At 37.5% G+C, this 58625-nt stretch overlaps 1 protein-coding gene, 2 long non-coding RNA genes and 1 pseudogene across 4 annotated transcripts; all 4 read right to left on the reverse strand.

The window, feature by feature from the left end:
- Positions 1–6997: 6997 nt before the first annotated feature.
- On the reverse strand, positions 6998–9748 carry LOC110945146. The gene is made up of 3 exons (XR_002595062.1): positions 9712–9748; positions 8630–8715; positions 6998–7079 (listed from the first exon to the last, which is right to left on the reverse strand). It is a non-coding gene; the product is annotated as an uncharacterized LOC110945146 (long non-coding RNA).
- An 11439-nt stretch (positions 9749–21187) lies between these two features.
- On the reverse strand, positions 21188–26969 carry LOC110866068 (annotated as a pseudogene).
- A 9656-nt stretch (positions 26970–36625) lies between these two features.
- LOC110864367 lies at positions 36626–51506 on the reverse strand. Of its 2 annotated transcripts, none has more exons than XR_002549810.2 (3): positions 51251–51506; positions 37014–37080; positions 36626–36847 (listed from the first exon to the last, which is right to left on the reverse strand). It is a non-coding gene; the product is annotated as an uncharacterized LOC110864367 (long non-coding RNA). The 2 variants fall into 2 exon arrangements; XR_004879873.1 differs by lacking the exon at positions 51251–51506 and adding an exon at positions 46274–46337 and having other exon boundaries at positions 37014–37073.
- A 486-nt stretch (positions 51507–51992) lies between these two features.
- On the reverse strand, positions 51993–54905 carry LOC110864365 (probable LRR receptor-like serine/threonine-protein kinase At3g47570). Its single transcript, XM_022113413.2, has 2 exons — positions 52539–54905; positions 51993–52464 (listed from the first exon to the last, which is right to left on the reverse strand). Exons 1-2 carry the CDS (start codon positions 53629–53631, stop codon positions 52139–52141), a joined length of 1419 nt encoding a protein of 472 aa, XP_021969105.1. The 5' UTR covers positions 53632–54905; the 3' UTR covers positions 51993–52138.
- Between the last annotated feature and the right edge of the window lie 3720 nt (positions 54906–58625).

Here is a 58625-nt window from a genome sequence, read left to right on the forward strand (position 1 = left end):
GTTTGAAACTAATAATGGTTTGGGATTTTGATCATTTAAGAATGGTTATTAATCAAAAACCTTCTTCAAAGTGAAGCGATGTTTGTAAGTTCCATCTAATAAAAAGTTTACAGCATACTGATCAGGATATTAAGATAACAGTATGGAATTTTTGCAAAGCTAAAATTTATACTTAGAAATATAAAGAGATGAAATTATTCTTTGATAACCGAAGGTTTCATCCTGAAACCCAGGACCCATCCACCTTCGGTTATCGAATTGTTTAGATACGGAAATGCAAATTGTTCTTAGAAACATAAAATTGTTCGAGAAATTCAAAGGAAATAAGTTCTAGGGGATAGCTCCTTCTTGGTCCATAGTGGTTTCGGCGGCATCCGTCTTGGAATCCATCCCAGCATCCTTCTCGGCATCGGTTGCTTTTTCGGCCGCCTTGGAAGATTCATGTTGGTACACTTGTGTCTGTACTTTGTCTGTATTCGGTCTGATATAAACGATGTCCTGATTTGTGTTGTAAGTTGACCAAGTCAACCATCCTCCGGTTTGACTTGGACAACAGTTGAAAGAGGTTCTGATCGAAGGATAGCCTCGAAGGATACACCTGATCCTTCGAGGTGATCGAAAGATATGGTTCGACCATGGTTCGACCATTAGACCTCGAAGGATGATCCTTCGAGGTCCATGCTGATCTTTCGTGTGAACTATGATCGATAGATGATCCTTCGGACCATCTATCAGATCCTTCGATCCAGACCTGCTGAGCTGGGTATATATACCCATGCATGTGTTGAGTGTGAGTTAGTTCTGAGAGTTCTGCCATTTGCACCGAGAGATAGAGAGTCTTCATTGAGAGCATTCTGTCCAGAACTCACACACACACTTAGAGAGTTTATAGAACATTTCTGTAAACATTGAGCTTGTAACCGAACCCTCATTGCATTAATACGACTAGTGTTAATCGGTGAACTTGTGTGTTTGTTTCTCTACTTGCTACTAACTCGGTTTGCTTGCTAGCTTGGATTCCGCACTCGCTAGTAGGTTTGTATAACAAGGTTTAGGTTCGTAATCCTCCGCGAAAAGGGACCTACAATTCATCGGCAATTGATTTGGAAAAGGTGCCGCCAAGGTTCTTTAGTTTGGTCTCCCAAGCAGCAACATCCCAGGAAGGACAATCAAAGCCTAGTGTTTTGGATTCGTGAGCCATCTTCAACCTGGCTTGAAGGAGAGAAATTACGACGAAACTTTTGAGGCTCTCCCGGTAGCTGACCATATCCCGTTCGTATTGCACATGGGCGGCTTCTAGATCGGCCTGGGCTTGAAGAGTGGCTTGGTTGAGAGCAGCTTGATGTTCTTGGGTCATAGCTTTGTATTTCTCCTCGTAATGACGAGATTTGGTGGCCGCAATCATACCTTGGTCGGAGATCGTGACTTCTGCTTCCTTTAATATAGATTCGAGTGTCTTGTTGAGCTTGCAGGATTCTTGATATGAGTTAACCAAACGCTCGAGACCCTACAAAAGTAAAAAGATAGATATTAATAAACCTTTGATAGTAATATAAATTGTAGGATATGGTATGAGAATACTGACTTGATTAAGAAAAGAAGTCATAAACCCGCTAGCTTCAATGAACCCGTGCTTCTCGTAAGGAAATGTGTCAGAAATGACAGGGGAATCAGGCTCTTTCCTTTTGCGGGAACTTGAACTCCGGGGTTTGGTGGCTGGTGAAGGTTTAGGTATGACGATGGCCTTGGAGCTGCTGGGTTTGGATGTAGCTGTAGTTTTGGGGTTAGGCTCTCTCTTGACCTGGATCTGATCAGAATAGCTGTCCAATTCGTCAAGGTCAAAGACTTCAGGGATCTTAGCTGGTGCTGCATAAAAGGGAAAAGTTTTAATTTTTATTCTTATCACTATACTATTGTGACTAATTATTCTGAAAGAAATTCTTACCAGACATCTCAGATGATGAGTATTGGCTGGAACTCGGGACGTGTGTGGTGAAAGTTCTATCTATTGCAGGTAACCGGTAAATGGTATTGATTCTCTCTTCTGAATCAGCGCTAGGGGGAGCAACTTCCTTAAAGTTCACTGCATAAAGATCAAAAAGGAGGGTATTAATAAAAGATAACAATTAAATGGTCTGTGAGGATATTTATGATCCTACCGGTGGTTAACCACTCCACTGGAAGGTTGGCACCCTCGGCAATGGAATCTCGTTTGACAAAGAAAAATGTGCGTTGCCATCCGTCTTTGTTTTTGGTGGCTTTGAGAATCAAGGGTTTGCTGGATGTCGAAAAAAGTAAAAATCGGCTAGAGCCGTGGGATCGGAGACGATAAGCGATAGGCAAATCCTCGATGCAAAGGTCGGAGCAGTGGAGGTTTTTGATTTGGTTAAGTACAATCAGTACTCTCCAAACCATGGGCATGGTTTGAGCAAAAGAGATGCCGGTGGTTCGAAAGAATTGAATCATGACTTCAGGAAAAGGGTACCGAAGACCTAGTGAAAAGGGATATGCCGGAAAACAAATCCATTCGGTAGAAGAAACATCCGATCGGATTGACCGATCGAATGACCTGAAGACTGTGCTGTCGGGGAAAGCGCCGGAAGCTCTTAAAGCCGCGATGTCCGCATTGTCAAAAGCGCAGATCTCCTTTTCGGGATTTTTAAGGAGATTCTGCTGAATGAAGGTCTCGCTATCCATTGTAAGTGAGATGAAGTAGATTGACAAGAAGAAAATTTGAAATGAAGAAATTACCTGAAGGATCTGTTGGAGATATCTGCTTTTCAAACAAGAAGAGAGAAGATATAGGGGCATCGTAAACCTCCATTGAGTAAAAAACGCGTTGGAAGTTACGATGTGATCTTGACCGTCGCTTTATTTTAAATGCCATGGTTTGCGAGACAAGATTTTCGAAATATATCCGTTGGATTGGTACACCAACAGATATATTTGGGGACAATTGTTATGGGTCATTTTCTAAGCATACATATCCTGACCAATATCCTGCCTTTGTTTGTTCGTTTGTGACCAGGATGCTGGAAGAGGATATTACTGACATCTTGGGTAATATCCTGAGATTTGTTAATTAACCACGTGCAGGTTGAAGACTAAGACTTACCAACGGTCGAAAGGACTTCTTCTCCTCAAGACTCGGACGAATTTGTTGAAGAAGAGACGTTGAGCCCGAAAGACCAGGTCTACAACGTTCAATGAGGGAATATCTGGTGGATCCCGCAAGTTTAGGATAGTTTGTTGGTTTATCTTTACTATAAATAGATGTGGCGGATCAAGTTTAAGGCACCACATCCTGCACTGTATCCTGATATTTGAAGCAATAGAAGAACTAGGCAGCTGCGATTGTCAGCTCCCGAGGTTTTATGCCGGCGATCTAGATTGATCAAGGGCTTTCCTCGTACATCTCGTGTCATTTACTTTACTTTCTGCTCATTGTTTGATCAAAAATACAGCTCGATATCCTGAGCCGTATCCCGAATACTGTTTTTATAAACAACTTAGCAAGCACATTTTCAACAACACTTTCTAGCACACTACCTCACTTAACTAATTTGATCATTAAATTGCTTAGGTAATTTTTTACCAAAACATGAATAATCTTCCCTCGGATCCTGATGATCGCAAGGCGATTGCATTATACAACGTGAATCAACGAGATGATGTTAGAAGCGCATACCTACTAAGAGGACCATGTCAACCAACGGGTATTAAATTTCCACAATCAACGTTTCAAGGTAAAGAGTAGAGAAAATTCAACGTTATATAAATTTTAGTTTGATGTTCTTTTGTTTTACATGACCCGACCCAAACCGAACTGAATTTTTTATTTATATATCTAGACGCCTAAAATTTTTAAAAATATTCCGCACCACCATGGAAAAATTCCTGGTTCCGCCAGCTAGGACCTATATACAAACTATACAAAAGATATTAGGGCTGGCTGATATAACATATAACACATAACACATAACATCAGACATAATCCTAGGGCCGGTCCACAGGGCCGGCCCAAGGGTAAGCCAAATGAGGCTTGGGCCTTGGGCCACCAAAACTATATGGCCTCCACAATTTGATGAAATCACAGTTCATTTATAAAAGATTTAGGGTATGGGTTATCAATAGATTGATGATTGGTAGTGTAGTGGTTTTGTGTATGTATGGGATGGTGGTGAGACCCGGGTTCGAATCCCTGGTTCAGCATTTTTTTTCCTTGTTTTTAAATTTTAAAACAATCTTTCAAATAATTACACTTGGGCCCTTTAAGTTTAACTTTCAATTACATACATTTTTTTGGGAAAAAGGACACAAGATTTTACTTCACCTTAGGCCACCAAAATGGTTGAGCCGGCCCTGCCGGTCCATTAGGCTACTCATATGAATTGACTAATAATAAGATTATAATCGTAAAAATCTAGTTTCTATAGTTACTTCTAACACCCATATCACTACATATGCATCTTAAAAAGGTTAGATGTAGCATGAACGCATGATACTCACATATACATAAGAACTGTAGGTATTCTTTGGCCTCCATTTTTTGTGTTGAACTCATCAGGAAAGTAGTAAAAATGAGACTCTTAGTTAAAAAAAAAAAAAAAAAAAAAAAAAAAAAAAACATTAGTCTGTATTCCATATAATTCTCCACTAGGTCAAGTTATTCTACAAAGTCTTCTAATTGTAAGAAGTGTAAGAAGAATTTATAGAGTGACAAGTGTCTAATAACCTAAAACTAAACCCACTACATCACCACCAAAAACCTAAACCCCCCCCCCCCCACCCAAAAACCTAAACCCCCCCCCCCCCCAACCAACCAAAAAACCTAAACCCCCCACCCCCGGCAAAAAAAAAAAAAAAAAAAAAAAAAAAAAAAAAAAAAAAAACTATACCTCACAAAAAAAACCCCAAAAAACCTAAACCCCCCCCCTCACCCCCACCCCCACCCCCCAAAAACCTAAAAAAAACCTAACCCCCCCCCCCAAAAAAAAAAAAAAAAAAAAAAACCTAACTCCCCCCCCCACCCCCCAAAAACCTAAAAAAAAACTAAACACCCACACCCACCCCCCACCCCCACCCAAAAACCTAAACCCCCACCCCTCACCCCCTCGGCAAAAAAAAAAAAAAAAAAAAAAAAAAAATTTTTTAGGGTGGGTGATGTGTGGGAGGGGGGGGGGGGTGGGGGTTTAGGTTTTTGGTGGTGGTGGATGTTTAAGGTTTTTTTTTTTTTTTGTAGTGGGTTTTTTTTGTGTAGTGGGTATAGGTTATTGGACACTTATCACTCTATAAATCCTTTTTACACTTCTTACAATTAGGATCCTTTGTATTTGATCCTAATCCTCCACTTATGTTCACCATACCGACATCGTTGAAACTTCTAGCAATCAAATACTGAAATCGAGGAGAAAAAACTATAAAAAATTGTGATCAGGCATAAAAAGTACATAAAAGCTCAAAAGGCAGGTATAAAACCATGTGGTAGTCACTCACCGTACCTACACGGATGAATGTGTTAAGTCTGCAATTCTTTTCAATGTGTTTAGTATACTTTTATCCCTTCCTCTCCTCAACAGCCTGTGCGCGCCGTAAAAAAAGTAAAAGTATATTTTCAAATTGTTTGCAAGATACAGGTAAGAAGAATGTACCATGCTAAGATGAACAAGATGTAATGGAGGTGATTAGCTACTTTGTTCAAGAAGTAAATTTGAGTGGTAATTTCCGAAACGAACGACACGAAAATAATCTAATTTTGGATTATATAACCGTTTAATAAGCGGGTCATATTTGGGTTAATTGCAAACTTAAACAGTGTGACCCCCTTACCCAATTTCGACCCTTTTAACCCTTTTACAAGCCTAATTTAGGGACGGCAATTGAAAATGTCATAGAATAGTAACCAAGTTTCAAAAGTGTTCTAATTAGGTCACTCGTATCGTTTTTGTCCCAATTAGATAACTTAACATTCAAATCGATCAATGTCCTTTTTTCCATGTGTCAAGAAAAAAATGTAACATAAGATGCTGGGGTCGGATTATTTTAATATATTAAATTATATTTATTAAGGGTCAAACTATCTGCACACCTTGGTTGGCTATCTACACACTTAGGGTTTACCTACGTTGCGTATAGGTCTATACGCAGCGTATAAGGTTAACCCTATACGCTGCCTATAGAGCTATACTCAGCGTAGATAAACCATGGATTTCAGAGCCTTATCATCAATCATTGCACAGAAAACAAGGGTTTATATACGCTGCGTATAGAGCTATACGCAGCGTATATAACCCATCAGATTTTTTTTTGCTATTTTGATGTATTTGTGGTATAAATTCTCACCCGGTTCCAACGTTAAATCGCTTAAAATATATAACCGTTAAGAAATTTTTTTTCGCTTAAATTTTTTTTTGCTATACGCAGCGTATATAAAGCTTCATTTTTGTATTTTTTTATTGTGTATTCCTTTGTTTATTTATAAAAAAAGAAAATTATTTATAAAAAAACAATATTATTGGTAAGTAATACAAATATAAATTATAAAAATTAAAATAATACAAATATTATGAATTATAAAAATTAAAAAAGAAAATTATTTATAAAAAAAACAATATTATTGGTAAATAATACAAATATATTATTTTGTTATCGTTTAAATTAGATTATCGTATTCCTTTGTTTATTTATAAAAAAAAAAGAAAATTATTTATAAAAAAACAATATTATTGGTAAATAATACAAATATATTATAAGTCTCGTATAGAGGCCTATACGGGTGTTATTGTATAGTATAGTATCGTATCGTATAGTGTAGCATAACTCTCGTATAGGTTTCCTATAGGTGTAAGACCCTAATACGTATTTGACAAAAAGTCGCAGCGGAAATTTGTGCCATAAAAATTTCTTTCATTAAAAACATCTCGACTTACTTGAACGTTCGTTTTAATATGTATCTTTTACAAAAATAAAGTATAAGTCCTGTTTACTAAAGTACATACTCAATTATCCCTGTACAATCTATCTTATGACTCGGTCTTCGATCTCTATTGCTCGTGATAACCGCCCGTGATTCGTACAACCTGCACTCACCACATACATTCATAACATTAGTACATACTACATAAACAAGATTCAGTCTCGTACACTTCCCATTTCGTTATCTTTCTGACTTTAAGCAATTCATCTGCGTATACATATCCTGGTGAGGCTTTGATAATGTACCTGCATTACTTTTCATTCTCAAGGCACACTATTAATAACGTATTACTCGTCGTATCTCTATCATACATACATACATTCTTACATGCATACCTACACATCTACATACGTACATACCTTCCTATATCTCTACATACATGCATACACTCATACGTACCTTCATATATACCAAATACATATCTACATACACACATACATTACTACGTCTCTACATATGTATATATACACATACGTATCTTCAAATATACATAAATACACATCTACATACGTACATACATTACTACGTCTCTACTTACTTTCATACACCCATACGTGCCTTCATACATACTTAAATACACGTCTACATATGTACATGCACTCTTACGTACACGTTCAAGATCTTACATACCTCTTGTATATCCATATATTAATCACGTGGTACTTAGACTTAGATTTATAGCCCATAGACGTCAAAAGAACGATCAAAATCATGTTTGGGAGGCCCGCCATGGTCCACGGATAATAAACCGAAGCCTACTATACCCAAATCAACTTAGGTAACAATTTTCAGGTTTTTGAACATCGGGAGGCCGTCGGCGACGGCCCTAGAGGCGTCAGCGACGGCCCTTGCATAAGTTAAAAGGTGTTCTGTTGAACTCTTCTTATGTTAAGATGTGTTTCTTTTGCACTCCTCTTAAGTTAAGAGGTGTTTCTTTTGCACTCCTCTTAAGTTAAGAGGTGTTTTTGCTGCAGCTACGTTTCGTCGTCCGTACGCACTAAAACGCACATAACTTTTGAACCGTTTACCCGTTTAACCTCCCGTTTCTTCCTACATGCTTGTAAATTCACATTCTATTATATGAACTTGAAATCCAACATCCGGTTTAAGAAAAATATTCACTTAAGCTCTCGGCTTTATATACCCGCTTTCACTTATTCGACCCGTTCATGTTTTCGTCAAACTACTCATTTGTTTTAACCCAAAACTTACATAAACGTTATAGCTATAATACTTTTACATTATCCGGGGTTCGTACTTGGGATTTATGCACCCGATACCCGGTATGCGTTAAACCTATTCATGTCATTCATTTATACGAAAGCAAACTTTGTTAATACAATTTCAAATGCGAAATTGTTTGTCTATTAACCATGACTCACAACCGAGTCCTTAGACTATCAATCCGCGTCTCCGATTCTTGGATAGCGTACTTATGTACAATTCTACCCATACCCGGTTATAGTACCGTAATCAATTACTTATACAACCCTTCCGGTATAGTAATAAAACCACAATTTTGACCAATTCGGCCTACTTAACGTAAATCATCAATTTCATACAACCCTTCTTATTTGACTTCAATTATCATGCCTAATTAACTAGAACATAACCTTACTTAACAAACTAAGAAGTGATTCGGAAATCACTTACCTTGTGCATCCGTGTCCGTATCCACTTCCTTGCCTCCTCTTGACCCGTTAGCCTTTCATGCTTGAGTCCATCTTGATATGATTCCTCTACTTTCATGCCACCAATTCACATTCTCGTTAGCATACACAATTGTACATGTTAAAGATCATATCAATTGCATATTTCACATTTGACTTTCATTAGTCAATTATAACAAGTATAAGACATATACCCAATTTCACATCCTTTCAAACTCATACAATTTACCATGTCATTTCATATAACGCGTATAGATGTAACATGTACTATACGACTTTCTAATATCCTACCTTTACAACAACAAGTCAAATTGTGCTTCCTATTCGTAGTTGACTTTCAGAAGTCAACAGTTTATCATATGAACTTCCGACTTATTCACCTATATCCGTAACATCATTTATGCTATATTAAAGACACTATATATATTTCTTACTCACGATGCAAATGTGCTTACAATCACATGATCAACTAGTGATATAAAACACAATGTACAAGTCCTTAATGCATAGTCTTGACCAAGACACACATTCAACCCGAATTCTTGTATGAGTTCCATCTAAAGCACATTCTTCAAGTTAGTATACTACTAATTACATCATTACCTCATCTCATTCATATATATATCAAGCCATTTCATACAATCTCACATCTTAACTTTACTTAGACATTTCATCAAACTCTTGGTGTGCGTACCACTACCTTAGCACAATGTACAACTAATTAAAGCACATTCTTCCTAGTTGAATCATGGATTAACATAATCTTTCACAAATCATCATCATAACCAAGCATCATATGTCTATATCAATTTATCCATCTAACTACTTTCTGTAACACTACTCTAACATCAACATTACACAATTCATCATAAATCTTCACTATACTTCATCTTCCTACAATTCTAAGTGGGTTTTATCCTAACTCATCAATACCATCCAAATTAAGCATATTACAACTTTAACACATTGATATTAACTAACATTCATATTCAATTTCATAATACATTCACGGATTACACATAACCCACTTCATCAAATATCACCAAAACATTAAATTCAACTTACCACTTGCTTATTAGAGCTAGATGATGAGAGATCTTCATCTATGCAATGTTTTTCCTTTGATCTTGGGTTTGATTTGGCTGAATTTGCATTCTTGTTCTTGAGAGGATTTATCCTCTTTCTTCCTCTCCATATACGACACACACACACACTACCCATAGTAAAATTCTGCCTTTTACATTTAATCCAAACTTCATCCTAAATATCCAAATTCAGCCCCTCATGTTTGTTATGTATTCATAATTGTCCCAAATTCATTCTTTATTTGTTTTAACTAAACCATTTAAATGGTTAAATAGTCTAGTCATTTTGTTTTATGTTTCATCATATGGAATCATATGATGAATGTAAATTTTCGAGTTTTGGGGCATTACAATAGGTCTTGTATATGCATATAGGATTATACGGGACCTAAACCACACCTATACGATACGATATCACACTTATAGGCTTATACGAGGTCAATACGGGACCTAAACCACACCTATACGATACGGTATCACACTTATAGGCTTATACGAGGTCAATATGGGACCTATACTACGTTATATGATACGATATCACACTTATAGGCTTATATGAGGTCAATACGTGACATATACTACACCTATACGATAGATATCACAATTATAGGCTTATACGAGGTCAATACGTGACCTATACCACACCTATACGATACGATATCACACCTATAGGCTTATACGAGGTCAATACGGGACCTAAACAAAACTTATACGATACGATATCACACTTATAGGCTTATACGAGGTTAATACGGGACCTATATTACATTATATGATACGATATCACACTTATAGGCTTATACGAGGTCAATACGTGGCCTATACTACACCTAGACTATACGATAGATATCACACTTATAGGCTTATACGAGGTCAATACGTGACCTATACGACGCTATTCAATACCATATCACACTTATAGGCTTATACGAAGTCAATACGTGACCTATACTACACCTATACGATATGATATCACACTTATAGGCTTATACCAGGTCAATACGTGACCTATACGCCGCTATACGATACGATATCACACTTATAGGCTTATACGAGGTCAATACGTGACCTATACGACACTATACGATACGATATCACATTTATAGGCTTATACGAGGTCAACACGTGACCTATACTACGTTATACGATACGATATCACAATTATAGGCTTATACGAGGTCAATACGTGACCTATACCACACCTATACGATACGATATCACACTTATAGGCTTATACGAGGTCATCACGTGACCTATACTACGTTATACGATACGGTATCACACTTATAGGCTTATACGAGGTCAATACGTGACCTATACTACACCTATACGATACTATATCACACTTATAGGCTTATACGAGGTCAATACGTGACCTATACTACGCTATACGATACTATATCACACTTATAGGCTTATACGAAGTCAATACGTGACCTATACTACACCTATACGATACGATATCTCACTTATAGGCTTATACGAGGTCAATACGGGACCTAAACCACACCTATACGATACGATATCACACTTATAGACTTATACGAGGTCAATACGGGACCTAATATTTGTATTATTTTTAATTTTTATAATTAATAATATTTGTATTATTTTTAATAATATTGTTTTTTTATAAATAAACATGGAAATACCCCAAAATACACACAATTAATTTTCTTTTTTTATAAATAAAAAAAGGAATACACAAAAAAATACAAAAATGGAGCTTTATACACGTTGCGTATAAGTCCCTACTCAGCGTATGAGACAAAAATGACAGAACTACCCTTGTATTTGGCTTCGTATAGCCTCAACTCAAGGGTATAAAAGACATTTTTAGACCTTTATATACGCTGCGTATAGGTCTATACGCTGCGTATATACACTATAAGGGTTAAAAGATAATTTAACCACATGTTTGGGCTTAAAAATAAAAAACTACCCTTTATATACGTTGCGTATAGACCTATACGCAACGTATATAAAGGTCTGAAAATGTCTTTTATACCCTTGTGTTGAGGCTATACGAAGCCAAATACAAGGGTAGTTGTGTCATTTTAGTCTCATACGATGCGTATGTATCTATACGAAGCGTATATAAAGCTTCATTTTTTTTATTTTTTTATTGTGTATTCCTTTGTTTATTTATAAGAAAAAAAGAAAATTATTTATAAAAAAACAATATTATTGGTAAATAATACAAATATAAATTATAAAAATTAAACATAATACAAATATTATGAATTATAAAAATTAAAAAAGAAAATTATTTATAAAAAAACAATATTATTGGTAAATAATACAAATATATTATTTTGTTATCGTTTAAATTAAATTATCGTATTCCTTTGTTTATTTATAAAAAAAAGAAAATTATTTATAAAAAAACAATATTATTGGTAAATAATGCAAATATATTATATTGTTATCGTTTAAATTAAATTATCGTATCGTATTATATCGTATCGTATCGTATCGTATTGCATGGTATCGTATGGTATAGTGTATAGTATAAGTCTCGTATACAGGCCTATACGGGTGTTATTGTATAGTATAGTATTGTATCGTATCGTATCGTATAGTGTAGTATAACTCTCCTATAGTTTTCCTATAGATCTTGTATATGCATATAGGATTATACGAAGTCAATACGTGACCTATACTACACATATACGATAGGATTATACGAAGTCAATACGTGACCTATACTACACATATACGATATGATATCACACTTATAGGCTTATACGAGGTCAATACGTGACCTATACGCCGCTATACGATACGATATCACACTTATAGGCTTATACGAGGTAATACGTGACCTATACGGCGCTATACGATACGATATCACACTTATAGGCTTATACGAGGTCAACACGTGACCTATACTACATTATACGATACGATATCACACTTATAGGCTTATACGAGGTCAATACGGGACCTATATGCCGCTATACGATACGATATCACACTTATATGCTTATACGAGGTCAATACTTGACCTATACGACGCTATATGATACGGTATCACACTTATAGGCTTATACGAGGTCAACACGTGACCCAAACTACGTTATACAATACGATATCACACTTATAGGCTTATACGAGGTCAATACGTGACCTATACTACACCTATACGATACGATATCACACTTATAGGCTTATACGAGGTCAATACATGACCTATACTACGCTATACGGTACGATATCACACTGATAGGCTTATACGAAGTCAATACGTGACCTATATTACGTTATACGATACGATATCACACTTCTAGGCTTATACGAGGTCAATACGGGACCTAAACCACACCTATACGATACGATATCACACTTATAGGCTTATATGAGGTCAATACGGGACCTAAACCACACCTATACGATACGATATCACACTTATAGACTTATACGAGGTCAATACGGGACCTAATATTTGTATTATTTTTAATTTTTATAATTAATAATATTTGTATTATTTTTAATAATATTGTTTTTTTTATAAATAAACTTGGAAATACCCCAAAATAGACACAATTAATTTTCTTTTTTTTATAAATAAAAAAAGGAATACACAAAAAAAAAATACAAAAATGGAGCTTTATATACGCTGCATATAGATCCCTACGCAGCGAATGAGACAAAAATGACAAAACTACCCTTGTATTTGGCTTCGTATAGCCTCAACACAAGGGTATAAAAGACATTTTCAGACCTTTATATACACTGTGTATAGGTCTATACGCAACGTATTTAAACTTTGTGAAAAAATGATCCATCAAACCTACCAAAATGACCCAAAAAAATCTAATTGTTTATATACGCTGCTTATAGACCTATACGCAGCATATTTAACCCTTGTTTTCTATGCAATGATTGGTTATTAGGCACTGAGATCCATGGTTTATCTACGCACCGTATTGGTCAATACGCACGCAGCGTATAGGGTTAACCCTATACGCTGCGTATTGACCAATACGCTGCGTAGATAAACCCTAATTTTACTAGGGTTTGGTGTGCCAATAGGCACATTAGTGTGCTAATAGGCACACCCTTTATTAAAAATAAATACACTTTAATTACGTTAAAAATTAAAAAAATCCATATGACCACGGTTACCTATGAAATGGATGAAAAAACCCTTTATTTAAAAAAATGAATGTTGAGTGACCTGATTTTGGAACACTATTAAAACTTAATTACTATTCTACAAACTTAACCCATCTATTTACTAAAAGTTACCTTATTATATAAATAAATACATGATCTCTTTTTTCATTTCGATACAAAGCACAACACATAGTCCTGCATGAAAAGAGAAGTAAAAGAACATTAATGTAATATTAAAAAGACTTTGAAAAAAATATATATAATAAGTGCCATACCACACACCAAAACGTCTTGTTGTCAACATCCATGCTTGAACGAGATGTAATAGGTGGTAGTAACATCCATGTTGTCAACATCCTTGTCAATAAGCTTATCAACGAATGGCACGATACTAATATAAAATTTAACCAAATGATTAGGATTACAGGTGACAAGCTTCGTATAGTGTGAAACACAGTATGACATCCTTCAATTGAAAGCCAAATGCACGTATCGTTAGTTAAGTCTACACATTCACACTTATAGGCTTATACGAGGTCAATACGTGACCTATACGACGCTATTCAATACCATATCACACTTATAGGCTTATACGAAGTCAATACGTGACCTATACTACACCTATACGATATGATATCACAATTATAGGCTTATACCAGGTCAATACGTGACCTATACGCCGCTATACGATACGATATCACACTTATAGGCTTATACGAGGTCAATACGTGACCTATACGACACTATACGATACGATATCACATTTATAGGCTTATACGAGGTCAACACGTGACCTATACTACGTTATACGATACGATATCACAATTATAGGCTTATACGAGGTCAATACGTGACCTATACCACACCTATACGATACGATATCACACTTATAGGCTTATACGAGGTCATCACGTGACCTATACTACGTTATACGATACGGTATCACACTTATAGGCTTATACGAGGTCAATACGTGACCTATACTACACCTATACGATACGATATCACACTTATAGGCTTATACGAGGTCAATACGTGACCTATACTACGCTATACGATACTATATCACACTTATAGGCTTATACGAAGTCAATACGTGACCTATACTACACCTATACGATACGATATCTCACTTATAGGCTTATACGAGGTCAATACGGGACCTAAACCACACCTATACGATACGATATCACACTTATAGACTTATACGAGGTCAATACGGGACCTAATATTTGTATTATTTTTAATTTTTATAATTAATAATATTTGTATTATTTTTAATAATATTGTTTTTTTATAAATAAACATGGAAATACCCCAAAATACACACAATTAATTTTCTTTTTTTATAAATAAAAAAAGGAATACACAAAAAAATACAAAAATGGAGCTTTATACACGTTGCGTATAAGTCCCTACTCAGCGTATGAGACAAAAATGACAGAACTACCCTTGTATTTGGCTTCGTATAGCCTCAACTCAAGGGTATAAAAGACATTTTTAGACCTTTATATACGCTGCGTATAGGTCTATACGCTGCGTATATACACTATAAGGGTTAAAAGATAATTTAACCACATGTTTGGGCTTAAAAATAAAAAACTACCCTTTATATACGTTGCGTATAGACCTATACGCAACGTATATAAAGGTCTGAAAATGTCTTTTATACCCTTGTGTTGAGGCTATACGAAGCCAAATACAAGGGTAGTTGTGTCATTTTAGTCTCATACGATGCGTATGTATCTATACGAAGCGTATATAAAGCTTCATTTTTTTTATTTTTTTATTGTGTATTCCTTTGTTTATTTATAAGAAAAAAAGAAAATTATTTATAAAAAAACAATATTATTGGTAAATAATACAAATATAAATTATAAAAATTAAACATAATACAAATATTATGAATTATAAAAATTAAAAAAGAAAATTATTTATAAAAAAAACAATATTATTGGTAAATAATACAAATATATTATTTTGTTATCGTTTAAATTAAATTATCGTATTCCTTTGTTTATTTATAAAAAAAAGAAAATTATTTATAAAAAAACAATATTATTGGTAAATAATGCAAATATATTATATTGTTATCGTTTAAATTAAATTATCGTATCGTATTATATCGTATCGTATCGTATCGTATTGCATGGTATCGTATGGTATAGTGTATAGTATAAGTCTCGTATACAGGCCTATACGGGTGTTATTGTATAGTATAGTATTGTATCGTATCGTATCGTATAGTGTAGTATAACTCTCCTATAGTTTTCCTATAGATCTTGTATATGCATATAGGATTATACGAAGTCAATACGTGACCTATACTACACATATACGATAGGATTATACGAAGTCAATACGTGACCTATACTACACATATACGATATGATATCACACTTATAGGCTTATACGAGGTCAATACGTGACCTATACGCCGCTATACGATACGATATCACACTTATAGGCTTATACGAGGTAATACGTGACCTATACGGCGCTATACGATACGATATCACACTTATAGGCTTATACGAGGTCAACACGTGACCTATACTACATTATACGATACGATATCACACTTATAGGCTTATACGAGGTCAATACGGGACCTATATGCCGCTATACGATACGATATCACACTTATATGCTTATACGAGGTCAATACTTGACCTATACGACGCTATATGATACGGTATCACACTTATAGGCTTATACGAGGTCAACACGTGACCCAAACTACGTTATACAATACGATATCACACTTATAGGCTTATACGAGGTCAATACGTGACCTATACTACACCTATACGATACGATATCACACTTATAGGCTTATACGAGGTCAATACATGACCTATACTACGCTATACGGTACGATATCACACTGATAGGCTTATACGAAGTCAATACGTGACCTATATTACGTTATACGATACGATATCACACTTCTAGGCTTATACGAGGTCAATACGGGACCTAAACCACACCTATACGATACGATATCACACTTATAGGCTTATATGAGGTCAATACGGGACCTAAACCACACCTATACGATACGATATCACACTTATAGACTTATACGAGGTCAATACGGGACCTAATATTTGTATTATTTTTAATTTTTATAATTAATAATATTTGTATTATTTTTAATAATATTGTTTTTTTTTATAAATAAACTTGGAAATACCCCAAAATAGACACAATTAATTTTCTTTTTTTATAAATAAAAAAAGGAATACACAAAAAAAAAATACAAAAATGGAGCTTTATATACGCTGCATATAGATCCCTACGCAGCGAATGAGACAAAAATGACAAAACTACCCTTGTATTTGGCTTCGTATAGCCTCAACACAAGGGTATAAAAGACATTTTCAGACCTTTATATACACTGTGTATAGGTCTATACGCAACGTATTTAAACTTTGTGAAAAAATGATCCATCAAACCTACCAAAATGACCCAAAAAAATCTAATTGTTTATATACGCTGCTTATAGACCTATACGCAGCATATTTAACCCTTGTTTTCTATGCAATGATTGGTTATTAGGCACTGAGATCCATGGTTTATCTACGCACCGTATTGGTCAATACGCACGCAGCGTATAGGGTTAACCCTATACGCTGCGTATTGACCAATACGCTGCGTAGATAAACCCTAATTTTACTAGGGTTTGGTGTGCCAATAGGCACATTAGTGTGCTAATAGGCACACCCTTTATTAAAAATAAATACACTTTAATTACGTTAAAAATTAAAAAAATCCATATGACCACGGTTACCTATGAAATGGATGAAAAAACCCTTTATTTAAAAAAAAATGAATGTTGAGTGACCTGATTTTGGAACACTATTAAAACTTAATTACTATTCTACAAACTTAACCCATCTATTTACTAAAAGTTACCTTATTATATAAATAAATACATGATCTCTTTTTTCATTTCGATACAAAGCACAACACATAGTCCTGCATGAAAAGAGAAGTAAAAGAACATTAATGTAATATTAAAAAGACTTTGAAAAAAATATATATAATAAGTGCCATACCACACACCAAAACGTCTTGTTGTCAACATCCATGCTTGAACGAGATGTAATAGGTGGTAGTAACATCCATGTTGTCAACATCCTTGTCAATAAGCTTATCAACGAATGGCACGATACTAATATAAAATTTAACCAAATGATTAGGATTACAGGTGACAAGCTTCGTATAGTGTGAAACACAGTATGACATCCTTCAATTGAAAGCCAAATGCACGTATCGTTAGTTAAGTCTACACATTCATGTAATATATCGAACACTAGGCGTGCAACCTTAGAAACAAACACAATATAGGAATCATACCCTGTGAAAGAGCCACTTAAATACACTGCTTCCACCGTAAGGCCACACAAACCTCGTCGGAATTGTAGTTTTGCCGGCGCACCACTTTCCAAGCCATAGGGGGACCCGGGGTGGATTAAATTTTGCCCTTGACAAAAAAAGTTTCACGCGTGAAACTTAACAAAACGCCACCGCCACATTATTTATCACGCATAAAATTTTACAACGCCGTCAATTTCTTCACGCGTGGAAAAATGACAAACTGCATGTGATGTTGACAACATGGCACTGGTTGAGGTGGCACGTGTATTTAGATTGATGAGGGTGGCCAGCTTATTTAGTTCCTTTTTTTTGAACGGCCAACAAAATATTTATTATTATTAATAATCGGCTAAAGAGTTACTAGCCTGAATATTTACAGTTTCATCATTACAGGAACCTACACCAAAAATACATAAATTCTTTCATCCAATCGGGTCACCAACCTACTAGATGTAATTTGAATTCCCGCCAAATATCCCAGTTGAGACCAGCCTGTTTCGATCTCCCTTTAACCCACAAGAGGCTTAGTGTCTTTATATCTCCCACGATCTTCTCCACCGGCCATCTATTTTGGTTAAAAACTAATTCATTCCGTGCCTTCCATATACACCACAATCCGGTTAAACACACCGCATGCACCGCCTTTTTGAACTTAGGGGATGATCTCACACCATTGTGCACCTCCAAAATATCTCTTATACCGAAAGAAAAAATAGGTGGTACCTTGCACCAAGAGGAAATCGCTTGCCATATAACCTGTGCGAGTCCACAGGCCACAAAAAGATGATCCAATGATTCACTCATTTCTCCGCACATCGGACATAGAACCGAACCCACATTTATATTACGTCTCATTATTTAGTTCCTATACATTCTTTTGTATATAAATAATAGCTTTTTTTCAATATTGACTTTGACTTTTTGTATATAACTGTTAAATTATTTATTAAAACTTCAATCTCGACGAACCGTTTAAGTCGGTCGTAATTCAATAAAAGCGCGAAATATGTGAAAAGTGGGGTGGAAGATGCCATCCGTTTAAATCGGTCTTTTTAGGTTTTTTTTTTTTTTTTTATTTGCAATGTTTAGTTTTTTTAGTATGTAATTTAGGTTTTATTTAAATGAAATTTATAATTTTAGTGTTTTATTGTTAATTTATAATTTAAAAAAAAATAAAAAAGGTCGTGAGTGATGGAATTTCATCGACCATTTCCACTAAAAAAAGTTGTGAGTGATGGAATAATGGTTGATGACATGACGGAATTTGATTGGATGTTGTGAGTAATTGAATTTTTACAAGCTGACATTTACTTCTCCACTTCAGATCAAATTAAGCTAAATCTCCGATTTCCACTTCGATAGAACAACTTTCCCAACCCCCATGTCTAAATACAACAGAAAGATCAATACCAAAACTTTAACATAGCTCAATTTGGTGTTTCTCAAAGGCTAATATAGCAACTTTTATACACAAAAGCTGGAAATCAAAACCACCAAAAATAAGCTATGGACCCCTTACTTAAAACATCTTCACACCTCCCTCTTCTCCTCCCTCAAACATCAGCCCCTCCCACCGCCGCTCCTCCTCCTTCTCCGACCTCCCTCTTCTCCTCCGGCGACCCACCTCCTCCTCCGGCGACCTCCCTCTTCTCCTCCGGCGACCTACCTCCTCCGGCGACCTACCCCTTCTCCGACCTCCCCCCTCCTCCGGCGACCTACCTCCTTCTCCGGCGACCTCCATCCTCCTCCGATGACCAGCTCTTTCTCCGACCTCCCTCTTCTCCTCCGCTGGATCGAAGCGGAATGTGAATGTTTCGTCATTTTTGATGTGTTTCAGACCGGTATCAACTTATAAAAACAAACAGTCTTATATTTTCAGCTTGCAGATCTTCAGACCACATCTTCAGTTGCAGACATAAAACAGATGAAATCAGCTTGCAGACAATTTATGTCTGCAAAAACAAACAGCACCTTAATTTCCAACCCATCTTTGCTTTTCCTTTTAATTGTTCTCCTGCTAGTTTCACAACTGTTTCGTTTAATTGACATAAAATCCATTTAATGTCACCTCATGCAATTAATAATTTAAAATAAGAACTAATTCAAGGTAACACCATTTTTATTTTATAGTTCTTTCGAAACGGTTTGTCTAGACCTGACACTTTGGACCCACATATACACTTTTGGGCTGATTTAGACTCCTAATATACATACGTGGGCTGTTTTGGGTTAAGTTGTATTTTCAACGGGCCAGGACGAGTATATTTAAATTTAGAAAAGTGAACGGGTCATGATGGGCTGAACCCAAAAAAATAACAGATGGCTACAACCGTAAGCACAACCGACATGATTCTTCAACTCCTTAGCTCCGTCACAACTCTATACTTCGGACCCCTTTGAATCCAGATTTCACTTTTCTTTTCTTACATCCAATCCCAATAATTTACAGATTTAAGGGTTTTAAAATGTTTAGTTTTTTCAACTATTATCAACTAGTTCTATACCTGTACGGTGGATGGGTATATTAATGGTATAAGGACATAAGCTTGTTTTTCTTTGCGTTCTAAAAATGATAAGTTTGACCCGTATACTAAAAACGATAAGTTTGACCCATTTATCAAAATAATTTATCCTGGCCCGTTTAATAAAAATGGTAACCATAACCCACTTACTTTGAGCTCAAACTCGTTACATATGTCGCTCAGCAAACATTTACAAAACAGGGGAATCAATGAGAAAAGTTGTATACCAACTTGTTGTGATACGGAACATGGGTGAGAAATTTACGATCGACCCAAAAATACCCCTTAACAAAACTGAAAACTTCCTGAAACCGAACCGGTATTGTCTATAGACACGTGTTCGATTCTTATTCACCAAGTGCAATAGATGCATGTGTCAATGTAGGATTTTGATGAAATTTGCAAAGAAAAATATAGATTTAAACTGCAAGTACTTGTATAGATGAGAAAACATGTTCACACACACCCGAACATCAATTATTCAATTTAATACAATATTATTAAACCAAAAACTAACTAGCTTTTCAGGTCGCACCACTTGCATCATGGGTGTTTGGCAAATCAAGATGTACTTGCAAATGTTGTCCCAAAGAGCTCGTGAATAACAGTCCCAATATCCATTCGATCTTGTGGAGACTCGTTAGAGCATTGCACACCGACTTTTACCAGTGAAATTAAACAATTTTCATTGACATCCTCACTTAGAAGTGGATCCACAATCTGAAGCACACAACCATCAGCCAAGGCCCTCCTAGCATAGGAATGCAGGCCTAGCCCTCCTTCAAACATTGGATCAACAGGTTTTTTCCCTGTCAACATCTCTAACAATAGGATCCCATAGCTATACATGTCCCCACTGGTTGATACTTCATTTCCAAGCCCGTATTCTGCAACTTATTTAATTAGAGTATATTGTATTGAATTAAAAAAAAAAACAGTCTAGTGGACTAGTAATCATAAATTACCTGGAGGTGCATACCCAATGGTTCCTCTAATGATACTTGAGCTACTCGCATTTGCATAAGAACCTTCTTCAAGGGAAAGTATTTTCGCCAGACCAAAATCTCCAACATGAGCAACCATATCCGCAATCCAATAATATGTTGCTCGGCTTCAAATCACAATGAACGATAACATTTCCACAACGACAACGGAGATAATCAAGAGCACAAGCCACATCTTTGATGATACTGATTCTTTGAACAAGATCTAAAGTACGATCTACAGAATGCAACCAGCTCTCCAGATTCCCATTAGGCATGAAATCGTACACCAAAGCTTTGAAATCATTGCCTTTGTAGGTCCGTGTTTCGGGATCCAATCCGTGATTTTCATGTTTATGTTCAAAGATGGAAGAGATAAAGAGATGATAAACAAACAACTTTTGTATTAATCCGGTAGTAAACATTACAAGTCGGCCCGATTAAATGGAAACCGAACTAATACCAAAGAAGTATATATCCAGGGAGAAATCAAGTGGTGATTTCTCCCGGTGAGGACTCAAACCTCCTATCACTCTCTAGCACACACTTGTGCTCTCACTCTTGTGTTTTACAAGACAAGGTGTTGGTATTTATACCAAACACAGGTTGCACAGTCGAAGGATCAAGCTGACTGTCATCTGTCGACCATCCAGCTTTCGAAAGACACATACATACCTCGAAGGATCACATATCCTTCGAGGTCCATCTTTCGAGCTCATCGAAGGATATTCATAATCCTTCGATGCCTTATCCTTCGACATCAACATATACAACCATAACTTGTCTTGCAACCACACACGGTCAAACGAATAACCCTCTCGTTTGACCACTTCAAACGAGCGGGTCTATACACGTTCGATAGACCGTTTCACTAACTATTACAAATTCAGCGTAAAATAATAACTAATCTATTCGACAAGCATCGGACACAAAATCTGCATCAACAAATTCCCCCTTGTCCGTTGCTGTCGAATGCTGAAAATGCAACTGCAATCAATCTTCAGTCAAGTATTCATCTTCTCTGAGTTGACAAATTCCCCCTTGACCGATGATCCAGGTAAGTAGTATCTTGATGCTCATTGTATAAGATTTCCCCCTCAGAGTACGCGCATCCGTGTTGAGTGTTGTGCAATTTCCTCAAAAGGCTCAATTGACCGATCTTCCGCTGATCTTCCAATACTCCAACCGGCATTTGATAAGGGTTCCATTCTTTTACAACTGCATCAAGTCTTGATCTTCAAGTGTCTGTGCAAAACATTCCACGCTGAACCGTTTGTATCACCAGAAAATCACAAACTCTACCACCTGTGATTGCGTTTAGAAATTTACCGAAGAAATTCAACATTTGAAAATTTTTATCCCCCCATTTCTTTGTTAAGATCTCTAAACCTTAACAGATTCTTTCCACTTCAAAGAAACTGTCGTCAAATGTTCACCAATTCCCTCCACTGAGCGGAACTGTCATCAATCTTCATTGAATGTTCTCGGTTCCGAAAATTCACGAACATGACTTTCTTCTTTGCATAAACTAGTTGAATAAGAACGTCCCCTGGTACCCCGTAGGATCTGACTTGTATCCCCCCAAAGACCAAAGTCTTTGTGAACTCGTTAGGACCGGTATAGACGTTCCAGGTTCATACGTACGTCTTCAAATGCGAGAATATGACAATAAACAAAATCCTTTCGAACATTTCCGAATAACCGGTAACAATCATAAATACTGATGCGCGGAAGCGAACATATCGTGTTGTTTTTGGCCCATAATAGTCGCGTCACCATTTTTGCCATTGCATCGGTAACCGTGACTACCCCACAATTTTTCAAACATCAAGTTTTCATCATCTCTTGTTTTCATCATGCTGCATCATCCCGCGCTCCCGAATTCGTACGATATTTTTTTTTTTTTTTTAACGTTGAAATTTCGAAGCGCGGTTCAAATCAACTTCACGAACACCCGACCCCACTTGCAAATCGCGACCCATTAGAATAATTTTCTACTCTTGGCTAACTATTGTTTAAAAATTCAACTATTCTTGACCCACATATAAGCCTTGGGCCACTAGTTTTGGAACTTATGTTATGTGGGCTGCTCTAAAAGTCTGCTAGACAATTAAAAACAACGGCCCAACAAAACTTAACATTCCATAGAATCTTGTATGTCACAGTATGGGACAACAATTGCGGGCCCAGCCAAATTAGGTCTTCCATTGTTAACAACAGCAACCACACAACCCTTTCTCTTTCTTCCTTTTCTGTGATAATCAAAAAGGCAGCCATCAACATCATTTTAGTCAACAACCTTCTTTCTCAGCCGTCAACATCACTTTTTCACAATCTCTCTCCTCAAAAGTCAACAACCCTACTTTCCAAACTTCACCAGCCGACAAACATCATCATTTTGTCTTTTCTCTTTCAAATGAAACCTTCGAACAACTGGTCATTGAACAACTGATCATTCGATTCAACTGAATCCTTCGAACAACCATCTTTCGTAATCTGTTCAATCTATCGAACCAGATATCATTCGAAAACTGATATCAAATGACCTTTCGAAGTCATTTCTGTCTGATCTTTCGAAGTTGTTTAGGAATGCAGGTGATCCTTCGAGGTTTGTGGAGATTGATCTTTCGAGATTCAAAATGAAGCTGACCTTTCGAGAAAAAGTTGACTGATCCTTCGAAATTTTTTTTTGATGAAAATGACCTTTCAAAATCCTTTCTGATCTTTCGAGAACTGAAGTTGACCTTTCGAAAATTTATAAGTTGACCCTTCAAAAACAGGTTGGGGTTAAGGGTGATCCTTCGAAAATTTGAAAAGTGATCCTTCAGAATTTTCTGATCTTTCGAAGTGGTTAAGATGACCCTTCGAATCAAGGACTGATCTTTCAAAGTTTGAAGATGATATGAACAACAAGAACACAGCAACTGTTCAAATCTGCAGATTTATGAAAACACTTCGTAAACGATTTTTGATGAAGGAAACTTGAAGATTTAGGAGAAAAACACAAAACCCAACACTCGTTTTGTCACAGATCTGAATATTCGGGTCCAGATCTGAGTTTTTCTCATTTTCACCATTTTTACATCTTGAACAAAAACCCACAAAAATCACAGATCTAGAGCACATGTGACTTAGTAAACGGTTAGTTTTACTAAATCGGGCACCATGGCTCTGATACCAATTGTAGGTCCGTGTTTCGGGATCCAATCCGTGATTTTCATGTTTATGTTCAAAGATGGAAGAGATAAAGAGATGATAAACAAACAACTTTTGTATTAATCCGGTAGTAAACATTACAAGTCGGCCCGATTACATGGAAACCGAACTAATACCAAAGAAGTATACATCCAGAGAGAAATCAAGTGGTGATTTCTCCCGGTGAGGACTCAAACCTCCTATCACTCTCTAGCACACACTTGTGCTCTCACTCTTGTGTTTTACAAGACAAGGTGTTGGTATTTATACCAAACACAGGTTGCACAGTCGAAGGATCAAGCTGACTGTCATCTGTCGACCATCCAGCTTTCGAAAGACACATACATACCTCGAAGGATCACATATCCTTCGAGGTCCATCTTTCGAGCTCATCGAAGGATATTCATAATCCTTCGATGCCTTATCCTTCGACATCAACATATACAACCATAACTTGTCTTGCAACCACACACGGTCAAACGAATAACCCTCTCGTTTGACCACTTCAAACGAGCGGGTCTATACACGTTCGATAGACCGTTTCACTAACTATTACAAATTCAGCGTAAAATAATAACTAATCTATTCGACAAGCATCGGACACAAAATCTGCATCAACAGCCTTGGAAATCGATACTTGAGCAAGCTGTTATGACCTTCACCAGGTTGCGGTGACGAATGTTTCTCAAGGCCTCAGACTCAGCCATAAAGCTCTTAAAACCTCCTCGGCGTAGAAGGTTTAGTACTTTGATTGCCACAATGAAGCCTTTTTCATCAAAAACTCCTTTGTAAACCGAGGAAAAACTACCTGTACCAATCAGATTTTCTGCAGAGAACCCTCCCGTTGCTTTGAAAAGTCTTGCGTATGATATCTTCTCAAAAGATTCAGCCAATATTCTTGCTTCGGATGGTTTATCTCTCTTCTTTTTTATGCAACAGTAAAACAAGATAAAGGACAAGAGAGCTAAACCTGCAATGGTGGAAGATAGTGAAATTGCTACAATAACACGAATAGAATGCTTCTGAATTCGTCTTTTGGAGTCTCTAGTTGTGCTTGTGCATTTGGGTAGGTGAAGGTGTGGTATTCCCCCGCAGAGTCTGGTGTTCCCAATGACGGATATTGCACTTGTGTTGGCGAAAACACCTTTAACAGGTACCTTATCTTCAAGGTTATTATACGAAAGATCTAGATGCTTCAAGGGAATCTGTTGCAAATATGTTGGAACATGTCCAGAAAAGTTATTGTGTGACAAATCAACATATTCGAGGCCTTTCAAAGAACTAAATGATCCCGGCAGTGATCCATAAAAGAGATTACTAGAAAGGTTCAGGTTTTCAAGACTGGCGCAGCTGCTTAAACTACTTGGAAGTTCACCTGTGAAACGATTCATAGAAAAATCAAGTATTCCTAAGAGTTTCAGATTGCCAATCTCTTGTGGAAGCACTCCAGATAGATTGTTTTGACTTAGAATTAATGATATGGAAAGTGAAGACAGTTGGAATAGTTCTTTGGGCACACTCCCGCTTAGTTTATTCCCCTGAAGATCCAAACCTATAACTTGTTTCCAACTCCCAATAGTCGAGGGTATAGTGCCTTCCAAACTATTTCCAGCTAATGTTACTTCAACTAAAAGTGACAAGTTTCCTATAGATCTTGGAATAGCACCAGAGAAATGGTTGTTGTGAAGAAATAGTATTTGCAAGGTTTGAAGCTCACCAATACTTTCAGGAATCATGCCTGTGAAGCCGTTTGAACCTAGAGAAATTGCGGTTAGGCCTAACAAATTGCGTATAGATGAAGGGATGGTGCCTGAGAGATAGTTACTATCCAACCCTAGGGACGACAGTTTGGATGAGAAGTTCCCAATTGAACTTTGCAGTACCCCTCCTAATTGGTTATAGGAAAGTTCCAAATATATTAAATCGCTGCAATTGGACAAAGAATGGAAAAAATTCATGTCACCGCCATCCTTGCTTCCGAACTTGTTGCCACCAAGAGATAAATCCCGAAGATGTTGTAGTCTTCCAAAATCCATAGCTATTTTCCCGTTTAAATCATTAAAATTTAGTTCAAGGATTTCCAACTTTGAACAATTTGATATGGATGGTGGAAGGAATCCGGTGAAGTTATTGGTATGCAATCCTATCCACTTCAGACGGGGTTGACTCAAACATAAGTTGGAGGGTAGACTGCCTTGAAGTTGATTTTCTGGAAAAGATAGAACTTCTAACATTGAAAGGTTAAAGAAAAATGAAGGGATTGCACCAACGAGGCCATTTTCTCCCAGGCCTATTTTTCGCAATTTTTTTAATTGCTTCAAGGAATCAGGAATCTTCCCTCCGAGTTGACAATAAGTAAGAATGAGTATTTCAAGAGATGTGAGATTGCCTAGCAATGGTGGAATCCCACCGGTGAAGTCATTTTTGGATAAGGATAAGAAAGTTATCATTGACTTAGAACTAAATGTTGGAAATCCAGATCAAGTTTGTCTTGATCATATGAACTTGCAAGTGCAGCGGATACATGGTTTTGATTTGCAGACATGGTTAATGCAGAAAATACGGTGTAGATCGAAAGAAAGGATAAAAGGGTGGACAATTTGATTAACAGAAATTGTCTTGGTGCCAACAATATTTGCCGGCAGTTTACACAGGGGCGGACTTATGTAGAAAGAACGGGTTCCCGGGAACCCATTCGGTTTTTAATTTTTAGTGTAAATATATATAAGAAACTGAAAAGGAACCCATAAGTAAATTATAAAGGGAACCCATAAACAAAAGAAGCCTTGGTTCAACTGGTTATGTCCGCGCTTTTCCACCTGATACACCCGAGTTCGAATCTCGGTTAGACTATTTTTTGTTCCGTTTTTTTTTATTTCTCTTTTAATTATTTTTTTAATGCAATAAAACCCATTTAGGGTTATGTCCGCAACCATACGCCGCACAACACAACAACATCAGCAGCTGCAGCTCCACCTCTGACCTCTCCGCCGATTGCTCCCGTCGCCTGCCGCCGCTCCGCCGCTCCGCCTGTTGCGATTGAATGATTGATTAAGGTTAGAATTTTTTATCACAATTCACATCAGTGATTTATGATTATATTTTTTATCACATAAGTCTTATACATCTGAATTGGGGTTTGTAACTTGAATTGGGGTTTTTTATTACATAAGTCTTATGATTATATTCACATCAGTGATTTATGATTATATTTTTAAACCTGAATTTGTTAGTTAAACTTGGTGCTGAATAAACTTGAATTGGGGTTTTTAAACCTGAATTTGTTACTGAATCTTGGTGCTGAATTTGTTACTGAATCATATATTTGTTTTATTTAAGTTAATATTGGTGATGAAATTTGGGGTTTTTAAGTCTGGACGGGTGCCCCATGATCAACCATACGATGAATTTTCGGGTGATGTTGAGAAGGTTTATAGGATTTTAAGGAAGTTTCACACGCGGATTCCGAAATTGGAACTTGCTTTGCAACAATCCGGTGTTGTGGTCCGCTCAGGGTTGACATAACTCGTGTTTAAGGCTGTTCATTTTTATCTAAAACCCGAAACCCGACCCGAATTCAAAGCCACCCGAACCCGAATTAGCGAATACCCGAAAAAGTGAACCCAGTGAAAAAAATTCCTGGATCCGCCACTGAGTTTACATAAATACCACAGGATATGGCGGTTGTGTTTTGGCGGGTAACTGCTGGAGCAGTTATTTGAAATCCGGTTCCCGCTAAACACCCGCTTATTACATACAATTTACTTATCATATCTAACATGTTCACTTATCGATAATTTACATAACTAAAATAAGCATAATTAAGTTTATATTTCTAACATAACCCCTCTAAACTTGGTTATGCTTATGAGCTTGTTTGATCACGCTTCGGTTTGCTTCCTCAACGGCCCATCTTGCTTGATTGAAATTGAATCTCTTTCGTTTCTTCATTTGATTCCAGTTGTCGTCCCTCACACCTGCATAAAACGCTACTTGTTTTGGTTCCATTTCTTTGTGCAATTCTTCTGCAGCATCATGTCGGCCGCTTCCCAGGCTGTTTGTCTTCTTGAGATCCCCTCTTGAGACTTCATCCTCTTCACTCACCATCCTTTTATCATGCACTCTCTGTTGAACCTTCTTGAATTTGTAGTAGTATTCTAAGGTGTCTAAGTACATAGCATAAACTATACGAATGAAATCACCATCTTTGTATTCAAACCCCATATCTTTAGCAATGATTGGCCATAAGTTTTCTGTTGTCACTTCACGATATCCTCCATCCTTATCGACTAATGTATACAGATCCAGTAGATCTATCTTATGATTGTCTTTTGTGCAAGGAGGGAATGGTCTATGAGTGATTCCCAAGTATTCAGTTAAAAACCATTTAACCATTTCTTCGAACTTCTTACTCAGTTCATATTTGTACTTGAATACGTATTCGCGATCGTCTAACATACTTATCACAGCCTTACAATCATTAAATTCATGAAACTCCAATGATTTTAAGATCATTAGATTCCAATCAATCTCGGTTTCATCCGAGACATTGAGGGTTTCGAAATATGAATTCAAATAGTCGTTTTTGAATTCATCATCTATCCCACACATGTTTTGCAACCTTTCTTTCTCCTTTATTCCTAACTCTTCCTCTTTTGTTAACCCTGTCACTTCATTTTTAGAGTTCATCACCGGAGATGAGAACATAGGGAATATCTTGCATGTATCACCGGTTCTCCGGACTGTAAAACCTTGTAACGTTAATTGTTCTAAACTTAGAACATTTCGGTTGATGTCCGGTGAATAGAAAACACTAGGAACGCTTAGTGTTTCATTCCCCATTTTTACTTCGGCTATCCCCACTCCTCGGATGAATAAGAAGTTATTCATTCCGGATCGTGTTTCTACCCCCATGATGTGTTTCACTCTCTTAAAGACATCTATGTTGTTCACAAAATGATGACAAAACGTTGGATTAACATACCAGATATCGTTCCATTGTCCGCCGTCGGTACCCGTGACTATCATTTCTTCTCGGCAATGAACTTCTTCTCTTTGGGTTCTTATTCCGTTGTTGATTGCTTGCCGTATGAGTTGTGATTCCTCGTCATTTTCTTTGGATTTACAAGTGTAAATCTGATGACCGGGCAAGTGACAATAATAACACAGTCGTTCTCGTCGTGATCGTCGTTTTCTTTCATTCTTTTTATCTATGTAGTGTTGGCAGGGCATTACGGTGTTGGTCGGTTTCATTCCTGCATCATGTCTTTCCGTGGCTCTGATACCACTATGTTGGAAATCCAGATCAAGTTTGTCTTGATCATATGAACTTGCAAGTGCAGCGGATACATGGTTTTGATTTGCAGACATGGTTAATGCAGAAAATACGGTGTAGATCGAAAGAAAGGATAAAAGGGTGGACAATTTGATTAACAGAAATTGTCTTGGTGCCAACAATATTTGCCGGCAGTTTACATAAATACCACAGGATATGGCGGTTGTGTTTTGGCGGGTAACTGCTGGAGCAGTTATTTGAAATCCGGTTCCCGCTAAACACCCGCTTATTACATACAATTTACTTATCATATCTAACATGTTCACTTATCGATAATTTACATAACTAAAATAAGCATAATTAAGTTTATATTTCTAACACCTTGTTAGAAATCCGGACAGCGGAAACCGGTGACACTTCTATCATCGTAAGCATCATCATCGTCATCGTATTCATGTGTGTGTTTGATATGAACGTGTGTTGTGCAGAGAATAGAATAACTGAATGGATATTATGAATATCTTGGTGCCGAGAGAAGTTTCCCGGCAATGTGTATATATACATCAGACATAATACGGTTATGCGGTGGTTATGAAACGGTGTCACTGTACCGACGTAACCCTCCGATAATTATTGCCACCTACACATATAGACATAAGTTTAATTATCCTAATGATACTTAATACATAATAAACTAACGAAATTAAGTTTAATATTCCAACACACTCCCCTAAACTTAATTCAGTTTTAGAGAGTGCTTGAGAATACTTTTGTTGGCTTCGTCCAAAGCTTTTGCTGCTTGTTCTTCGTCGAAACGTCTCCTTTTTCTGCAGCTTTTTCATTCCTTCTTGTTTGGTAACGCAGCCACCACTTGAGTTTCTTTCCATTTGACCTGCAACAACTTCTCGTTTGTCACCTTGACTCCGGCTTTGTCTTGAAACATCATCGTTCTTCACCGTCTCTCTGCGTCGATGATAACATACCTTCTCTTTGAATTTATCATAATGCGTCCATGAATCTAACATGAATTGTTTTGTGATGCCGTGTACGGTAATGTTATTGCTCATTTCCCATTTTGTCACAGAAAGTCTTTTAACTGTCGTTAATGCCACTTCAGTGTCGCTAAATTGTTCTGTCGCTATCTTTCTTCTCTTGTCACTTACTGTCGTCACTAACTCTGGATATCCTTTCTTTCCTCTTTGTTCCCGCCTTTTCTGCTTCCTTCTCTTCTTCATTTTAACGTCTGATGTTCCTCTATTTTGATGATCCTCTATTTCAATTCCTTTCATATCTTCATCCTTCGTCCCTCTCTCGATATCTCGGTTCTTGTTCTTCATCCGGTTGTCCCCGGGATCGCTTAATTCTGATCGTAATTCTTCGTTTTCTAACCATGCGCTCTGATACCACTTGTTAGAAATCCGGACAGCGGAAACCGGTGACACTTCTATCATCGTAAGCATCATCATCGTCATCGTATTCATGTGTGTGTTTGATATGAACGTGTGTTGTGCAGAGAATAGAATAACTGAATGGATATTATGAATATCTTGGTGCCGAGAGAAGTTTCCCGGCAATGTGTATATATACATCAGACATAATACGGTTATGCGGTGGTTATGAAACGGTGTCACTGTACCGACGTAACCCTCCGATAATTATTGCCACCTATACATATAGACATAAGTTTAATTATCCTAATGATACTTAATACATAATAAACTAACGAAATTAAGTTTAATATTCCAACACTAAAAGCATTTGGAATTTTGCCAGATAGCTTATTGCGTTCTAGTTGGATTAATGATAGTTTTGGGCAGCTTGACATGTTGGCCGGGATTTCCCCAGTTAATGAATTGTTGAAAAGGGATAACGATTGTAACCGGTATAAACGACTAATCTCGGATGGTATACTTCCATGAAGTTGGTTGCTGTCAAGGTTAATGTAACGGAGGAAGCTCATGTTACCAAGATAAGGAGATAAAGAGCCTACTAAACCCAAGTCGGGTAGTTCCAACATTGTGACTCTTCGGTGGCGGCGACCACATGTCACTCCTCTCCATTGGCAAAAAGGAAGAGAATCATTCCAGGATGGCAAAGCACCTTGAGGGTCATATGTAATCTTTGATTTGATTTCCAGTAACGCAAGACGGTCTGACTCAGCACCAGAACCATAGACGGCTCCAATCATATGTATGACAAGAGCAACAACTATGACTGCTTCTAATTTAGAGACTAATGACAAGAGCATTATTACTAGCTAGCTAGTGATGAAGATTTAAGGAGTTCTTTTTAGGAAGCAAGGCTATGAGTGAAAGAAAACTCACTTGCTCAAGTTGCCAGAGATGCTATCTATTTATAGGAATTGATCTTATTTTACTAAATAAAAAAAAATTATAGAATTTATAGTTCATATGTTGTATCCAAAGAAAGTAAGTCCCGCATGTTAGTGAACCACTAGGAATATTGTGACATGATGATGACAACTGAGAGATGCACATCATGATAAGTCAGTCGTCTCCAATAACTAGTGTGGCTATTGGGCATTAATGATGAAAAGAAGAAACTTTTATAGTGACTTATGCTGCCAAATTTGAAATGTAAGTTTATGTTATTATTAGAAAAAAACCGTGTTAATAATAAGTACGCGTGATATTTTGTTGCACTAAATACATAAATATAAATGATACTTGGAAAATATATATAATCTACGTAGCAAGGTCAGTGGTAAACATACACCCCTCTTGTCAAATGGGCTTATACATGTGTTTAAGAGATCCATGAGGTCTAATCTGGGCGTCTAGGCGTGGGTTTTTTCAAATAAATGAATAATAAATATTAATTACCAATAGTGTATCAATCATGTCGGGTTTACAGGTTGATAGGTTCTGATTTGGCAGGTTGAATACTTCAACCCTAACCTGACACTTATTCGTGTCATGTAGTGTTGGCCCTACTTAAAATAATTTCGTGTTTCAGGTTGACCTATAGTATGTTCATTTATAAGTATGAGTAGTACCTAGTAACTTAATAACAATATATACAACTAATTGCTCTTACCCAAACGAAGCTAGCCTATTTTTTTTGTCTTTTTATAATTGTATTAGCTCCAGACTGGAATAAGCGAATGGAAAAGGTAGTTAGAAGTAATAAATAAATTTGTTAAAGTGAACAGTTGATGAAAAAGTTCATAAAAGGAAAACTTAATTTCACTTTTATATAGCTAGAGAAAAATAAGTGTTAATACACCGAGAATGTGTTACTGTAGCAAACAATATATGCATTTTTGGATGAGATTAAACAAAGTGAAGAAATTTTGGGCAGATATAATATAAAAACTATTGCAAATATAAAAACCAATCTTAATTGACCCATAAAAAACAGAAATCTTTTTGTGTCTTCTATATGTAAGATCTTCTAATGAATAATGATACATAGCTTTTGAGAATTAAGAAACAAAAAAAAACATGCAGAGCTTTTGAGGTTAAGAAAAAAACTAGAATACAAAACCGTTTGCCAAAAAAGATTGAGCAACGTTTTCATCACTTTGACTGGCATCTTCATCTCTTCTTTCTCGCTTAATTGCCAGCCATTCATGTAGTTCTTGGATGTAGTTCTATTTCCTGCACAAATAAATTCAAAAACTGAAGAAACACAGGTTCACCTGACTAGGGATTCGAACCGCTTTCTCTGAGAGGATGGAGAATCACACCTTGTTCTTTCTCTTAAACATAGATCTGCAATGGAGAAGAGAGAAAAGTGAGGATGTAGAGATGGCCGTTAGGGGAAGAATCCCCTATCTCTAGCTACAAAAGTGTTGCGGCTCCATATCTTGTGCCCTAATAATGAGGTGATCACCTCTTTATATAGGAGACATGGGTCTCCCCTAACCTCAATGGGCCAGGCCCAGTTCGGGGTTATCTCTACAAGTCCCCAGCCCAATGTAGTGTAAACTACAACGCGTTGGGCCTTGCGGTTGGGTTAGTAAGCAACAATAATAACTAATTAATATAAAAGCAATAACTAACGGGAATGTTCGACCGCTCGGGTCGTGTCCAATACCATACCCCATTATGTCCCCCAGTCTAGTGTTGCTCCCGCGTGCAAGCGTGGGAGGAGCACTAGACTTATTAAGAGTGCTCAGAAGTGAATAATGTGAATTTTAGGCTTACCTGCCGCCCGTGTGCGCGAAAGTTGCTGGCTACACTTGTTGCGTTTGTCTTTAGCTGTGAGTAGAGATAATGGAGTAGTGAATATCACACGATCGTGGAAACGGGTTAGGCAAACCTGGTGCACGTTGATTGGTTGCAGGCAGTTGCCATTTGTACTAGCGCATTACCATGAGCTTGTCAAGGTTGCGCGTATGCGATTAGGTCTCGTGCATGACTTATGCAACATTTGGGACCATACCCCTTCAGGATCTAAACTCCAAATGCCAATTAAGATATGATTTGAGAATTATTATTCAATCGAAATCCTTTTAACGGTATGTAATAAAACCTGCCACTCTTAGCTGTGGGGACGATTATTCCTCTTTTCTCAAAGCTCTTGTATCGGTCTCTAAGTAGGGTACAACATGCCTACAATCAGAAGAATCTTTGCTACCTACCTGCCTGCCTGCCTAGTGGCGGAGCCACCCTTTGAACAACGGTGTCGTCCGACACCATTAAATTTTTTGTAGCAAATACAACGTATAATAGGAAAAATTCGAGCGACACCATTGCCTTTTTACAAACGACACCATTGTTTTGGTTTCTTCTAAAAGAATTACATAATAAACAAATTTATATTTCAAAAATTAAGCCCAGTTACTTGAATTTAATTAATATACTTTAAATCATTAAAGGTCCATGCTTAATTTTTATTTTTTCTAATCTAGTAAGCATTATAGCCCCATGTCTAATTGGTTTTGTTTCAATTGTTTAACCTAACAGGAAGTTTGATGATCATTTGAATGATGCGTGCACTTGTTTGTTGTAATAAAAAATAGGTTTTTTTTTGTAAGTTGCCATTGAAAACATTATGAATCGTTTTCAAAACATGAAAACACGTACAGAGCAACTATATTAATGCATCTTTTTATATATTTCAAATGACTTTGTAATTTTATTATGTGTTTTTATTAAATGACAATGTACTTTTACTGTGATATTTGCTTTTATTATGTGATTTAACCCGACGAGATCCGAACCGATCCAAAAGGTTCGACTCCGGGTTACTATAAACCCGGGTATCTATAAAAAATGACACCATAAGAAACATTTCTGGCTCCGCCTACATACATACATGCATACATACATAAATTGCCATTAACGTCCAAAAGGTAGTTAAACCAGTCATAACAACATCCGGTTCACAACTACATTAAAGCAAGATACCATCAACTTCACGCTAAAAATTATACCTGGCAAGGGTTACCCATAAACCTACTTTTGGGTCATGACGGATCATTAAGTGTCCTCCTGGGTCATTTCGGTCCTGGGTAAAATTAAGAACGAGTCTGAACGGGTTAGAGTTAAAACAAGTAAATTTAGAAACCGATTAAAATGGGTTGTTCTAGAATTGAGAAAGGGTTAGAATGAGTTGTTTCTAAAGCTGAGAAAGGGTTAGAACGGGCAATATTTGTAACAACCCTCGGAAACGCCTTAGAACGATTCGAAATCGCAAAACCGGACTCGTGTAATATTAATATTAATAAGAAAATGGAAATTCAAGATTTAACACCCGGTAGCGGGCCGCGACAAGGTTAGACGTGTTTCTCGCGGGGCGCGAGACAAGAGTGACACGCCGGACACCTTTACGCCACGTGTCAAGCCACGTGTGAGACCTAGGGCTGACTAGGCAACCCTAGTCTACACCTACAGCGGTTCGCGAGCCGCGAGAGGATCAAGTGAACGGGTCGCGGGGCGCGACCGAGTCTCGGATCTGCCTATATAAGAGACCTTTCAGCTTCAACTTCAAATCGTTCATATTTCTTTTCTCTCAGTCTCTATTATAGTCAATTAGCTGCTCGATATTATACCCCGTATTCCCGAGGTTCTGCCCGCTAAAGTAACCAGGAACTGTTCCCAGAAGCTAGAGAATCACCTAAGTTGATAAGGTGAGTTCATTTCTTTTATCACAGTTTGTGAATTATATAAATGTTTTCAGTTATAATTACAGTGATTAAGTCCAAGTAAAACATTTACAGAGAACTAGAGCAAGCTGCTAATGTGATGGTAAGCCACTCAAGCTAGCCATCTCAGATTGAATTGTTATGCAACAGGGCAATAAAAGAAAGCAGGAAACAATCACATGAACACAAACGTTGATTCAAAAAATAAAATTAAAAAGAGGTATAATTGCCAGCCATGTATGCAGTTCTTGGAAATACTTCTATTTCCTGCACAAATAAATTCAACAAATTGTTAATAAACAGGCCGCAGAACACCATGATCTAAACAACAAGCCCATAAAACAAACAGGAGGCACAGCTTTGATCAATGATGATTGCCAAATGCCAATTAAGATATGATTTTAGAAATACTAATGAATAGAAATCCTTTTTAACGGGTATGCAATAATGCCACTCTTAACTGTAGGGACAATTATTCCTCTTTTCTCAAAGCTCTTGTATCGGTCTCTAGCTAGGGTACAACATGCCTACAACGAGGAGAATCTCTGGTAGTTAGCAACATACATACATTTGTCATTGATGTCAAAAGGTAGTTAAACCACTCATAACTTCAGAACATCCCGTTCACAACTGCAGTAAGCTTTTTATTTTATAACATTCTGAAAGCAAACTCTAGTTGTTAAAACTTCATACTTTCAGGTTCCTCAAAGGACCGGTAATCTCTTCAGATAGCAACACTTGAACAGGCGCAGGCTCAAATCTGAAATGTGATTTATCAAATAATGCAAATAAGATACCATCAATTTCACACTAAAAATAATAGGCAAATTGGATTTAAATAATCCCAACTTTCTCAATTTGACCGATAATAATCTCAACTCAGTTATTTGCCGATAATAATCCGAACTGGTCCACTTTTGGCCGATAATAGTCTGCGTTAAAAATAGCTTAACGGAGTTAAGTTTTTTCCGAATTACAAACCGATTGTAGGTCCCGTTTTTCCGGTGGATCGATAACGAAAACCTTATCCTTGTTTATCACGAACACGGTAACGGGTGCGGAATCCCCGTGACGGTGCAAACCAAACAAAGTGTAAAACAAGAACACGCGTAACCAAAAGATTCAATATCTATTGATTAGGGATGAGTACAACCCGAAACATATACAAACAATGTTTACAGAGTTTCACTAAGTCTCACAGGTCTCTCATGCTCATCAGAAACAATGAGGGGTATTTATACTAGAGACAGACACAGATATGACGAAACGCATAAAGGACACGACGAAACACTAAAGTCGACGAAACACATTCTGTTTCGTCGACATACATATTAATCCTATTCTGTTTCGTCATTTGTAGTGAAGCCCAAATTGAAAGTCAAAGTCCACTTCAAGTCTTCGGCCCATATATGAAGTGAAACGGCCCAGACAAGTTTCTGTTTACAACATATTTCACCAATTCATGCATAGGACAAATATGTGACATCATCATGACATCACAATGATGATGTCATGGTGATGTGTAAACGGGAATGGTTCCGCGGCTCTCCGTGCTTCGCGTGTCGAACTCTGGGGCGCACGACGGAGGAATGTCGTGACGTCGGGCTTGAGCCGGGCCTAACCGTGTCGAAACCAAGTCGAACTGAGCCGAGTCGAACCGAGCCGAGTCGCGTCCACACAAAGTGTATCAACAAACTCCCCCTTGGACGCTACTCGTGATGGTTCTGTGATTGTTCGTCTTCTGTGTCTTTCATGTCGGAGGATCTTCAAAGTCTTCACGCGTCGTAAGAAGAAAGTGTATCAACAAACTCCCCATTTCATTTAGGAAGTGTGTTAACAAACTCCCCCTTAGAATGAACTCTCCGTTGAGTTATGCTCGTGAATCTTTTGATTTGACAATTCTTCAGATCCTTGTGGTGTTGATGAAGGGTCAGCGGCAACTCGATCATCTCTATCCTTTGAGTGCCTTCACGTCGTGTCTTCATTCCGAAGCTTGTCATCGAATATGTTCTCCTCGCCTTTAGCATCTGCACATGCAAGAAATCTAAACGCATAATGAGAACAACCGCTTGGAATTTAGACAAATTAAACAAACGACACATATGAGATCAAATCTCAATCAAACACCTACCGACAACAGTTTGAAAGTTTAGAAAATGATCAATTTTAGTCCTTTAACTTTCAAAACTTGTTAACTTCGACTGTTTATGAAGATGCAATTGTTTTCCGGCTTAAAATCAGGATTTTGGGTAGGATAGACTCGAGTTCCAACATCGGTCAATCAAAAAATAAACTAGAAGCAAAATCTTTTTGGCTTTTATAAAGTTTATATTAAAACACACCTAAAATCTTTTTGGTATTTTTCATTTTTCAAATGTAAAGACGGAAAACAATAAATAAATATATACAAAGATGCAGAAACGAAAGCAATAAATAAATATTTACAGACATTCTTTTTGCGAGTTTCAAGGGTAAGAGAATCATAGCAGTGTATATGGTCACGCCAAACGTTCTTGTTGTTCAATTAGTTAACATTTAGATAAGCATCCTATAGCGATTATCGGTATTGTTGTCCACATAAGCTCAACTTCTCAGATGTAATCATGGCGAGGGGATACGTTAAGGTATGATTTATACTTACCGATCGGTGTTCATCCACACACGACACATTCCCGTATCAAGGTATGCACGAGAGTTCATCTTACCGGTGAGTATACCGATTATCATCTGTTTGACCGTATATGATGCGAGAAACTCACTTATTTTGATTTGAAAACAAGCCCTATGTGATAGAATCACTTATTGATGAGGAACTTGATTTTCGATGCATGAGGGCACAGAAGCAAGTCCGTGAACAGGTCAGTACTTTCGTACAACAGAGAGACGAACTTGACTCCCGGATAAATGTGATATTTTATCACTTATTTGTTTGGACATGTGATTGTTTATCACTTATTGAGGTCGAATGCAATATGTACACATATGTATGGTATCATGGAAGATCTAGACTTGCGTCCCCGTTATTTTTCGGTAAAAGATACAACCATGATACCCAGATGATAAGCAGCATAAAGACCGAATATCTCAGAAACTCGGCAATCTATCAAACGAAATTTCGGTACCAAGACCATATGCCAATGAATGGTTCCCACCTGACTTGAAGTCTGTTAGGTTTATATCATCCTGCACATTTTAGTTTGATTGTGAGCCTACCGATACATCTTATATAGAGCTGCTTATCGTTCATTTTGCATTCAGTTCAAAGAGTTTTTGACAGGCCACTGATGTACTATCATTTTCTCTTTTTCTCGCCAGGAAACTCATTTTTGATTTTCTATTGTTTTTGTGTTTTTGAAATTTTTCGATGTTTTTGGATTTTTAAAATTTGGATTTACTCCCCCTAAAATCAACAAACTAAGATAAATTTAAAAGACACAAAGATATTTATAAAAACGATTTTCCGATGTCGGTAAACTCATGTTTTACCTCAATGTCGTTTACCAAAATTAATTTTAATCAGAAGTGATTTATCGAATTTTGGGAAAATGAGTTGGCACGTCGGTAGGGGGTGCGGACCATGACAACATTGACGAGTTTCATAGTGAAACATTCACGTGTGAGGCGATATTTGAGTTCAACGTGTCTGGTCAAAGAGTGCTATACGAGATGATAATAATTAATAAAGCAGCTTAAAAATCGACAAGTATAGGAGAGATTAGAAATTTAAAACCGTATCCTGCAACTGCTTCGTGCATTGCAAGGAATCTGAGCACTCTCCCAAACTGGATATCCACCCGGTGTGGATTTCAAGGTCGAATTTTGGCAGCTACTTAGAAATCTCTTGACAGCAACAAGATCATCAACCTTTGGGTCCGGCTGGTCTTCCACATTGCACCAGCGAAGGTCTTTATCTTTCTCTTTGAGAAGTAGTGTGCGGTTGTTCAATCCACGCCAAGGCATCCGCACACCCGGTTGGTTTGTTCAACAAACACATTTTCTTCAAATCACGCCGCGAAGAAATGTTTGCACGTTCATTTTGTTGAATTTGAACTTCAGACGTGCTGCAGGTGCGTACATTTTGATTTGAATCTACCACTGGGGACCCGATCAAAGCCATTAACAATCACACTTTGAAATGACTTTCAATTTGTCGAAGTTTTCAATCTCTTTCGACAGACAATTCTGTCTTCTTTTCTTTTTCTCTCCATCAAAGGAAACAATTTCTTCTGTCACCTATCTTGTGCAAGGATGCTCCACTATCAACAATCCTATGACTATCGATAGTTCCTCCTGGAACTTCCTGCACACTCACTTAGAGATTAGTTGGAGAGGGGGACCCAAGCCTTCATAGACTTGGGTTGCCCCTGAGAATCAAGAAATGTAATTGCAATTTCTTGAAGGTTTTCAAACACAGCACCTCCCCCTGAACTTTCACCCGATTTAGGTCTCCAAGCTTGTTTTTGTTTACCAGATTGTGTATTATGTACAATTTCTGGTTTTAATGGTTGTGACAAACTAGGTTTCCTTTTAACCGTTTTGACTTCAGATTTTAAAGCTTTTTCAACAGATTTGATGTTTTGACGTCATTGTTTCGTTTCTTGTTCCTTAACAGTTCTTTTATCATGTTTTGGAGAAACAGGACGACGTTGTGAGTGACCTTGTTCAGAAGGGGTTCTTTCAACAAAATTTGGTTTGGGCAAGTTTGTGCAGTCTTTAATGATGTGCCCAAACTTCCCACATTTAAAACACGTTCTCCTTTCAACAAACTTAGGAGAATCTGATCAACGACCTGACGTAGAAGTTGTAGACCCAGAGGTACTAGCTTCACACCCATTTGTGTGTTGGGTCTAATTGTTATCACTGTTTCGTTTCAAAATGTTGACTTTTTGTACAAAATCGGTATTTGATTTATTTTCAAAAGTCTCCATTTTATCAGTACCTTTGGAGGCCACAAACTTAACGTCTTTTGTTTTCTTCTTGTAACGAGCTCCTTTTGAATCAACCTTAGCCTTTGGTTTTGGAGCTCGTTGTTGTAGTTTACCCTTAACAGCAATTGGTTGTTGCTTTGTCGGTGATTTCTGTTTTCCAAATTGTTTTCTGATTTCAGCTTTTGGAATTGGGGCACATTGAGTTACAATGACTCCTGTAATTGTCTTTCCCAAAAACTGGTTTGTAGTATCTTCAAACACTTTGTCAATCAAAGATTGATTGACGTGTTTGATTGGAAAATCTTTGTCTGAATAAATTTTACTATCACCGACTAAAGTATACAACAAGTTATTGCTCTTAACAGCAGACACACATTCCTTGTCATCTTTGACATCCTTGACAGGATCTATCACTTGCTTGGCAACAGGTTGCACAGCAGGAGTAGGAGGATCACAAAGAATATGATTCTCTATTGGAATTTCTACTCCTTTCGTCTCATCAAGTGATTCATCCTGGTTACTTACATCTGATTCATCATCTGAATAATCATAGTCCTCAATGGTTGGAGGACTTTGATTTAAAGCACATGATGACTTTTCTTTGTTATCAGATGATCCCTCTAATGAATTGTCCGGTTTGAACCCTAGGCCAGTAGTAACTTCCTCATAATCAAGAGGCACACTGGGTTCATACCGAGGCATATCCTCTTCATCGGGCATTTTGGTATAGTTGTGTCTCAAAGGAGGTGGACACGCCTTATACCCTACGCCTTTTCTTTTCCCTTTTTGCTGTTGAACGTCAATGATGTGATCAAGCACAAATCGGGAGTTAGAATAACTCTCCAATTTTTGCTTGATAGCATCATGCTCGCATTTGGCAATGGCTAGCTCCCTTTTGGTTTCCTCAACAATGTTAATGTAATCGTTAATACTAACTTGTTTATGATAAACAACTTTGTTCACTTCGGAAACACTTTTCTTTAAGATTTCATTTACAGATTTAAATTCCTTTTCATTTCGAACTAAAGTCATATTTGCCTCTTTGCACTTTGACAGTTCAACAACCAAACTGATTGTGACTATGAACCGTTTCAGATTCACGTTTCAATTCAGCATATTCATGTTTCATCTTAGGACAATCACTACATATGCTAGAAGTTTCAGATTTTACCTGACTTGTAGAAGCTGTGACATTAGCCATAAAGGCAGTCTGAGAAGAGAAAGATCCATCTTCAGTGAGAATCTTCTCCATTTCTTTCGATGTAGCATCAGCTTTCTTGATCAAATCAGATTTTTGACTTTTTGTCTCCTTGGCATCATCTGACAAACTATCAGTTTCAGAATCCATTCCCTCCTTGATGTCCGATTCTGAAGTGTAATCACTCACACCTGAACCATCTTCATCAATACTGCCACTATATCCTGAACTATCATCATTTCCCGAAGATTCACCATCATTGACATTCTTGACAATTTCAGCGTAAAACGCATTTCTTGTTTGATCACCGTTTCCCAACTGTATGGCCGGACCACAATTGACACTTGGATTGAATTGAGGTTGTGTTGTGGAAGCTTGAGGTTGAGGTTGGGCTTGAGGAATGGAATTCATTAAATATGCGGCCATCGAAGTCTGATGTGGAGGGGGTCGAGGTATGGAATTAGCTAAATATTCGGCCATCGAAGTCTGATTTTGAGCTGGTCGTGGGTCCGTACTCCAATCCCACGGACTTGTGCAACTCATGATTGGTGTATAGAAGTGAAAAATCTGGTCACACACTTGAAAACAGGCAGTTATTACACTTTTGCAAGTCTTCTGTTTAAAAAAAAAAAAACTGAACAAGTTTCGATGAAACCCAAATTTTGATGAAACCGTGATATGTAGAAGCGAGATTCAAATCAACTCCGCGAATACCCGACCCCACTTTGCAGTTCACGAAAACTACTGATCCACGAAATATGTATTTTGGCCAAAACCACTTTCACGAAAAAAGATAGACAAATAAACCTCAATTTTTAGTGATTAACGCCCACGATACGATCTGGTGAGGCCCGACTAGGATCTTATTAAAAAAAATGTTACACAAGCCCACCAAAATGAATTAGTCCCCCAGCCCACAAAATGCAACAATTATTTGAATAAGCCCAATAAATTAAGCCGATTCACTAATAACAGATCAGTCGAGTAATTTTAAAATAACCCCAATCATCATTTTTTTTTCGTGAAAACAAGACAACAACAACTGAATTTACGTTGACCAGATGCAGTTTATGTGATGATGAAGCAAATTTGAATGTTGATCGACGAAACACTTCAGCCCAATGGTGAAGCCCAATACAAATTAAAGCCCAATTCAAATGCACATGACGAAACTGACTTGTTTGATAAATGACTTGACGAAACTGAGAAGTGATTTAAATAATGGTGCCGTAATGTTTGACTGGTCAACGAAATTTGATGTATTTTGACTAATTATCCATAAGGTGTCGGCCCAGAACTTAATTGGGCACATGCAATCACAGTTAACAAGGTGTCGGCCCAGAACTTAATTATCCATAAGGTGTTAGTGGATATTTTGGCCCAATCAGAAAGCCTTTTCAGTAAATATATGTATTGACCAAGTATGTTGTTAGGTCCGGTTTCGATTCGATTCGATTGCGTAACGACACGTTCGACGTGCGGAATCCGTGAACGTGTGTGACCGAACACACGAGATCGTACTAATGTCGTGATTCTATTAAGATGACGTCGTATACAAGCTCCGTGAATCACGTTTTGCCACTTTCTCTCTCTAGTTTCTCTCTCTAAGCACCTAGCTTCTCCAAGCTCTAATGTGGCAAAAGTTCTCAACTCTAAACCTAAGGCTCCTATTTATAGGCACAAGGTTATAAGAGATTCCCTCTTATTTACAAGTTTGCCACCTTGCCTATTTCTTACAAATTATAATATAAAGCCTATTTTACTACAGTTTCAGCTACGGTTCTGATTGACGCAGGCGATAGACATCACTGCACTAACATATGTGGGTGACGAAACTGGAGTTATTGGACGACGAAACTGCCTTGTTTGTTTGAGAATGACGAAAGTGAAAAGGATAAGATCACGGAGTGAGTTGGTGAGATAAAGTAAATCTTATCCTGATGTTGTCTGACACACTCAACCTTACTTTCGGCTCGCAATTTTCAAGCACAACACCATCATTTTAAGTCACAAAATTCAAACCATATTATTTTAATCAATAACACTTCAATATTCCAACAAAACAAGATCAAAACACAGACATTTTTCAAGAATAGATATGAACTCGTTGATGATTATGAAGAACAACTTGAATATTTGTTGATTCCGGTCACCGAATAATTTTCCGAAACACTATTTTGCTTAAAACTTTCAACAAAAACCAAATGCTAATATGTAAACACTCAAACAAACAAGGTTTTTGAACAAACTTTTAGCAAAGCAACAAGATAAACACTGATTTTAGTGACTTTTTCAGAAAATAAATGATTTTTTTTAAGAACAACTCGATAAAAACCGACACTTGTTTGGTTTTAAACAAGGATTAGAGCCAAAGCTATGATACCAATTGTAGGTCCCGTTTTTCCGGTGGATCGATAACGAAAACCTTATCCTTGTTTATCACGAACACGGTAACGGGTGCGGAATCCCCATGACGGTGCAAACCAAACAAAGTGTAAAACAAGAACACGCGTAACCAAAAGATTCAATATCTATTGATTAGGGATGAGTACAACCCGAAACATATATAAACAATGTTTACAGAGTTTCACTAAGTCTCACAGGTCTCTCATGCTCATCAGAAACAATGAGGGGTATTTATACTAGAGACAGACACAGATATGACGAAACGCATAAAGGACACGACGAAACACTAAAGTCGACGAAACACATTCTGTTTCGTCGACATACATATTAATCCTATTCTCTTTCGTCATTTGTAGTGAAGCCCAAATTGAAAGTCAAAGTCCACTTCAAGTCTTCGGCCCATATATGAAGTGAAACGGCCCAGACAAGTTTCTGTTTACAATATATTTCACCAATTCATGCATAGGACAAATATGTGACATCATCATGACATCACAATGATGATGTCATGGTGATGTGTAAACGGGAATGGTTCCGCGCCTCTCCATGCTTCGCGTGTCGAACTCTGGGGCGCACGACGGAGGAATGTCGTGACGTCGGGCTTGAGCCGGACCTAACCGTGTCGAAACCAAGTCGAACTGAGCCGACTCGAACCGAGCCGAGTCGCGTCCACACAAAGTGTATCAACACCGATGTTTTAGGGCTTTCGATTAGAACGAGGATACAAGTTGATTGATGTAAAATTTATCTCGAAATACTGCCCCAAGCAACAAAAACAATGCTTCAATTTGGGTGTTTAAACTTCCAATTAACAAAAATCAAGCCGTTTGGAGCACCGTTCCAAGGTAAGTTTTACATAAATCGACTCCATTCTGACCCCCTTAAGTTTAGTTGCTAACCCAAAATAACCCATGCCTTTGTTTTTTAAGTCCATATCAGCCCATGTTTAGACCTTTGGGCAAAAATTGCCAGGTCTACATAAATACAAAGCGGAAATCAAATATATAAAATTAAAAATAAGTATCAAATGAGGACTTAGACTAAGTTGGTGTTTGGTTTGCAGTAACTGATACTCTGTTTGTTATAATTGGGTATGAGAATGAAGTAAAGCCGGTATCTGAAGTGTAACAGACACTTCTAATCACAAATAGTTTTTTTAAGAGACAAAGAGGAAGACCAGATAACTACAACGAGATAACTTACTATGCCTAACTGAGCCCATAAATCCTAAACTGATCTTGGTACTTAATTAGATGGCTTAGTTAACTGAACAACTGTCTCTAAAACTTTAACTTCTAATGACTTTTGTAAGCTAAACTGCGGTTTTTTGCAATTACAATGATGTCTCAAGTCTACCGAAACCATACATATGAAGTCATTTAATAAAATCACATTACCTTGATGAAAAAAAACAGGCATACCTATTCTCAAGATCTGCATCATCGTTTTCATCAACATCCTTCCCCTCAACATCATCACTCTCATACAACATACGCAATATATAAATGTGAAATTTTTACCTTTCTTTTCTTTAGAGCATGATCACCTAAATGTTGGATTAAATCTCACTATCAGAATGATATGCTTGACGGAAGAATCGATAATGTTCTTGTATGAATTGGTAAATTGTAATTGATACATCTGATGATATATATAAACCGAGGGAGATATATAAAATAACCGCCTCGATCTATACTATCGGATAATAATAATACCTATTATTCTAACTAATTAACTCTAATATCTACTTATAATATATACATGTATATAAAATCTAGCTTATAAATTTCCTCGAGGACTAACACCCTCCCTTAAGCTGGATTTCACGAAACTGGAGAAGTTCCTTTAAGCGCTGAAAGTCTTTGAGTTGTAAGGCCTTAGTGAGGATGTCCGCTACTTGCTGCTTGGTTGAACAGTAATGCAGTTCTATCTGTTCTTTCTTGACTAAATCCCGGATGAAGTGATATTTAACTCTTATATGCTTGCTTTTGCCATGATACACCGGGTCTTTGGCTAAACATATTGTCGACTTATTATCACAATATATTACCGGAGGTTGCTTGATCTTTTCCTCTAATTCATCTAAGAGTCCTTTGAGCCAAAGTGCTTGACATCCGGCCACTGAAAGTGCAATGTACTCCGCTTCTGTTGATGACAGTGCTACTACCTTTTGTTTTTTCGATTGCCAGGCCACTATACTTGATCCGAGATAGAAAAAATATCCTGATGTGCTTTTGTTGTCATCGATACTCCCTGCATAGTCACTATCACTGAACCCGAGCAGCAGTGAACCTTTGCTTCCCTTCGAGTATACCAATCCTTGGTTTATGGTTCCCTTTATGTATCTTAAAATCCTTTTCCCTGCTTCCCAATGACTCCTTTTTGGATGTTCCATGAATTGACTGATCTTGTTTACAGCGAACATAATGTCTGGCCTTGTATTAGTTAGATACATGAGACTGCCAACTAGTCTTCTATAAATGTTGGGTTCTTATTTCTTCATCAGTATCTTGCTTGGAAAGCCGCAGTCCATATTCCATTGGAGTAGAGATGCTCGTGCAGTCCATCATGTTAAATCTTTCCAACAACCCTCTAGCATATTGATGCTGTGACAGTACAATGTCCCCGTCCTTACACATAACTTCCATTCCAAGGAAGTGATGTAGAATTCCCGTATCCGTCATCTCGAATTCTTTTTTCATTGACTCTTTGAACTTGCTTAGCATAAATAATGAATCACTTGCAATAATTAAATCATCAACGTAGAGACAGATTATGAGTCTTGCCTTTTCGGTTATTTTGATGAATAACGTATGCTCATAAGTGCATTTCTTGAACCCGCTTGACAAGAAATATCCTTCTATCCTGCTATACCAAGCCCTCGGTGCTTGTTTTAAACCATAGAGTGCCTTTCTTAGTTTGCACACCTTTCTTTCTTCCCCTTTAATAACATATCCTTCCGGTTGTTCAATGAACACTTGTTCATTTAGATTGCCATTTAGAAAGGCCGTTTTCACATCCATTTGATGCAAATACCATCCATAATGAGCAGCTAATGCTAAAACGAGTCGCACTGTATCGAATCTAATTACTGGAGCAAAAACATCTTGGTAATCGACGCCATACTTTTGCTTGTAGCCTTTCACCACCAATCTTGCCTTGTATTTACTCACTTCTCCATGTTCATCATATTTCGTCTTGTATATCCATTTCACTCCTATAGGTGTTTGGTTTTTTGGTGGTTCAACTAATTCCCATGTTTCGTTTTTTAGAATAGAATCCATCTCCCTATCCATAGCTTCCTTCCATTTGATTTGCTTACTCGCTTCTTCATATGTTGTTGGATTGGTAAAGAGAACAAAGTTTACTGCATTATTTGAACTCCTGTCCTTGTCATACAATGCCTCTACTTGCGTCCTTGTAAGTGGTCTTGTTTTATGATATATATCAGTCACTTTCTTGGTCCTTATGACTTCGTTTTCTGACGATGATGAGTCTCCATCTTCAGCTTCATTTTGAGCTTCTGCCGGTGTGTTTATCCCTTCATTTTGATTATTGTCTGCATTTTCACTAGTCAATCTTGAGATTTCATATGACTGTTCTGGCTCTTGCTGTTCAACTGTTGGACATTGATCTAACGCCATGTCGCTTTGATCTTCTGCCACATCATACAGGCCCTCGTCTCCTGATGTATTAATATTTATTATTGAGGCAGCTTGCTGACTTCCTTTGTTAGCGATCCAATGTTGATTTTCATTAAATACAACATCTCTACTTATGATTGTTTTCTTCGTTGTTGGATTATAAAGTTTATAAGCTTTACTGTTTTCGCTGTATCCGATGAGAATAGTTCTTACAGCCTTGTCATCCAGCTTGCTTCGTTGTTGTTTAGGAATTTGTGCATAAGCCACACAACCGAATACCCTTAAATGCTCAACATTAGGTTTTCTTCCACTCCAAGCCTCTTGCGGTGTTTTGTCGGATACACTTTTTGTTATTGCTCGGTTCAGTAAATACGTTGCACATGAAACTGCTTCAGCCCAGTACACATTTGGCAAACCCTTCTTTTTTAACATACTTCTACTCAACTCCATAAGAGTTCTGTTTTTCCTCTCGACCACGCCATTTTGCTGAGGTGTGTAACTTGTGGTAAGTTGATGGCGAATTCCACTAGTCTTAAGTAATTCTTGGAATGCATTTCCACAATATTCTCCTCCCCTATCCGTTCGTATACATTTTATCTTGTGACCACTTTGGTTTTCAACCAGTGCCTTGAACAGTTTGAAAGTTGTTGAAGCTTCCGATTTAAGTTTTAGAAAGTATATCCATGTCTTTCTACTGTAGTCATCGATAAAGGTTATGAAGTACCTGCAACCGCCTATTGATTGGGTTCTCATTGGTCCGCATATATCTGAATGTATAAGTTGTAATGGTTCCTTTGCTCGCCATGTTGCATGCTTGGTAAAGGGTTTCCTAGCATGCTTACCAAACATGCATCCTTCACATACTGTATTTAATTTGTTGATTTTCGGTAGCCCTCTTACAGTGCCGTTCACACTCATGTCATGTAATGTTTCAAAGTTCAGATGTCCAAACCTCCTATGCCATAACTCTGAAGTAGTTTCGGTAGTTGTTACATTGCACACCCGATGAATCAAGTCTTGCTTCATGTTTAGTGGAAACATCTTGTTACCGGTCATCTTTACCGTTCCTACATGTGATCCAAGCGAATCCTTAATGGTGCACTCTTGATTATTAAATCTCACATCATATCCTTTTTGAACAAGTTGACCGATGCTTAAGAGATTGTGCTTTAGACCTTCCACATAAAATACATTGGGAACCCGTCTCTCTATTCCCTTAACTTTTATCAACACATCTCCACACCCGAGAACCTCCAACCTCTTATCATCTCGGGTTCTTACTTCACGTCGTTCAGAACCATTTAGTGTAATAAATAAACTCTTATCTCGAGTCATGTGATTACTACACCCACTGTCAAGATACCAACAATCACCTTTTATAACTTCTTCGACGTTGAATATCATGAACATTGTGTCGTCATTTTCATCTTCTTGTTCATCTGTATGCATGAGTGCTGCATTGGATTTATCATCTTCACTTCTTTTATTGCAGAATCGTGCCACATGTCCTAATTTTTGACAATTAAAACACCGAATAGAATTATTGTTGGACTTTCCTCTTCCTTTGCCTCGTCCTCTGCCGCTGTAGTCTGATCTCGACTGTCTTGTTCTGTCTTGTTGATCACTTTGTATTTGAAACGCTTGTTCGGTTGAAACATCATCATATTGTTTCAAACGTAATTCATGTGATTGTAGAATTCCCTGTAGTTCTTCGGTAGAAATTGCATTCAGATCTTTAGATTCTTCTATTGCAACGACTACCGACTCATATTTCCGTGTTAAACTCCTTAAAATTTTCTCTACAACCCTTTGTTCTTCTACTCGTTCTTCGTTTAAACGAAGTTGATTAACTATTACTGCCATACGATTAATATAATCCTCTATAGATTCACTATCTTTCATTTTTAAGGCATGGAATTCACATCTAAGGGTTTGTAACTGTACCATTTTTACCCTGTTCTCTCCTCTATATGCCTTGTGCAGTATCTCCCACGCTTCCTTTGAAGTTTTGCACGTCGCCACTCGCTCGAATATGGTTTCACTAACAGCCTGAAACATTATGTGCAACGCTTTTCTATCTTTCTTGATCTTCTCCCTTTCTGATGCATTTGCCGGCAGATCTGTGTAACCTTCTTCCACTATTGTCCATAGTTCTTGTGATTCTAATAACACTCTCATTTGTATATGCCAATGATAGTAATTTGGCCCTAGTAATTTCGGAATCTGAGTTTGAATTCCCCCGTTGGTCGTCATGTGTAAATCAGGGTTTTACTCTTTGAAGAGAATGAATTGCAGATCTTGTGTTCAGCGATCGGTGGCTCTGATACCACTTTGTTGGATTAAATCTCACTATTAGAATGATACGCTTGACGGAAGAATTGATAATGTTCTTGTATAAATTGGTAAATTGTAATTGATACATCTGATGATATATATAAACCGAGGGAGATATATAAAATGACCGCCTCGATCTATACTATCGGATAATAATAATAATAATAATACCTATTATTCTAACTAATTAACTCTAATATCTACTTATAATATATACATGTATATAAAATCTAGCTTATAAATTTCCTCCAGGACTAACACTGAAAAACATAACTCCCATTAATAAATAATAATAATAATAATTTTTTTTGTAAAAAAATAAATAAATAAATAATAATAATAATAATAATAATAATAATAATAATAATAATAATAATAATAATAATAATCAAATGAATTAGATGTCAGTTAGTAGTTAACCTCTGGATTTGTCGACGAAGAAGAGAGAGCCGCAGGAAAGGGCGTCTTTCCCTGAGGTTTTTGATTTCCCCATTGTAGATGTTGTTTTTGCCAATGTAAAACCCTAATTGGATGAACTGGTGGGGTTAAGATTGTTGTATTTGTTTGTCGGTTTCGGATCCTTTTTTACCCGAATTGTGATGCGAGGTTTGAAGGGTATGTGACAATTTGAGTCCCTTGGTTATTTGTAAGGGTCAAGTTTAGCCACTGTACTAGGCATAAAAATGTTGAACCACGAACATGTGTTACAATTTGTTCATCTACAAAAATGTTCATCTACAAAAATTAAATTGAAACGAAAAACATAGTATAGAGTAAATAACTCGACTTATAACCCGTGTGTTGTGACAAAGTTGTTAAACCTGGAAAAATCATAATTGCTATTATCAATTAAAATTGATATGTACACGACAAAGAATTTTCATTTTGTATACAGTTCCATTTAATATTGATCCAGGTTCTTCTAATTACAATTAATTTTTGAATTCTCTGTTTACTAATTCACAGTGATTATTTATTGCTATTTTATGTTCATTTTGTATACAGTTCCATTTAATGTCAACCTTTATTGGTTCATTTAGCAAGTGCAAGAGATGCGGGTGTCAATGCAGGATTTTCATGTTTGCAAAGAAAATAATAGATTTTAAAACTGTAAGATATTAGATATGATTAATACTATATAAAAGACCAAATTCTTTCTCAATTTGCAAAAAAAAATAAATAAATAAATAAAAGAAACATTATAACTCGTTTATTGATTCAGATGGATGAGAGCAAGTACTTGTTTATTAAACAACAAACTAGCTTGCTTTTTGGGTGGCACCATTTGCGTAGTGGGTATTTAACAAGTCAAGATCTACTTGCAAATTTTGTCCCGAAGAGCTCATGAATAACAGTCCCAATATCCATTCGATCTTGTGGAGACTCGTTAGAGCATTGCACACCAACTTTTACCAATGAAATTAAACAATTTTCATTGACATCCTCACTTAGAAGTGGATCCACAATCTGAAGCACACAACCATCAGCCAAGGCCCTCCTAGCATAGGAATGCAGGCCTAGCCCTCCGTCAAACATTGGATCAACAGGTTTTTTCCCTGTCAACATCTCTAACAATAGGATCCCATAGCTATACATGTCCCCGCTTGTTGAAACTTCATTTCCAAGCCCATATTCTGCAACTTATTTAATTAGTGAATTGTATTGTATAGCGAAAAAACAGTCTAATGGACTAGTAATCATAAATTACCTGGAGGTGCATACCCAATGGTTCCTCTGATGATACTTGAGCTACTCGCATTTGCATAAGAACCTTCTTCAAGGGAAAGTATTTTCGCAAGACCAAAATCTCCAACATGAGCAACCATATCAACATCCAATAATATGTTGCTCGGCTTCAAATCACAATGAACAATAAGATTTCCACAACGACAATGGAGATAATCAAGAGCACATGCCACATCCTTGATGATACCGATTCTTTGAACAAGATCTAAGGTATGATCTACAGAATGCAACCAGCTCTCCAGATTCCCATTAGGCATGAAATCGTACACCAAAGCTTTGAAATCATTGCCTTGGAAATCGATACTTGAGCAAGCCGTTATGACCTTCACCAGGTTGCGGTGACGAATGTTTCTCAAGGCCTCACACTCAGCCATAAAGCTCTTAAAACCTCCTTGGCGTAGAAGGTTTAGTACTTTGATTGCCACAGTGAAGCCATTTTCATCAAAAACTCCTTTGTAAACCGAAGAGAAACTACCTGTACCAATCAGATTTTCTTCAGAGAACCCTTTTGTCGCTTTGAAAAGTCTTCCATATGATATCTTTTCAAAAGATTCAGCCAATCTTGCTTCTGATGGTTTGTCTCTCTTCTTTTTTATACAACAATAAAACAAGACAAAGGACAAGAGAGCTAAACCTGCAATGGTGGAAGATAGTGAAATAGCTACAATAACACGAACAGAAAGCTTTCGAGGTTGTCTTTTGGAATCGCTACTTGTGCTTGTGCATTTGGGTAGGTGAAGCTCAGGTAGTCCCCCGCAAAGTCTGGTGTTCCCAATGACGGATACTGCACTTGTGTTGGCGAAAACACCTTTAACAGGTACCTCACCCTCAAAGTTATTATACGAAAGATTTAGATGCTTCAAGGGAATTTGTTGCAAATACGTTGAAATGTGTCCAGAAAGGTTATTGCGGGACAAGTCAACATATTCGAGCGCTTTCAGTGAACTAAATGTTTCTGGCATTGATCCATAAAAGAGATTACTAGAAAGATCTAGGGCTTCAAGACTAATGCAGCTGCTTAAACTACTTGGAAGTTCACCAGTGAAACGATTCATAGAAAAATCAAGTATTCCTAAGAGTTTCAGATTGCCAATCTCTTGTGGAAGCACTCCAGATAGATTGTTTTGACTTAGAAGTAATGATATGGAAAGTGAAGACAGTTGGAATAGTTCTTTGGGAACACTCCCGCTTAGTTTATTCCCATGAACGTCCAAACCTATAACTTTTTTCCAGCTCCCAATAGTCGAGGGTATAGTGCCTTCCAAACTATTTCCACCTAATGTTACTATACTTAAAAGTGACAAGTGTAGGTCCCTTTTTCACGGAGGATAACGAACCTAAACCTTGTTATACAAACCTACTAGCGAGTGCGGAATCCAAGCTAGCAAGCAAACCGAGTTAGTAGCAAGTAGAGAAACAAACACACAAGTTCACCGATTAACACAACTTGTATTAATGCAATGAGGGTTCGGTTACAAGCTCAATGTTTACAGAAATGTTCTATAAACTCTCTAAGTGTGTGTGTGAGTTTTGGACAGAATGCTCTCCACAGAATGTCTGTCTTTCTAAGTGTGCATCTCCACTTTCACACTACACTGCATGGGTATATATATACCCAGCCCATCATGTCTGGTCGAAGGATCCGATAGATGGTCCGAAGGATCATCTATCGAGGACAAGGTAATCGAAGGATCAGCATTGACCTCGAAAGATCACCTTTCGAGGTCTATCATTCGAAGCCTATCTTTCGAGCACCTCGAAGGATCAACAATATCCTTCGAGGCTATCCTTCGATGCAGACAAACATATCAAACATATGTTAACTGTTGGCCAAGTCAATCCGGAGGATGGTTGACTTGGTCAACTTACAGACTACCAAGGACATCGTTCATATACAGACCGAATACAGACAAAGTACAGACACAAGTGCACCAACAAACTCCCCCTTGGCTGTAGCTTTGTCTTTATCTTCTATAGTTGTAGACTCGTCTCGAACTTCGATGGTCTTTGGTCTTCGAGTTACCAAAACTCTGATGTCCTTTCAAGTCTTCAATGTCGGAGGATCTTCAAAGTCTTCACGTCTTGAAAGCAGAGAGTGTATCAACAAACTACCCGTATCATGTAGGCAGTGTGTTGACAAACTCCCCCTTAACATAAGCTCCCCCTTGAGTTATGCTCGTGAAAAGACTTTATCTTTATGAAGTGAGATCCTTGTGGTGTTGATGATGGCCAACGGCAACTCGATCATTTTCATCACTTGAGCGCCTTCTCGTCGTGTCTTCATTCCAGAGCTTGTCATCGACCATGTTCTCCTAGCCTTTAGAATCTGCACATGCAAGAAATCTAAACGCGTAATGAGAACAACTGCTTGGAATATAGTATAAACAAATGACACACGAATGACCATGTCACAAACAAACACCGTCCGACAGTTTGAAAGTTTAATAAATTTGTCAATTTTAGCCTTTTAACTTTCAAACATGCAAATTTCGACCGTTTATGAAGATTTAGTCAATCCGGTTTTCGTTCAGGTTTCAGGCAACGAAGACTTGAGTTCCAACATCGTACGATCGAAAATAAAGTAGAAAGAAAATCTTTTTGGCTTTTATAAAGTTTATATTAAAACACTCCTAAAATCTTTTTGGTATTTTTGAAATTAAAAGACAACAAGTTAAAATCCTTTGAGTGTTATCAAACGACATCACCGCTAATGTCGTGCTGATATGCACCAAACGACGAAACTGTTTAAAAGAAATAATAAAAGTTAAGCAGTAAATAAATAAATACAGACATTCTTTTTGCGAGTTTCGAGGGTAAGAGAATCATATCAGTGTACGGTCATGCCAAAACACTCTTGTTGTTCAGTTAGTTAACATTAAGATAAGCATCCTATAACAATTATCGGTATTGTTGTCCACTTAAGCTCAACTTATCAGATGTAATCATGGCGAGGGGATACGTTAAGGTATGATTTATACTTACCGACCGGTGTTCATCCACATCACGACACATTCCCGTATCAAGGTATGCACGAGAGTTCATCTTACCGGTGAGTATACCGATTATCATCTGTTTGACCGTATAAATTGTGAGATACTCACTTATTTTGATTTGAAAACAAGCCCTATGTGATATAATCACTTATTGATGAGGAACTTGATTTTCATATGCATGAGGGCACAGGTGCAAGTCCGTGAACAGGTCAGTACTTTCGTACAGCAGAGAGACGAACTTGACACCCGGATAAATGTGATATTTTATCACTTATTTGTATGGACATGTGATTGTTTATCACTTATTGAGGTCGAATGCAGTATGTATATATGTACACGTATGTATAGTATCATGGAAGATCTAGACTTGCGTCCCCGTTATTTTTCGGTAAAAGATACAACCATGATACCCAGATGATAAGCAGCATAAAGACCGAATATCTCAGAACCTCGGCAATCTATCAAACGAAATTTCGGTACTAAGACCATATGCCAATGAATGGTTCCCACCTGGTTTTCAGTCGATTAAGATTTATATCACCCTGCACACTTTAAAATGATTGTGAGCCTACCGATACATCTTATATAGAGCTGCTTATCGTTTTTCATTTAAGGTTTAAAGAGGCTTGGATAGACCACTGATGTACTATCATTTTCTCTTTTTGCTCGCCAGGAAACTCATTTTTGTTTTTCTATTGTTTTTGTGTTTTTGAATTTTTTGATGTTTTTGGATTTTCAGATTTTTGGATTTACTCCCCCTAAAATCAATAAACTAAGACAAATTTAAAAACACACAAAGATATTTACAAAAATGATTTTCCGATGTTGGTTTACTCTTGCTTGACCTTAATGCCGTTTACCAATAATAAAAAGTCAAATCTTGATTTGTCAAAAGCTTTGGTAAATAAGTCGGCACGTTGGTCATCGGTGTGGACCTTAACAACATCGATTAGCCTTTTCTCAAAGCAATCACGTATGAAGTGATATTTGATTTCGATGTGTTTGGTCTTTGAATGCTGCACAGGATTTCTAGTGATATCTAAAGCAGCAGAATTATCAACGTAAATAGGAGTAGTTGGGAATTCAAAACCGTAGTCCCGCATTTGTTGTTGAATCCAAAGAACTTGGGAGCAACAACTTGAGGCAGCAATGTATTCAGCTTCGCATGTTGATGTAGCGACACACGTCTGCTTCTTGCACTGCCATGTGACTAGGCGATTTCCTAAGAACTGACATCCAGCCGTTGTGGATTTGCCGTCGATTTTGCATCCGCCAAAATCAGAATCACTGAAAGCTACCAATTCAAAGTTATTATCCCTAGGATACCACAGACCGGTGTCGGGGTAAGCCTTCAAATAACGAAAAATTCTTTTAACAGCAGCAAGATGTGAGGCCTTCGGATTAACTTGATATCTGGCAAGCAGGCACGTTGGGTACATTATGTCTGGCCTTGATGCTGTGAGGTACATAAGAGATCTGATCATAGCGCGATAGATTGAAGGGCTAACAGCTTCTCCCTTCAAGTCTGGAGTAATTCCGTGATTAGTTGGCAATGGGGTACCAATGGGCGTTGCATCAGACATCTGGAACCGGCTCAAGATGTCACCAACATATTTAGTCTGATGGATGAATATCCCAGACTCTGTTTGTTGTACTTGTAGGCCCAAGAAGAAGGTCATTTCCCCCATAGCACTCATCTCGAATTTATCCTGCATGATGCGCTCGAATTCCCTACACAAGACATCATTAGTAGAACCAAAAATAATATCATCAACGTATACCTGTACCAGAAGAAGATCTCCATCTTGTTCTTTGATGAAAAGAGTACAGTCGATAAGACCTCTGCGAAAACCGTTCTCCAGCAGATAGTGAGATAAGGTTGCATACCAAGCTCGCGGTGCTTGATGTAGACCATAGAGAGCTTTGTTGAGCAACCAAACCCGATCGGGATGGATAGGATCTTCAAAACCTGGAGGCTGTTCGACGTACACCTCTTCTTCAACCACACCATGTAAAAATGCACTTTTCACGTCCATCTGATAGACCTTGAATCCTTTGAAGGACGCATAGGCTAGAAAGATTCGAATTGCTTCGAGACGTGCCACTGGTGCATAGACTTCGTTGTAGTCGATCCCTTCAATCTGACGAAAACCTTGAACGACTAAACGAGCTTTGTTTCGGATAACAACTCCGCGGTCATCCTTTTTGCATTTGAAAACCCAACGGGTACCAATCTTCTTGTATCCAGCAGGTTTCTCTACTAGTTTCCAGACACCCAGCTTCTGGAATTGTTGCAGTTCTTCCTGCATTGCTTCAACCCAAGCATTATCTTTCAAGGCTTCTTTCCACGTTCTTGGTTCTTCCTGTGAGACATAACACGCGAAGGACCAATCGTTTTGTTGCCCGGATTCTCGAATAGCTGCATACAAGCCTGCATTGTTGTTGTTTCGCAACATGTTTCTTGTTTGTACGCCACTCTGCACATTTCCAATGATGTTTTGTTGAGGATGGGTATTATGAATCCTTGTTTCTGGATTATCTGGAACTGGAACATTTATACCCAGGTTGTTAAGATTAAGATCAACAACCAATTCAAGACCCGGAATTGACGAAGAGGATGATGCAGTAGTCTCAGCTGTACTATGTGTATCCACTGGAGGAGTACCCTCTGAAGTACCATGAACTGCTGTTGTAGGAGCTTCCTGATCTGCATCTAGAAATTCATCATCCTCTGAAGATTCGTTCAATTCGTTTGCATAATGAAAATCCTCATTGTTGAGAGTATTGTTGTTCACCGAAGAAGATGGTTCTTGATTCACAAGAATTGGACGGACCACCGGTGAAACTGTTGCATTGTCACTCTCGAAAAACATCCTAGCCGCAGCATTTTCTTCAACGGCTTCAACATTGATCGAATTGAAGAAGTCATCGTACTCAAACATCCAAGGTTGACCCGGATTTTTGACTGGCAAGGTGTGCCTTTGTACTCTGACCTCAGACCATTCCTCAACCCTTTTAGTCTCTAGATTCCAGACTCGTAAGTTAGGGGTGGCATA

This window comes from Helianthus annuus, chromosome 14, assembly GCF_002127325.2.
Source record: "Helianthus annuus cultivar XRQ/B chromosome 14, HanXRQr2.0-SUNRISE, whole genome shotgun sequence".
Lineage (NCBI taxonomy): Eukaryota > Viridiplantae > Streptophyta > Magnoliopsida > Asterales > Asteraceae > Helianthus > Helianthus annuus.

Excerpts from the sequence above, each read along its gene's own strand:
- LOC110864365 (XM_022113413.2), bottom strand. The coding sequence starts at position 53,631 with ATGAATCGTTTCACTGGTGAACTTCCAAGTAGTTTAAGCAGCTGCATT. Across the intron at positions 52,465-52,538 it reads CATTGGGTATGCACCTCCAG|AATATGGGCTTGGAAATGAA; the intron begins GTAATTTATGAT and ends AATAAGTTGCAG.